Source organism: Phascolarctos cinereus, unplaced genomic scaffold (assembly GCF_003287225.1).
Source record: "Phascolarctos cinereus isolate Bilbo 61053 unplaced genomic scaffold, phaCin_HiC Scaffold_2;HRSCAF=192, whole genome shotgun sequence".
NCBI classification, from domain to species: domain Eukaryota; kingdom Metazoa; phylum Chordata; class Mammalia; order Diprotodontia; family Phascolarctidae; genus Phascolarctos; species Phascolarctos cinereus.
Genome location: NW_027555625.1, coordinates 24,418,969 through 24,490,763, shown reverse-complemented (window position 1 = coordinate 24,490,763; position 71,795 = coordinate 24,418,969). Strand labels below are relative to the sequence as shown.

The 71,795-nt window shown below is 40.9% G+C and overlaps 4 protein-coding genes across 7 annotated transcripts in view; 2 read left to right on the top strand and 2 right to left on the bottom strand.

The window, feature by feature from the left end:
• Positions 1-15,213: 15,213 nt before the first annotated feature.
• LOC110218448 (zinc-alpha-2-glycoprotein-like) lies at positions 15,214-27,071 on the top strand. Of its 3 annotated transcripts, none has more exons than XM_021001182.2 (5): positions 15,214-15,406; positions 17,758-18,018; positions 18,451-18,717; positions 19,841-20,119; positions 25,403-27,071. In XM_021001182.2, the coding sequence occupies exons 1-5, from the start codon at positions 15,322-15,324 to the stop codon at positions 25,498-25,500; spliced, it is 990 nt and encodes a 329-aa protein (XP_020856841.1). In that variant the 5' UTR covers positions 15,214-15,321; the 3' UTR covers positions 25,501-27,071. The 3 variants fall into 3 exon arrangements, with proteins under 3 accessions (XP_020856841.1, XP_020856842.1, XP_020856839.1); XM_021001183.2 differs by having other exon boundaries at positions 19,841-20,136; XM_021001180.2 differs by lacking the exon at positions 25,403-27,071 and having other exon boundaries at positions 19,841-24,756.
• A 10,237-nt stretch (positions 27,072-37,308) lies between these two features.
• On the bottom strand, positions 37,309-49,265 carry LOC110218460 (major histocompatibility complex class I-related protein 1-like). The gene is made up of 7 exons (XM_021001200.2): positions 49,020-49,265; positions 44,728-44,988; positions 43,386-43,646; positions 42,458-42,736; positions 42,138-42,254; positions 39,747-39,779; positions 37,309-39,493 (listed from the first exon to the last, which is right to left on the bottom strand). The coding sequence occupies exons 1-7, from the start codon at positions 49,198-49,200 to the stop codon at positions 39,438-39,440; spliced, it is 1,188 nt and encodes a 395-aa protein (XP_020856859.1). The 5' UTR covers positions 49,201-49,265; the 3' UTR covers positions 37,309-39,437.
• A 10,360-nt stretch (positions 49,266-59,625) lies between these two features.
• On the bottom strand, positions 59,626-60,379 carry LOC110218405 (translationally-controlled tumor protein homolog). Its single transcript, XM_078149008.1, has one exon. It carries the CDS (start codon positions 60,349-60,351, stop codon positions 59,833-59,835), a length of 519 nt encoding a protein of 172 aa, XP_078005134.1. The 5' UTR covers positions 60,352-60,379; the 3' UTR covers positions 59,626-59,832.
• Positions 60,380-71,330: 10,951 nt separating this feature from the next.
• LOC110218438 (zinc-alpha-2-glycoprotein-like) overlaps positions 71,331-71,795 on the top strand; it is a 15,986-nt gene continuing 15,521 nt past the window's right edge. For both annotated transcript variants that reach the window (XM_021001160.2, XM_021001159.2), the window contains exon 1: positions 71,331-71,591. In XM_021001160.2, the coding sequence (XP_020856819.1) occupies positions 71,507-71,591 (85 nt within the window). In that variant the 5' untranslated portion in view covers positions 71,331-71,506. The remainder of the gene's footprint in view (positions 71,592-71,795) is intronic.

Below are 71,795 nucleotides of genomic sequence, written 5' to 3'. Positions count from 1 at the left end.
GGGAGCCCCAGGAGTGGTGGCAGACCCCCAAGTCCAGACCGCTGGTCTTGCTTCTAGATGAGCCTTTGAAGTCATCATTATGGGAAGTAAATCTCTCTACACTCACTGCTTCCACATCCTCTCCCCTCCCTCCCTCCATCTTCAGTTCTTCATGATTTCTTTTCAGGATCTGCTTCCACATTCTGCCTCTGATGTCTACCACCTGTGTGACTGAGCCAATCACTTAACCTCCTTTGGCATCAGTTTGCTCATCTGTGAAATGAGGGGTTTTGATTGCATGGCTAATGAGAGTTCTCCCACCTGTAGTTCAATGATCCTCTGTGATCTCAGCATTAAAGGGAAGCTTCTTTCTCCAAAGTTTCTGGTGAGGTTTTAATCACCAAATCTGATAGTCCCATCAGTTTTGATCCTTCTTGACCTCTCTGCAGCATTTACCACTACTAACCACCCTCACTAGCTGGATTCTCTTCATTCCCTGGCTTTTCACTCTTTTCTCTTGGTTTTCATCCTATCTGACCACTCCTCAGTTTCCTTTGCTGTCTCATCGTCCGTATCATGATCCCTACCAGCAGCTATTCCCCAAAGCTCTCTCTTACATCTCCTTCTTCCTCTGCAGTTTCTCTGTGGTCTCATCACCTCGCATGGGTTTAATAATCATTTCTGTAATGGGAGAACTTGCCAACAAGGGCTAGCCTTTAGAGTACGCTCGGGTTTGCCCTTCCTTTTCCTCAGAACGTAAGGCAATATCCCCTGACTGATTCCACTTCTATACTGGAACTTTGGAAACCTGTTTCCAGACATACATGATTAAGGAACCCACTGGGTAGGGAAAGGGACAAGGAGTGCTCAGGAGCTGATACTCCTAGAACCCTGGGTAGGGGGGATGTAATAGTCCTTTGCCCGCTGAGAACCCTAACCTTGCAAGTGAGCATGAGCATCCAGCTGGGGAAGTGACCACAGGTGGGGTGCTACATCTCTAGGGAAGACGACTGACTTCCAAATCTGTATGTTCAGCCGCTAGTCCCTCTGCCAAGATTCAGCCCTGTATCAATGACTGCTGGACCTTTAAAACTGCATGTTCAGGAGATATCTGAAACTCAATGCATCCAAGACAGACCTCATCATCTTTCTCTAGAACTTATCCCTTGACCGAACTTTACAAGAGCGCCACCACTCTTCCAGTTCTCCAGCTTTATAAACCTGGAATTATCCTCATTTCCTAATTCCCCCTCTCTTCCTGTTCACTCAGAGGGGTCAAATGTTGCTGTTTCTGCCTTCAAAATGTCTTCTGCCTCTCACTCCTTTCCTCTGCTCACACAGTCACCACATTACTTCAGACCTCCAGCGCCTTTCAATTTTTTTGTTCAGTCATTTTTCAGTCGTGTTGAACACTCTATGACTCCATTTGGGGGTTTCTTGGCAAAGACACTGGAGGGCTTTGCCATTTCCTTCCACAGCTAATTTTACAGATGAAGAAACTGAGGCAAACAGGGTTGCCCAAGGTCACACAGCTAGTAAGTGTCTGATGCTGGATTTGAATTCAGGAAGATGAGTCTTCCTAGCTCCATGCACAGCACTCCATCTACTGTAGCACTTTTCATCTAGGCTTTTGAAATTGGATACAATTGGTATCTATGTCCCAAGTTTCTCTCCTCTCTAATCCATCTTCCATAACGCTACCTCACTTCTGCCCAGGTACTATCCTACTCAACAGACCCTAGAGGCTTCCTATTGCTTTTAAAGCCCTTCACAACTTGGACCCAACCTACCTTTCTATCTTTATCATACATTATTTTCTTCCCTATACTCTCTGGTCTGGCCAGACTTGACCTTTTCTCTGTTGCTCACACATGGTACCCTTGCTCTTGTCGTCATGCCTTTGCTCTGCTAATCCCTCATGCTTATACGGCAACTTCTAACAAGAGGTTGGTCTGTCACAAACCCTCTAGGATTTGTAGTTAGCTGGCAATTAGGTAGGGTAGCTGTCAAGAGCACTTGGGTGTCTGGAGTTCAAATTTTGCCTCAAGTACTTAGCTGTGTGACCCTGGGCCAATCACTTAATATCTCTTGGTCTGTGAAATGGGGATAACAATAGTACTTACCTCCTAGAGCTATGATAAGGATCAAATGAGATACCACATGTATGGAACTTTACAAACCTTTAAAGCACTACATAAATGCTAGCTATTATTGTTATTATTTCTTCTTAGTTTGGGAAGAGTGGACAATCACGTGAAATCAGCCTTTGGATAGGAAGGCAGATCCAATTATACTTAGAATGAACTCCTCCTTCACTTTTGCTATAGAGTTCTCTTCTTTCATCATGCAGCTCAAGCCTCTCCTAATCCCAACTGCCAGTGCCCTCTCCCTCAAGCTACCTTGTATTTATTCTGAATTTATTTTGGGTGTACTTGTTTTCCCCACTGATAGAATATAAACTCATCGAAAGCAGGGATTGTTACTTTCTTTGACTTTGCAAATAGGTCAAACTCATGGCCCACTGGCTACAAGCACCAATGTAGTTGGGAAATGTTTGACAAAATAAATAAAAATACAACGGAATATTTAAAAGCACCCTCGAGGAGCTGAAAGGAGCTAGGGGCAGTAAGCTCAGTGGGCTCTCTCAGCCCTGGCCAGGAAATTAACCACTCACCTGGAAGGGTCTTCTCCCTCCCCTAGCCTCCTCAGGATGTCTTGTGAGTATATCATAATCTAATCTGGATCCCAGTTCTTTGTATCTATGGCTCAGCTCCCTCACTGAAGTATGAGGCCCTTGGAAGAAGAGAGCAAAGGTAAATCCAACATTTAAACCTTGGGTCCCAGTCCAGTGGCATTTTAGTAGGCATTATTTGTGGGATGAAACATTTCTTCTCCAAGTACCACCTACAAAGACTCTCCCTAGAGAAGGAGGAAGCTCAGGCCTTAGGCGGCTTTAGATTTGGACTTAAAATGTCTGCCACAATGCTATGTATTAACACCCTCCCCCCAACATAGTCCTCCAAATCCCATCCTGAAGCCATACTCCATATTCTCTGGATGAGTGAAAATTCATCATCTCTAGCTACCTACCATGCTGCACTCCAAACATCTTCTTACCATACAAGGTGTCAACTGGACTGGAACCAGCCTCTATCCTGTGGGTGGCTAAAGTCAAACAAACAGAGCAGGTTAGAGACAGGAGAGTCAAGACACAAATATAAGTTTAATTTCAGAGTGAGGAAAATGATGTTTACAAACAGAAGTCATCCCCCTACCCCAAGAAGGAGGGCTTAACACACCAGACTAAAGGCATGTCTTATATACATCCTGGGATGGACTGTGACATAATCCTTTTTAGGTCCTGAGTTACTGTTTGCATGGGCCCTGTGGGAACACAGGTCATGCCCACTCTCTGTGGGCACAGAACAAGAGTTCTGTGATGGGAACAGGAGTGCAGTACCTGTCGGTGAAAAGGAAGAGGGATTGTGAATATGTGATGGATGGCCCTGGCAAATAGCAGGAGCTAAATTCCCCAGTGAAAACCTATCGCTGGCCCAAGCAATATGCTTTGCCAGAGAGTTCATCCTGAGTGCAAAGGATTATTGTTATGCCAAACTCAGGGCACAGTCTGCTTGCTAGGCCTGAACTCTGGGAAACAGGGTATCCTGAAAATACTTTGACAAAGCTAAGACCCTGCCCCCTTCTCTCATTCCACCTCTTGGTTGGGAACAGTAATCAAATTAACACTATCCATTCCCCAACAGCTACATTGCTTGCTTTGGTTTCCACCATGGCTCCAGGAAACTCCGTATCCTTAGAGATTACATCAGCTTTGGTATTCACACCTCATTGGTGCCCTGCATACCTTCTGTCCCTCCAACTGGGGTTTAGCAAGTGGAACAAAAAACTCCCCTCAAAGCCTCCATTTAAGAAAGGCTCACAGGCTAGCCATGGTTTCATTTCCCACCGGTTGCATCCCTTTGGATTGGACTCTGCGATGCCCCCATTCCTGGTACCTTCTCTCTCCCCAATCCCCACCTTTCACCTTACTTTTCCATATTGTCTTCCTCCATTAGATTATAAACTCCCTGAGGGCAAAGGTTGCCTTTCTTTTTCATATTTGTATCTCCCACACTTAGCACAGTGCCTGGCACAGAGCAGGCACTTAATAAATGTTTGTTATCATTCCTGTCAATCAGTTGCCCTATGTCTCCAATCCCAATCCCTGAGATTCCCCATATCAAAGCCTCCTTCTCTAACCACCATGCTCCTATGTGTGTTGTTTTCTCCCACTGAACTACAAACTTTTTCAGGGGAAGAAACTATATTCTTTTGGTATTTGTATCCCCAGTGGTTAGTAATGGCTGACCCGTAATAAACATTTTTAAAAGTGTTTTTTCATTCATTTATTCCAAAATCATCTGACCTTGGAGGGTATGTGCCTGGGCTGGGTTTTTTCTTGAGGAGAATGGGGGCAGTGCCACCTCACCCTCAAGTTTCTGTCACTTGCTTGCCTATGTCATTTGGCATTTACCCTCCTTGTGCCCAGGCTCCTCACCTGTAAAATGAGGGGTTCATCTGTAAGGTCTCTTCCAGCTCTCTATTGCTGATCTTAAAGTCTATAAAGTCGAAGGGAAATAATGTTGAATTAGTCCTAAGGGAAGAGCAAGGCAGAGAGCTGACCTGAGCCAACTGCTTGGTGCTCTGTCTCAAGAGGTCAGAATGGGGAGAGAGAATCAGGACTGAGACTACACAGAAAATCAAGGGGTCTGGAGCTCTTGGCCCAAGGACTGCCAGCCCCCCCCCCAATTGGTTGCTGAGGTCAGAAATAATTGAGTAGTGGGAGCTAGGGGAAGTGAGGAGGGCATGGGGGCAGAGAGGGAGGGGAATTCCATAATCTGCAGCTTTCTCCAGAATTAGTAGGTTTTTATTCAGAAAGCCAACAATGACAGAGACAGAGAAGTAAGCTCATCCTTTCTCCCCAACCCTACCTCACAATCCTCAAACTTCTCTTCTCTCAACCTGAAAGAATTCAAACTATCTCTCTCTTTCTGACCCACAACCACACTTCTAACTGTAAACTCCTTCCTCCTCAATTTCCCCAATTCACCACATTTCTCAGGAAGCCTGAACTGCCTCTTTCTTTGTAACCCAAAACCCATTATCATTTTGATCCTCATAATAATCTTGTCTGTTAGGTAAGTAGTTTTTTTTTTCCCCCTTGGGCTCATGATTCCATCAGTGTAAGAAACTCCTTCTCTCAATGGAGATAGAAATTGTCCTGTCATTTATAGAGTTCCCTGAAGCACTGAACAGTTAAGTGACTTGGCTAGAGTCACACATCCAGGAGGTATCAGAATCCGAATTTGAGTCCAGGTCATCCTGACTACTGGGCCAGTTGTCTTATCCCCAGTTTACAGATCAGGAATCTGTAGCTCAGAGAAATTAAGTCACTTGACTAAATGTCACATGTGAAACTTGAACCCATGTCTTCCTGATTCAAAATCCAGTGCTCAATTCATTATGGCTCTCCTTATCAATTCTCTTGGCATGCGTTTATGACAGCCTAACGGATGTTGGGCCCCTAGAAAGAGGAAATACCCTATTTGCTGCCCATAGAGAAACTAGATGGGGTCTGGGGAAAAGAGGTCAGAAGCATAGGAAAGTCAAAGAATCAGGCCTCAAAGACACTGTTTTTCAGTTGTAGCTAGACAATTAGCACTAGGGAATAGGTCATATAAGGAGGGGCTAGGTCAAATGACAGGAAGAGGGAACTGAGTTTGGGAATACATTTTTCAATGGGAAAGGTTGCCTCTGATGGATGGAGACCCCTGCCTAGATGGTGGAAAGGGGCTAAATCCTGGTCATTGCCCTCTGCTAGGCCACCCAATCCTCCTCCAAGATTCCTGTTCCTCTTCCCCTTCTGTCCCTGCAGCCATCATTAGGAATAAGGTTACTTGAGGCATCTTCCAAAGCAGGCCTGGTGCTTATAACCATGACACAGCCCATTTCTCTTTCTGGAGAAGCCAGAGTGATTGTGAATTGGACAGAGTCTAGAACACCAGAAGCACTGGTCACAGGATTCCAGTTTTCTCTCTCCTGGAGTGAGTAGCTGTTCTTCTCTGTGCTTTTCTGCTGTAGGGCTTGAAACAGAGAGCTGGGGCACTAGGGTTGGGGAGGGGGGGAGTGTTGGAACCTGATGGGCTTCATGTTTTTGTTGCTTACCCCAGTGAGTCAGGATCCGGCCTGGCCTTTTCAGGTCACTGGGAGAAGCAAGCACCCTGCCAGATGAAACAGTCTCTGTCTCTGCTACCATGAACCAAGTGCCTGCTTAAGAATGTCAGGCTAAGAATTTCTTTCCTATGAGAGGGACCATTAAGGTGGGGCTGTAGATAGTGACCTACAACATGTCGTGAACACTCAAAAAGCCTTTTTAAAACTACTGACCCCAGTAGTTCTCTCTTTCATATGCCTGCTCAAACCATCTGATTGTGAAATTTTCAGTGTGAGATTTACACCTCAAAAATCACTACGAATCAGGGCTTGAGTTCTCCTTTTGTTGATTGCCTCGACTTGTGAAAGTGAAGAAGAAAACGGTGATAATTCAGATTGAACTTAAAAGTGTGCAATGCTTACGTTTGGTTTTTGTCAGAGAGGCAGTTATTAAACATTAGCCAGCACACCCCTGCTTGAGACCCAGGAGTCCTGATGCCCAGCTGACTGATCAAATTATTCTTGTTCTCTGTTCCCGCTGCACACTAAGGAATGGATCTAAGGACCCAAGAACTAGAGTTTAAAGGGGCTATCCAGACCGTTTAGTCCCTGGAACACTCTCTTTCCTCTGCTCCACTCACTGACCTCTTTGGATTCCTTTAAGTCCCAACAAAAATCCCACCTTCTACAGAAAGCCTTCTGCAAAACCCTTTAATTTCAGTGCTTTTTAAAAACTTATATTCTACTTATCCTATATATAGCTTATTTGCATATACTTGTTTGCATGTGGTCTACCCCCATTTGAGTGTAAGCTCCTTGAGGGCAAGAACTCTCTTTGCCTCTTACTGTATTCCCAGCTCTTAGCACAAGGCCTGACACATAGTAGGCACTTAATAAATGTTTGTTGAATTGAATTGATCCCCCTTATTTTACAAATAAGTAAGCTGAGGCACAGAGAGAGGAAATGACTTCCCCAAGTCCACTTAGGCAGTGAGCATCAGAAGTGGATTTGAACATAGATCCTCTGATGCCAGAGCATGTGTTCTTTTCATCTGATGGCCTAAATGGGTGATGCTTCTGTTTGACTATTCTGCTCACAATCTCCCTATGGATGGACGGGTGCAGAATGCAATGCTGCCTCACCTATATCTTACTAGATAAATGATGGATGGATGGATGGATAGATAGAGCATATATGAAGGAAGGATAGATAGATAAATTATAGATGAATAGATGGATGATAGATATATAGACGGATGGAAGTATAGGTAGATAGATGATAGATCCATTTGGATGGATATAGTTGGATAGAGAGATGGATGAAAAAATAGATAAGAATATAGATAGGTGGATGATAGATGATAGGTAACAGATTGTTGGATAAATAGATAGTAGACAGATGATGGATGGATAGATAGACAGGTTGTCCTTCATTCTCAAAAAGGACCAAAATAACATCACTATGTTGGAGTCAAGTTACAGTGTGTCTGACTGTGGCTGATGAGACCAATATGAGCTTTGAAGTCTCTACCAAAGGTGAGGCGCAAATAGTCCACATGACCACGTGGAGTGGAGATGTCTCTAAATCTGCACATCTCAGCTTTCTTTTGAGCTACTGCAATTCTGCTTCACTCATAGATCACAGGACCTTCCTTGATGTAGGTACACCATGCTGGATGGTCTGTTACCAGTTTCTCCCATGTCATGCAATCAATTCTAAAGTTCTTCAGAGAAACCTTCACAGTGTCCTTGTATTGCTTCTTCTGAACTCCATGAGAGTGCTTACCTCGTGTGAGTTCTATGTAAAATTGTCTTTCAGGCAAATGTATGTTTGGCATTCAAACAATGTCATCAGGCAATTGGAGTTGTGCTCTCTACAGCAGAATTTGAATGCTTGGCAGTTTAGCTCAAGACAGGACCTCAGTGTCTGGTCCCTTATCTTGCCATATGATCTTCAGAATCTTCATAAGACAATTCAAATGGAAGTGATTCCGTTTCCTGGCATGGCACTGGTAGACTGTCCAAGTTTCATAGGCATACAACAATGAGGTCTGCACAACAACTCTGTAGACCTTCAGTATGTTAGTCAATCTAATACATCTTCTCTCCCACAGTTTCCTTCCAGGCCTCCTAAACACTGAGCTAGCTCTGTCAATGTGCATTTTCTGTCCATACATCCCTGTAATGTGTACTTGCCAAGTTAAGTGAGCTTATCCACAGCATTCAATATTTCTCCATTTGCTGTGAGTGATGGCATGATGCTGGCTGATGGAGAGCCTGTGTTTTCTTGGTGTTAACTTAAAAGCAGCAGAGAATCAATCAATATTTTGTTGCATCTCAGCTTCAGAGGCTGCATGGAGTGTGCAATCATCTGTGAACAGGAAATCATGCACCACCACTCCCTCCACTTTAGTCTTGCTAGATGGATACATACATACATACAAACATACATACATACATACATATATACATATATATATATATACATACATAGATACATAGATAGGAAGGTAAGCAGATAGATAGCTGGATAGATGAATAGATATGCAGTTTGGTAGATGAATATATAATGATAGATATACATATTTATTTTTGTGTTACATATTTACATATAAATAAACTGGTCATTAAATACACGGATATGTATAGTGTATATATTTGTATTGTGTATGTTTGTGTGTCTGTATGTATGCAAAGTGATTGAACCAGGGTGCCTAAAGGAGCTGTATCTAGGGCTTCAGTCAGATGCTTCATAGCAATCTGTGAGTCTCAGCTGCCTTTCTGTGACTACATTCCATATCATCAGTCCATGCTAACAATACTGTCTCCATATGAAGGAAGCCAAAGCAGCTGACTGGAGTTGCAGTAAGCAGCAGCTGCACACAGTAAGTCTGAAGGCTGGGCCACATTCTCTCTCTCTAAGACAAAAGTAGGGTGAGTCAGAAGCCCTGGGTTGGTGTTTGTGATTGGTCCATCACCCAGTGACGTGAAGAACTGATTTCCTTGAAGGAGCAGAGCAAAGACAGAGGGAGAGCTTGATGAATTCAAATTATCTGGTCCAGATGGACTCCCTCTTCTAGTACAGAAAGATGACAGTCTTTTGGGAACCATTTAGTTGTCTTCAAGTTCTCTGGTACTAAAGACAGTGAAATGTTGCCCTAGTTTCCAAAAGTAGGGAAAGAATAGAATTTTCACGTGATGGGCCAATGAACTTGACTTCCATTCAAGCAAGGGACTGGAGGGGCAACTTATATCATAGTTTGTGAGTGGGGAAGGGAATATATACATATATATATATATATATATATATATATATATATATATATATATATATATATATATATATATATATATATACACACACACACACACACACATACACACACATATATATACACACATACATACATACATGTACACATATGCACATAGAGAGATGTAAACAAAGATGTACACATATACATCTAGAAGACTGCCTTATATGTCGTAGGTGGTCATTAAATGTTTGTTGATGAAATAAACTGGGAGAATCTGTTCATTGAAGCACTGCTTATTTTTCCATACTGGTAAGGATAGAATGGCAGTTGAGGGTTTATCCCCATGGTAGGGTCAACAAAGGTGGGCAATGAATATATTGCATGTATTAAATGCTTACAAATTACCAGGATATACAAAGACAAAAAAATGAAACACTCCCTAATTTCAAAGAGTTTATATTCTAGCTGTGGAAATAACATGAATGTGTTCAGAATCACCATTTTTTTTTAATGGAAAGAAAGCTAATGACCCTCAACTTCAGACTCTTATTTTACAGATGAGTAAACTGAGGTCCATGGAATTTGAATAAGTTGCTCAGGTCATACATATGTGGGATTTGAACTCAGATTCTCTGTCTTGAGGGCAGCTAGATGTCATAGTGTTTGAGGCCTGGGCTTAGGGTCAAGAAGACCAGAATTCAAATCTGGTTTCAGACACTTACTAGCTGTGAGACCCTGGACAAGTCACTTCACCCTGTTTGCCTCAATTTCCTCACCTGTAAAACGAGCTAGAGAATGAAATGGCAAACTATTCTAGTGTCTTTGCCAAGAAAATCCCAAATGACTTCACAAAGAAAGAGACACAACTAAACAACAACAAAAAACCTCTAACTTGGGCTGGGTAGCCTAGTGAGTAGAGAACTAGGTCAACAGTCAGGAAGACCTGAACTCAAATCTGGTTTCAGACACTTACTAGCTATGTGACCCTCAGAAAGCCACTTAATCTCTGTTTACCTCAGTTTCCTCAAAGGAAAATGGGGATAACAACTAATAATAATAATAATAATAATAATAATAATAATAATAATAATAATAAAATGGGGATAATAAGCTCCTATCTCCCAGGGTTCTTGTGAGGATCAAACGAGATATTTATAAAGTACCTAGTATGATGCCTGGCACGTAGTAGGCTCTACATAAATGTTAGCTATTATTATCATTATTATTATATCATACTGGCTTTATCTAAACCATATGTAATGCGGGTTTTTGTTTTTGAAGGGGAGAATATGGGGGAGAGGGAAGAGACCAAGAAAGGCCTAATGTAGAAGGCGGTACTTGAACCAAACATTATGGGAAACTGCAACTGTAGAGCCGGGCAAACAAATCTGTTTGTTGTCGTTATTGTTGTTGTTGTTGTTTTAAATTTATTTTGTTAATTTATTTTGATTTATCAACAATCTCTTCCCTATGGTTTTGAGTTTAAAATTTTTCTCCCCCTTCCTCCCCACCACCCTCCCCAAGACGGCGTTCAATCTGATATAGGCTATATTTTTACATTCCTATTAAACATATTTTCACATCAGTGATGTTGTAAGTAAAAATTAAAACCAATAGGAGGAACCATCAGAAAGAGGAAACAAAACTCAACAGAAGAGAAAAAAAAAGATAGCAATTCAACTTCCACAGTTCTTTCTTTGGATGTGGATAGCATTTTCCATCATGAGGCCTCTGGAGATGTCTTAGATCCTTGTATTTCTGAGAAGGGTTAAGTTTATCAATCTTAGTCATTGCATAACATGGCTGTTATTGCGTGCAAAGTCCTCTTGGTTCTACTCACTTCACTCAGTATCAGACCATGCAAGTCTTTCCAGGTTTTTCTGAAGTCGACATGTTCATCATTTCTTATAGCACAATAGTATTCCATTACATTCATATACCACCACTTGCTCAGCCATTCCCCAATTGATGGGCATCCTCTCAATTTCCAATTCTTTGCCACCACAAAAAGAGCTGCTATGAATATTTTTGTACATGTGGGTCCTTTCCCCATTTGTATGATCTCTTTGGGATATAGCCCTAGAAGTGCTATTGCTGGGTCAAAGGGTATGCACATTTTTGTAGCCCTTTGGGCATAGTTCCAAACTGCTCTCTAAGATGGTTGGATCATTTCACAACTCCACCAACAATGCATTAGTGTTCCAATTTTCCCACATCTTCTCCAACATTTATCATTTTCCTGTTTTGTCATGTTGGCCAATCTGATAGGTGTGATGTGGTACCTCAGAGTCGTTTTGATTTGCATTTCTCTGATCAATAATGATTTAGAGCATTTTTTTCATATGAATATAGGTGGCTTTAATTTCTTCATCTGATAACTGTCTGTTCATATCCTTTGACCATTTATCAATTGGAGAATGGTTTGTATTCTTATAAATTTGACTTAATTCTCTATATATTTTAGAAATGAGGCCCTTATCAGACAGACTGTTTGTAAAAATGCTTTCCCAATTTTCTACCTTCCTTCTAATCTTAGTTGCATTGGCTTTGTTTGTACACAAACTTTTCAATTTCATGTAATCAAAATTATCCATTTTGCTTTTTGTAATGTTCTCTATCTCCTGTTTGGTCATGAATTCTTCTGTTCTCCATAGATCTGACAGGTAAACTATTCCTTGCTCTCCCAGTTTGCTTATAGTATAAGCCTTTATATCTAAATCATGAACCCATTTTGACTTTATTTTGGTATATGGTATGAGATTTTGCTCTATACGTAGTTTCTGCCATACTCTTTTGCAGTTTTCCCAGCAGTTTTTTTTTCAAAGAGTGAGTTCTTATCCCAGAAGCTGGGGTCTTTGGCTTTATCAAATAATGGATTACTATAGTCATTGACTACTGTATCTTGCATATTTAACCTATTCCACTGATCCACCACTCTATTTCTTAGCCAGCACCAAGCAGTTTTTTATGATTGTTGCTTCATGATACAATTTAAGAACTGGAATTGCTAGGCCACCTTCCCCTGAATTTCTTTTCATTAGTTCCTTTGATATTCTGGACCTTTTTTTCTTCCAAATGAATCTTGTTATTATTTTTTCTAACACTATAAAATAATTTTTTGGTAGTTTGATTGGTATGCAGGCAAACAAATCTTGCACTGGGTGCTGGAAACACAGCTCTACAGAGATTCTATATCACCTAAAGAGCTGGGGAGGAATGTAGGGGAACCAGTTGGATTTGCTCCATGGATTTTCTTCCTCCTCTTTGATGTTCCTTACTTCCACAAAGAGCTTTACTCTGAGGCCGGGTTCTCTCCCAGACGCCTCCTTGACGTAGTACGTTGTTCACTGATGATGATGACAGTGGTCACTGACTGAACCTCAGACATCTTTCCCTTGGGGGAAGTGGCCAGGATTCCAGGGACTACAAAGGCCAAGAAGTTGGAAGTGAAATGACCTCAAATGTAAGGAGAATAACTTCTGACATTCAGGCCCTTGAGAAAAACAATTGAAGGAACAAAGTCCTTTCTTTGGTGATCATAGGGACTTTTCTATGTGCCCTAGCAGGGGGAGGCTATAAGAGTGGGAGGAAAACTTAGTCTGATCTACTTCCTCCCCCTCATCAGCTATCTCTCTGTCTTCTCTATCTTGTGTGAAACATCTATCACTCTCCCCAAAGTCATACTGGCTTTGTGACTTGAGGTGAGAACATTTCAGTCCAGAGAAATATAGACACAAACTGCATGGGCTCTAACGCTTGGTGTATGTGACCGATGCTCCCTGAGCATTGTGACCATACATTAATCCAATATTTCTTGAGCACCCACTGTGCACCCAGGTCCAACCTAGCTACTGTGAGGGATACAAGAGGAACAGAAGATCTGGTCAGGCTTTGTCCTTGAGGAGCTATGGGGAAAGAAACAATTCACAATTTTTTTATATAGTTAAAATAACTCCATAGTAAACTGTGATACTACCTATAAAAAAAAATCAAAGAATTAACCCAGGGTGATTTCTTCAGCACATAAAGTTTCTACTTACTCTTATCTCATAATGGAAAAGTCTGTCTGACCTTTGCCTGACAAAGGCATGCCCCAGATAATACATAGGAATGAGCTCAAAAGGTTCTCAAAAATACAAGATCACAAGTATAGACCCATAGGGGAAACCATCCAGTAATATCCTGGGACATCAGACCCTCCACAGGTGCACTGCTGTGCTATAAATAGGACTCCCCAGGCTCACTCCTCCTTTTATAGAATCATAGACTTTAAGATTTAGAAGGAGCCTCGATTACCACCTAGACCAAGCCCAACTTGAAGAAGAATCCCAAATGTAACACACTCAAAACTGGTCATCACCCCTCGCTCCTAGAGACTCAGAAGGAAGTGGGCAGAACTTCTGTGAAGTTCTGCATTGCTAAGAGGAGGTCAATGGGAAAATCAATAAGAAGGCGACTGCAGGGATCTAGGTGAGAGGTGGTAAGGGACTTTTTAACGGTTGTAGGTATACGGAGGAGAGAAGAGGATTCATATGAGATGCAGAGAAGGTGGAAATGGCCAGTATTGACAACATATTGGAGATGTGGGTTAAATGCCAGGGAACAGTCAAGGATGACTCTGAGGCTACCAGCTTGGGGGTCTTGGAGAATAGAAGTGCCTTCAGGAATAATAATGAGAGTGGAGACAGGGGAGGGTTTGTGGAGAAAGATAGTTAAGTCTGCCTTGCACTCTGGAAGGTCAGTAGGTGGCTTTTTGACTGAATGTCTATGAGCCATCTGCAATGACCCCACAGATTTTACACTGTATATGTTCACTCAATCAAATTTAATAAGCACATGGTATGTGACAAGTGATGTGCTATGTGCTGGTGATGCAGACTCAGAGTCAGGGATGAGCCAGGGTGGCACACCCCACAGTCACAATGGAGGAAGCCAGACACCCACATAGTGAGTCTATAAACACTAGGAGGTACCAGCTGAGATTCAGTGCCCGAATCCTGGAAAAGAACCCAGCGGTCTGCAGGCCACATGGAGAGGAGCTATAACTAATCATAGAGCACTGTCAAGAATGTCAGCAAAGGCAGGGTGATCTCTCTGTCAATTCCTGAAACTTTCACTGGTGGTGTCATCATGGGAAAGTTATTTAATCTCTCTCAGCCTCAGTTTCCTTCTCTGAAAAACAAGGATAATAAAAGTGCCTACCTCACAGCATGGTTATGAGGATCAAATGGGATAACAATATGTATGAAGTTTCTTGCCAACCTCAAAGGGCAATATTCACTGTTATTATAGTTAATAGCATGCTTTCAGATGGGTAGCTTCATTAAAATCTGCCCCATAAATTCAGGGGTTCCCTGAGGGGAGGAATTCTATCTTCTCATTAGACCAGGGACTTCCAAAGGGCAATGTGAGGAAAGGGGAAATGGGAATTAGTCCCTGTATCTTTCTTCCGAATGAAGTCTCTCTGGTTATCTTTTCAGACCTAAAAATGTCTAGGTTCAAGAAACATTTAAGAAGTATGACTGAGTGTTTGGCATTGAACCAGCCCATCTCTGGGCCTCTGAGACAATACTTGGTGATGACCGTGCCTGAGGTACTCTGCCCTCACCACAGATTCTGTTTCACTTCCTCTTTTATACCTTCTAGGCAGGAAAATATGTGGCCTGGTAGCAGACGTCATAGGTGACGATGAGAGGAGGGCAGGACCTGAGTAAAACCAACCCAATCATGGGCAGGGATAGAGGTAGGGAGTCATGATATATACATAGGAGGCCTCAGTTCCCATTTAGGCAGTGCCTGGGACACAGGACATGGGGCCTAAAGCCTCTGACAGTGGGAGTCTGGTTGACAAGGAAGCTACATTCTAAAGATTATGGGCTGCAAGGGGAAGCAAAGATGGTTCTTTTTGGCCTGGCTTCTCATTCTGGAGGCATTTACCTGGAGAGAGACCCAGGCAGGTAAGTCTAGGGGAAAAGAGGTCAAGTAGAGAGAGACCATGGAGATTTGTGTCTGGTGGGGGAAACTCAGCCTCTGTGCTCAAGGGACTTCAGGTAACCCAAGAAGTCAGTCAACAAGCCTTTATTGAACAATTTGTATGCTGCAGCTAACTAGTGATCTAAGTGGTAGGGATACCAAAAAAATAAATCAAATAAAACTTGGTCCCTGCCTCCAAGGAGCTCACACTCTAATGAGGGAGACAGAAAGTAAATGAAAAGATACATACAGAATAGATGAACAGAAACTTTGGAGAGCAAAGCTCTGGCAATTGTGGGCACCAACATTTTATCTGAGATTTGCAGGAGTCCAGGGAGGCCGGGAGGTGGAGGTAAGGGTGAAGAATATTCCATGCACAGTGAACATTCAGGACAAGGGAGGGGGTTGGGGAGTAAAGCACAAGTGTGGGGAACAGCCAATAAGCTGCTATTGGGTAGCCGAAAGAGTGGAGGGGAGTAAAGTGTAATACTCTTAATTAGAATGACTGAAAGTATTCATCCTCTGAAAAGTTTTACATGCTAAGCAAGGAACTTTATCCTAGAGGTAAGACAGAGATGTCAGAGTTTAACTAGGAGAGTGAGATAGTCACAGCAATGCTTTAGAAAAATCATGTTAGCAGCTGAGGAGAGGATGGATGGAAGAGGGAAGAGACTTAAGGTAGGGAGACCAGTGAGGAGTCTATTGTATGTGAGAAGACTCAAACTACCATCAGGGCTGTGCAAGTGAAGAGGAAAGGATGTATAGGGGGCCAATATGAGACCTGAAAGGCCATATGGTCCTACCTTGTTATTTTACAAATTTGGGAACTGAGGCCCAAAGTAGTTGTGTGACTTTCCCAAAGTCACAAAATTAGTATTAGAAATGGGATTCAAACCTAGTCCTTCTGATTCCAAAGCAATGCTCTTTCTGCCATTCCACATATATTCCCTACTGTGTGACAGAAATTTGCATATGATTGGACATAAATAATCATTACATGTATAAGTAAAAACAAATTAGTTTCTGATTAGTGCAGAGCACTAACAGCTGCAGGAATTAGGGGAAAGCTTGTAGGAGGTGGACCGGGAGCTGTAGTTTAGAGAAAGCTGGGGATTCTCAAAGCTGGAAGTGATGACGGATCTCATTCCAGGCTGGGCAGACAGTCTCAGCAAAGACCTGCAGGATGGAATGTTGGGTGTGAAGATGGTAAGTGGGCTAGTTTGGCTGAAATGTTGAATTCATGAATGGAGATAAGCCTCCAAAGGCAAACCAGACCAAGGCTATGAATGATGATAAATGCCATTGGCTGGAAGAGACTGAATTTTATCCGAGAGGCATTATGGGGTCACTAGAGGTATTTAGAGAAAGGGAGTGATGAGTTTTAGGAATACAAAATGGGAAGATTGGGGAGGACTGATGGAAGAGGGGAGAGATCCAAAGAAGGGAAACCAATTAGGAGGAAATTGCAAAAGTATGCGTGAAGGGTGATGTGGGTTAGAACTAGGGTGAGGATGTGTAAATGGAGAGTAAGAAATGGATGTGAGAGTTGTGGAGGTAACATCAATAGGACTTGGCCACTGATCAGATATTTGGGGAAGAGGGAAAATTGGAGGATGAATCTAAGTTACAAACCTGGGTAACTGGAATATTAGTGGTGTTCTTGAGAAATAGAAAGTTAGGAAGAGGAGTGAGTTTAGGGGAAAGATAATGAGTTTTGTTTTTGACATGTTGTGTTTCAGCTACCTGTAGGCAATCTAATTGGAGATGTCCAAAAGAAAGCATTTATTAAGCTTAAGCATTTATTAAGCTCCTACTATGTGCCAGGCATTGTGGTAAGTGCTTCACACATTTTTTATTTGATCATCACAAGAACCCTGAGAGGTAGGGATCATAATCATGCCAATTTTATGGATAAGGAAAATGAAAAGCTTAAGTGACTTGGCCAGGGTTACACAGAATCAGTGGGTGTTTGCTGGATGTCAACTCTGGTCTTCCTGACTACAATCATAGCACTATAAACACTGCATCCTGTCCACTACACCACCTAGCTAGTGATGATTGGAAAGAGAGGGAGACAGAGACAGAGACAAACAGAGAGAGACAAAGACAGAGAGACAGAGACAGAGAGATAGAGAGAGAGAGAGAATGAGAGACAAAGAGAGAGAGGAGAGAGACAGAGAGAGAGTTGTATATTTAGACTTTGGAGTCATTTGTACAGTTGCCCTTACTGATGGTGGGGGGCAGAGGAAGGGCAAAGAATGAATTAGAAGAAACAATGGTCTCCTGGTAACCTGAAAAATCATGTTTTCTTCTTCCCTTCCTTCCGATAATTCAGTACACCACAGGCATGTAGCTCAGTTCACTGCAGTGACCACAACCCACTCTCTCTTGGAACTAAAGGAAATTAGCTTCATGGATGATATTGAAGTGGGATCTTATAGCAGTATACACGAGCAAATTATTGTCAAGATACCCTGGGTCTCCAAAGCAGTGGGAGTCGATCTCATCACCGAGATGCATAATTTATTTGTAGAACATGAGCAACACATCAGCTGGATCCTCCAATATTTTACGAAGAATGGCACTAACCATAATAGTAAGTAAGACCCACCCATCTCCCCAATCCCTCTTTTCATCATACCTTGTCTATTTCTTCTGCAAGTCCAATAGATCTATCCCCAATAGATCATACCACTGAAATGGATGTCCTTGGTCCCAGTCCATTGTTATTTACTAACCTGGAGAAAGAGCATTAAGGAATCCATTCCTGAGCCTTAGTCTTCATCCGGTAGGTTCAACATCCTGCGTCACCATCTCTTTCTATAGTCCTTCCAAGACACTCTGCCTCCATCCCAAGAACTTTCACTACTTTCCAAACTTTCTTAATAAATAAACCTGAACTCAGAGGATGGGTGCTCTAAGCCCTTTTTTAGGCCCACAGTTTAAGGTTGGGCTGCATTTGATTCTAGTTACTGATCTCTCTCTCTTCACCAGTCCCAGAACTGACCACTTCAATGTCCCTCCACAGGAAACCACACAGGGCAGCTCCTTGCAGACTGTGAAATAGACAATGACATCAAGGTCAAGAGCCATATCCACTTAATTTGGGATGGAGAGGAATATTGCAAGATAGATGAAGAAGTTGGGCACTGGGAGAATGTAAAGCCTGACTTCAAGAAATACCAGCACATTCTGGAGAGTCTTTACTGGACCAATATAAGGAAACGCTACATGAATCAATATTGTGTTGACCTGCTAAGGAAAATTGTTGGATACTCAAGCTTAAGGGATAATTGTGAGTGTTTGCTTCTTCCTATCTCCTCCCAGGAGGTCCAGGTTACCCACATCATTCTGTATATTAACTGGGGCCCTAGAGAAACATGCAGTATCATAACTTCTCACCATAGCTCCAACTTACAATAGTGAAATCAGAGAATGTGAGAAAGGTTGAGGTTCTTTCTTTTTTTTCCTTCTTTCTTTGTTCTTCCTTTCTTTTCTCATTTCCTTCTCTTTTCTTTTTCACTTGCTATCTTTCTTTATTTCATAGTTATCTTCCTTTCCTTTTTTTCTCTTTTTGTCCTTTCCTTCTTTTATATTTCTATTTTTTCTTCCTTCTTTCCTTCTGTCACTTCTCTGTTCTTTTTCTTCCCTCCTTCATCCCTTGCACTCTTTCTTTTTTCTATTTTCTTCCTCCTTTTTTCTGTCTTTCCTTCTATCTTTCTTTATTTCTTTTGCTTAAGTTAATCTCCTCCTGCCTATCTCATCAAGGCATCAGAGTGACCTAGGACCTCAAAGGCCATGACAGCTAAAAAATACTCTGCTGTGTCCTACCAAGCTGGGAAAAGTTTATGTACATCCCCAGGAGCGATAGATTTTGTGTCTGCTGTATAGTGAGCCACCTAGCCAAATGCAGAACATCATCACCAGGAGGTTGGACACCAAGTAATGTTTGATTTTTATTTTGTTGGGGTTTGGGAGGGCAGTGAAAGAAACACATAAAGGATATCCTAGTAAGCGTAGACTGTCTTCAATCTTCACCACTAGAAAGACCCACATTGATGAAATTATAGACCATATGGAATATTGGCCTGTTGAAGAAGATTCTGTTGTTAATCCATTATAGCTGACCAAACTACTTGAAGAGGGTTTAGAAAGCTGCTGGTGACGTGGTCATCAGCACCAACAGATGTTGACTCTAACTAGTGTTTATCTAGCACTCTTCTGGGTATCTAAGGAGATACAAATGGAGATAAGCTATCATGCTACTCTCAAAGGCCTGATGAGTCCAGTGGGTCCATCAGGATAAGGGATGCAGCATAAAGGAGACTGGGGACATCAGTAAAGGTACAGACAATGGAAGCATCAGACATTCACAGACATTGTGATATGAGTCCTTCTTTCTTGATCTCTGCTCCCAGTGCCCCCTGAGGTGACCACATCTCGCCATGTCAACCCAGAAGGCAGCATCATTCTCTCCTGCACAGCCACAGGCTTCTACCCTCGCTCCATCCTACTGCATTGGGAAATGGATGGGAAGCTTGGTGTATGGGGAAAGGAGACTTCCAGTGGTACCCTGCCCAATGCAGATTCCACCTTCTATCTCCAAGTTACCTTAAAGCTCCCACCAGAGGACTCAGGGATGGGTTATATTTGTGTGGAGGAACACATTGAGCTTAAGATTCCTGCTGTGTATCCAGGTTCGTGCTTCATCCAGGTATTCTCATCACATCTTTGTAGGTCTGATTTGGCCATTGGCTTTATTTATAGTCCTCCAATGGCAGTAGCTATCCTTCCTGACTTTGAGTTATCTTCAGATTTGATGGACATGCCATCTATGGCTTCATCCAAGTCATCACAAACCATGGTGGCTCTTAGTGATTAAACAGCCCTTGCTAGATGCTCACAAATCAGTCACTCATCCTTTAAACTCATTACCACAAATATTTTTTTTAAGTATTTCTTATTATCAAAGTAAGAGATAGCATGTTATAGTGAACAGAGACCCTGTCTCCAAGTTAGGAAGACCTGGATTCAAGTCTTACCTGTGACACATATCCATTGCATGACCCTGACCAAGTCATTCTAAGATCCCCAGGAAACTGTAACATATAATTGTAAAGGGTTTAAATCTTCACTGGTAGAGGGAGTTCCTTCCTCACTGGGATTTTCCTACACCCTTGACAGCATGGGTCTGGACCACAAAAAAAAAAAAGCAGAGGGGAAGGAATCACATACTTTAGTTATGTTGACTAGAATTGTGTTGACAATTGGAGTCCATCTCATTGGATAATGGTATGAGGTGTCCATGATCTTCCTTTTAAAAAAATTGGGTCATATGTCCATTTCCAGACCAGCATTTCCTCTCTCATTCACCATTATTTTTCAGAGATCGCTGTCAGTGGCTTGGAAATAAGGCATCAAGGTTTGTTTGTTTGTTTGTTTGTTTGTTTGTTTGTTTCTAATACCCTTAGATGTTAATCCATGTCAGTTGACTTATGTTTATTAAGATACTCAGAAACTCTCTAATTATCATCTTACATGGGCTTCTATTCTTTGTTAACCATTTCTGTGTCATGTCCATGTTCTAATACCACAACAGAAACACTTTCATATCCTTTGAAGTTATAATTATGTTTTTTAATGGCCATTTGTTCCAGCCTAATAGAAATACACAATGCACACCTGAATAATGTGACACTTCACTGGATTCCTTATTCACATTGATTGGGACCTAGTTGTAATTCTGCCTTCTCTTACCTTCATTCCATTCATTCTGAGAAGTAGTCCCCTTCTTTCTTTGAGCTTTCTTTTCTGTCAAATGTTGTTTTAAAAGTAGCAAGCTCTTTATGACTGTGCCGAGAATTCATCATCCATTTCAGCTCAGTGACACTAAAATCATCCTGTTTTGATGTTGACCTTCATTTTTACTTACTAGATTCTTCTATCTTTTATAGATATCTTTTGAAAAACTAAATGGGAAAATGACTACCCTGTGTAGTCATGTTTATCTTTTAAACAACTTCTCTCCTTTTCTTCTTTGTCATAATTGTATTTTTTTTAGTATGCTTTCCATCTCCCTTGATTGAATTTTCCTAGTAGAATTGTGGGGCATGGCATGCTATCTATTATTTGTCTGAAACCTTTGACATTCATTCTCTCAAAATGTATGATGCAATCAAAAATAGTCTCACTTTCATTTCTTTGTCTGTCATGAATGCTACGAAGGCATTGTCACTGCCTCCCAAGATCTTCATCAATTTTATTTCAACAATCAGTTTCTTCTTATTTGTTTGTTAGAATCAGGAAGGTAGAAGAGGTTCCTTTGACCTTTGAAAGAAGTTATCCATGGAGTATCAGGGGGAGGTATCAGTGGAGAAATAATTGATGTCAGAAAGATTACAGCTCCTTTGAAGTATTGAAGTATATCATTATTATTCAATACATGATTGCTCTTTTGATTAAAATGCCAGAATCATTCTTGCTTAGAGAGTATCCACAGTCTGAAAGCCCTCACCTCTTCCATTATGATAATGAGAATTCAACAAATATTACAAGGCTGTTGATGACATAAAGGTTTTTGTTAAAAAAAAGAACTATATTAAGGTGAAAATATGACCAAACCTGGAACAGATAATTAAAACTATTTCCCTCTTTTCTGTAGCAAGTTGGGGGGACTATGGATACAGTGAATATCAAATACATTGAAAATCAAGAAAGAAAAAAGGAAAAGAGGGAAAAAGTTAGCAGCAAAGCAACAATTTCTCATCTGTTATGATTTTAGCAGGAGGATCTCTGATATTTATCCTGATAAAGTCTTCCATCAGTAGCGTATCATGACAATGTGCCACATTTATATTCCATTTCTCAAATATATAATCTATTTTCTGTTTCTGACTGCATGGTCTATATATATTATTCTCCCACCATGATACTCTGTGTTTCTCCCACCATTACTCATCACCCAGATGCTCCCAAGCTTGCTTCTAATTGTGAATTTCACCATAAGACTACATCTTGTAGATTTTATTTTTTCTTTTTAAATTAGATTTACTTCTAGTGCAGATATGAACCAAATATCAGTGATATCATGATATTCATAAGAATTAGAATTCATAGAGATTTTAGGAATAATCCAACATATCCTAATTTCAAATATTGAGTAAATTGAGGCTTGGAAAGAGAAAGTGACTTGTCCAGGGTGAAAAAAAAAGGCAATAAATAAAAGATCTGGCATTAGGACATTTCTTACTCAAAATCCAAAGTTCTTTATACTAAAATGTTGATAAGGTCTAATTTGCCTCCCTGTAAATATATGGTTTTCCTGACATGAGAATTTCCAGAACTCTTATTTCCTTTGTCTCTACTTTTCCCATGAGCATGGGGGATAGTTAGGTTGGGCATGTAGATATAAAAAGAGATTCAACTAGAGACTTTTTCCCACAGGTTTAACAAGTCAGCTAGAAGTATCTTCTTTTCTCATACTGCTCCACATGGAAGAATTCTATTTACCAATACCATTAACCTCTCTAATTTTTTTTATAGCTTATATTTACACACTTGAATATAGTCATATGAGACCATTGGTTTTATTATTCTTTCTATTCTTGGATATCACTTCCTTTAAAACACGATATTCTACTTCCTTGATCACATGCGCTATTCTCTGAAGTTTCTGAATGATTGGGGAAATACATGTTGGCATTTTCTCCTTTCCTCCACAATTTCCACTTAAAGACTCTTTTATTTGATCCCCCAAACTCCGAGCAACTTTATTTCACCAGACGTCATTAGATATAATCCATTCTTAGTCAAGACCCCATTATTTCTATATTTGAAGCTATGGCCCAGAAACACAAATCTTGTTCTGCTACAATTCTTTTCTCAAGAAGCAGCGATGAAAATGCTAAAGATTGAGTCAGTAAGAATAATCAGAAATGTTTTTTTCTAGAGAAGAAATGACTTAGGTAGGACTTTATGTTGTTTGTATACATGGCACACAGAAGAAGGTTCTGATTTGTTCTTCTCTCCAGAAGACAGAAGGAAGTAGGAGCAATGGGTGAAAGTTACAGAGATGCATATTTAAGTCCTTCATAAGAAAACTTTCCTAAATTAGAGCTGTTCAAAAGGGGAGTGGGCTAACTCAGGAGGTAGTGAGTGTGGCATTGCTAGAGGTCTCCAAAAAGAAGCTGCATAACTGCTTGGCAGGAATTCTGTCAAGAGAAATCCAGTTCAGGTAAGGGCTGTACTAAATGGCCCCTATGGTCCCCTCCAGTTCTAAGATTCCATAAGTACATAGACCCATAGAGTCTTCAGTTTCTCAATGAATAGTCTTAATAAATGGTCTGATATAGAGCTCAAACCTCTAGGTATGGTGTAATTGACATCATGCCCTAATTAATTGGGCCTTATAATATATATATATATATATATATATATATGGCACCATAAGGTTCTACATAAAGTGAGCTGTTATTTTTCCATGGAAGTCCTATTCTCATGTCACACTGGGATCTGGAGGTGACCCAGAGCTCCTAGAAGTTATTAAAGAAGGGTATAAGCTGTGCCAGGTTCGACCCAACTGGAAAGGCCCCAAATATGGCCCTCATGACATTCTGTGCTTCTGTTCTTTGAGTTCTATTCTAGATAAAGGTAGAGTGTCTCATCCCCAAGACACCTGGAGAAAATTTCCCTTGGCCTCAGCAATTCATGAAAAGCCCATCTACTGAGACAGGGAGACACTGTCCTCTGCATCAGTGTAGAGAGTACCCTTTTGACTTGAGGAATTGTTCTTGTTATTTTTTTGTTCCTTTTTTAATGAAGACTATATAGAAATATTTTTGGGACTAATTAGCAAGAACATATTATTCTTTTATAATTAATCCTCTATACAGTACAACACAAGTGACTAAGATAACTACATTTTATAGTTGAATTAAGGTATTAGAATGTCAGTTCATCACTTGGAGGTTCTCTGAGTGAATACTTAGATGACTCCAATAGCAAACAACATGACAGAAATGACAGGCACCTCATCCTGGTCCCACACAATTTGCATCTCCTCTGCTATGTTCCTATATTTTCATAGCTTCTCATTCCATACAGCTTAGAAGCTATGATGTGGCATAATGACACCTATTAAAATATTGTTTAAATACTTATGAGTCAATGTTATTTCCAGGCAATTGTGGACAATCATTTGATCTGTGCTCATGCTATGATCATTCTATTACCGTTTGTTGGTTGAGTTCTCAAGGATATTTTGAGGTCTGCATTTTCAGTATGTGGATTTATCATTGGCTTGTTCACAAAAAATAGAGAGCTTCCGATGGTCTCACTCTTGGTGTTGTGATTTTCTTGTTATTCTCATCTTTTCTATTGGGGCTCAGGTAGAAATGGTCTTGAGACAAGACACAATCCTGCTGTCTTCCATTATTATTGTTGTTGTTCTTCTTCTTATTATTATTATTATGGTTATTGTTATCACTATTATGAGAAATTTGGGGGCAAAGGGCACTTTTAGCAAAGTGTTTAAGAGAGAGTTTATTGGGAATTGCCCACAGTGACAGGGAAAGCATATGGGTCAAATAGGTTTTCAAAACTGAGGAGCACTGGTCAGATTTAGGAGGTCAGGTTCTGAGGTCAGGAGTGGCCCTGCTTGGAGACAGGAAGTTAAATGAAATGGCTTCTCAAGTGCTTCAACAGAGTGTGCATCCTCTGAAAATTTCTTCATTTGTTTGGAAGAATGTATGAACTATAATGGAAATACAGAAGATAATGGTGAAGGGGATGGGATGGGCTGGGAAGGAAGAAAATCAATGAAAATCAACTCCTTTGGGAAGCAACAAGAACATATGTTTTTATCTAAGAGTAAGAAATTTCAGAACTGTGGTCTCTTGTTCCACTTCTCCTATTACCATGGTGGATGGTGAGGTTGGCATGGGGCTCTGAGGGAAGATTAACCTAGAGACCTTTGTTTACAGGTTCAACAGGTCAGCTAGAAGGATCTTTACCATCTCCTCCTTCTCCTACTCCCTCCATTACAGTAGAGGAATGGACTATGCCAAGGACAAGACTCTAGGCAAGACAATCCTGTCTTCTTTGGGGTTCCCTGAACATTAGTCTTAATGCTGTCCCTGAATGATCTCTCTCTACCACAAAGATTTTTGTCCTTTCATGCAAAGGCCAAGGCAAAATTCTTTGAAAAGTAATAGGTTATAAATATCTAAATTTGAAATATTGTTATGCATTTAATTTTAAATAGCAAGCACAAACATGCACTTACAACCATTTATACTTGATAACAAATTCATTGGTATAATATGCCCATAACAGTGCATTGGTTTATTGCTGATTCATTTCAATTCAACAAGTATTTTAAAGGCCCCTAAGAAGCACCACTGACACAGCATTAGGCCTGGAGTCAAGAACAATTGAGTTCAGATCCAGCCACTGACACATTTGCCTTAGATAACAATGGAGATGATAATAGATAGATCATTGCTGTAGTGAGGAGGACCTGAGTTCAAATCCAGCCTCAGACACTTTACACTTACTAGCTATGTGACGGTGGGAAAGGCACTTCCAATTCCCCCACAAAAACAAACAAACCAGGCAGGGTAGAATGGAGAGGGGGGCAGTGCTGAAGACCACCAGAGTGCCCATGAATCAGCTTAAAACACAGAAGATGGGAGCATGGAAGTATTGCTACTACTGTATTCAATTTCATGACTATTTTTGTAAAGAAATGATCCATACTTCCCAAACCTACCTCCTTGGTTATTGTAAGGATAAAATGAGATCATATTTGTAAAGTGCTTTGAAAACTGTAACATATTTTATAAGTGCTAGCTATTATTATCATTATTGTTATTTATTACATGTCTGCTATATGTTAGGTATCTGGAAAATAAATTTTTAAAAAAAAGGAAATTCCTTGCCATCAAAAATCTTACTTTCCAGTGGAAGAAGGAGGAGAGAAGCAAAATATGCATACAATATCAAATGAAAAATTCACATGACATATCTATCTTTTCATCTTTTTTGATCTGGGTTTGCATTTTTTCCTTTTGTGAGGTTGTCCTCCTTCACTGATGTCCTCTGCTGATGCCTCATCATAGCACTGGTGAGCTTGGCTTATGCAAGCTCTTCCTGTGGAGCACGAGCCCTGGCAGATCCTACCTAGGTCAAGAAGCTCCATTTGTGGGATCAGATGACTATTGTCCCAACATCAGTCTCTCTGAATTCATAATGATTCAGGAACAAGTGCCCACTGGAATAAGCAAATTTTTATCTGAGGCAATGGTGAAGATTACCTATTCATTCATAGAGAACTTGTTGTTTATGTCAATGAAGTAAGTGCCTACCCACCCAAGCAAATCACAAGCTCTTCAATTATGGAAGAATAGTTGTAATCAATGTCCTCTGCCATGCTTTCTTTGAGTCCTCTTTTGCAAACTGTTCACCTATCCTAGAATTTTTCAGTGGTGCTTGGGCATTGCACTCAAATATTCATATATGTTCCTCATAAATTTTATATGTTAAGCATTTATCTTTAATATTTGATGCACACTTTCCAAATTTGACCTTGATAATTTTGTTTGTTTTGAAAAAGTTGGTAATTTTTGCAATAAACTCACCAGCACTCCTCTATGCTAAAGTGTTGTCTTTGTTTAATAACTAAAAAGGAATTGGATTTGTACAATTAAGGTGAATGTATTATTTTCTTTTCTTCTAACCTGTTCAAGTTGTATTTGCAAAATTTTAATTCAAGATCCAGATGGAATGTGTTGGAGCTTTTGGCATAAGGATCAAAATTTATGTTCAACCATGTTGTTCTCGAAACAACATTAACAAACTCAAGAATCTTTCCCCTAGTTCTCACTTACTTATATTTTTTATCAAATATTAATATTTTGTGTGTGTTAGGTTCTATTTCTAGGATTCCACATTATAAAGGAAAACAACATCCACTGAGTGTATATGTGGGGATAGGGACTGAACTTCTTTGTGATTTCATTAATATAAATAACTTCCATTACCAATCTATATCAGCACCTGCCTGGCAGTTTGGTCTCAGAAAGTTAACTTAGAACAGTGAAAGTTAATTGAATTGTCCAAGGGCACTAAACAATCTTTTCTAGAGTCTGGACTGGAACCCAGGTCTTCTTAGCTTTGAGGCTAACTCCCTATCCATTATATCACACTGCTCCTGCACAGGTGTATAGAGCTCCAGATTTCATTATTACATACAGGTTCCCCTGGGTTCTCGAAAGCTAAGCATTAGAATGTAAGTCCTTCCCAGCTGTAGAGGCTTCCAGGTTAGCCCAGTGATTGGGTCATATCTGGTGCTGGCCACGTTGTGTCCAGAGAGGTTCATCATAAAGTTGAATGAAGGGGATGAATTTTTTGGCCCATCAAACTCTGATAAGGCTATCTGATAAGGCATTGTAGGATTAGACTCTGTGCCGCTGGGAAAAAAATATCGATTAGATCACAATCCTTGAAGCACTGAAGGAAATCTTGTTTACATAAAATGTGTAAGACTTCATAGCCACTATAGAAATGTTGGCACCAAGGTCAAGAATCAAGAATCCGCCTTTCAGATTGTGAGAAAGCAAAGCGTACTAACGCATTGTTGCTGGAGCTATGAATTGGTCCAACCATTCTGGGAAGAAATTTGGAATTATACAGATAAAGTGACTAAAATCTCCATACCCTTTGACACAGAGATCCCCATTGCTAGGCATATATACTCCGAAGAGGTCAAAAGCTTCCATGTATGCCAAAATATTCATACCGACACTATTTGTAGTGGCAAAGAATTGGACACACCGACGATGCCCATGTATTAGGAATACATTGGAATATTCTTGTGCTGTAATTAATGGTGAACATGACAAATACAGAGAAATCTCAGAAGGCTTATATGAATTTAACTAAAATGAAGCAAATAGAACTTGGAAGAATTATACACAATGACTTTTGTTGTTGTTCAGTTGTTTTCCATTGTGTCCAACTCTGCCTAACCCCATTTGGGATTTTCTTGGCAAATATACTGGAGTGGTTTGCCATTTCCTTCTCCAACTACTTTTACAGAAGAGAAAACTGAAGTAAACAGCATTAAGTAACTTGCCCAAGGTCCCATAGCCAGTCAGTGCCTGAGGCAGGGTCTCCCTGACTCCCAAGCCCAAGTCTAGCACTCTGTCCTCTACTCCACCTTGGAACAGAGCTGCTTTTACAGTCAGAGTCTTCTTACTCTGAAGCTGTTGTTTTGTTGTTTCAGTCATGTCTGACTTTGTGACCCCACTTGGAATGTTCTTGGCAAAGATACTTGGATTGTGTACCATTTCCTTCTCCAGTTCTCTTTACAGATGAAGAAACTAAGACAAACAGAGTTAAATGACTTCTCTAGCTAGTAAGTGTCTGAGGCCAGATTTAAACTCAAGTCTTCCAGACTCCAGGCCTGGTGCTCTATCTACTATGTCACTGCATCTGCCATTCCTGCTGAAAGCAGAAAATATGTCCAGGAAAAAAAAGTCCTACACATCAGCCAGACTGTTCTCTTCGCAGGGCCCTCTAACCTGATGAAGCCTTTCTCAGTGTTGATGAATGTGGAGGGGCAGGCGGCTCACTGTTAAGTCTAGGTCTTTGTATGTGAGTTCCCCTTTGGTTTACCCCACAGTGTGGTACAGTCATTTCTAGCAAATACTTGCTCAGAATAAGATGCAAATCAACTTATCTTTACCCAGACACAAAATGATAATAATAAGAAGAAATTGAATAATAGTGATTTAAAATTTGCCAAAGCCTTACACATATTGTCTCATTTAACACTCATAATAACCCTGTGGTTAGGTGCTATTATTATGTTCCTTTTACAGATGAGGAAACTGAGGCAACATTAAGTGACTTACACAGGGTCAAACCATTAGTGTAGGAGGCAGGATTTGAATTGAGGTCTTCCTGATTCCAAGGCCAGAACTAAGTATACTGTACCATCTAGCTGCCTGTTGTAAAAGTACAAACAGCCAAAACAAAACTATTTAGGGGTTAGTGATACTCATTCACTCAGTAAAATGAGTCAAGGGAGGGAAAAAATGTATGACCACTAAGTCTCAGTAGAGGCAAAATAACAAAACTCTGCCCTGACAGATCATCCTTAAGAAGATCAGTAAAACAAGGCCCAAAGACCTCATGATCCTGTTCAGTCAAAGGCAGCGGTATCCTGGCTGCTGGTAAAAATTTAGAAAAATAAAATGCAAAGGACAGCATGGGGTATCATCTTGAGGGAGACAATCCGGGACCCCACTGAAAGAGATTAAGGTAGGCAATACTAGTCAAAGAGCTAATCTTCTGACAAGGGAAGTGTAGGCTAAAATGCATTCTGTGGGAACCCCATGGCCATCACATCTTTCTGACATGACCCAGATTAGGAGAACATAGGCTGAATAGGAGCCTCAAAGCAGGAGCTTGGTGGTCTAAAGATCTCCATCGATTTATCATTGGAAGCTTTGTCCCATTTCCTGTTTCTATTTGTTTATGATCCCTCTGAGTCTTAGACCAACTTTGAAGTTTCCCGAATGATAATTTCTACTTTACTTTTTTTGGCAACCTCTTCTCTATTGTAGAAGCTGTCTAAGTGGTCTCCTTAGCATCTGGCTTTTCCTCTCCACAGTCCATCCTTCACAGCTGCCAAAGTAATAGCTCTAAAATCCAGTTCTAACTATTTCACTCCACTACTCAAGAGTTTTATGAGTTCTGTCTTGTCTCTAGGATAACGTACCACTCTGGCATTCAAATCCCTCCCAACTCTGACTCCAGCCTACTTTTCTAGGCTTATAACAGATCCAATCTCTAACACGTTTAGAAAAAAAAAAAACAAGACCAAAGCCAGAGACAACGGTGGGGGGTGGAGGTTGAAATCCAGAATGTATTCTGGCCAATGATAAAAGCCAAGGGCTAGAAAGCCTCTCAGTCATAGAGAACAAGCAGTAGGGAACTGGAGTAATTGTTTCATCAAGGTCTACACAGTCTCTTTCCAGTATAGGAGGGATCACTTACGGGTATCAATTAGCTGCCCATGTCCTAGGAGTGAGGTCAGCATGACCTCATATCCTCAGGGAGAAGTAGGGGCCTGAAGAACATAGAGGGTTTAGGTAGAAGTCAGTTTCTGCAGCTGTGTCCCTATTCTAAGATCAGGTCCCATCTTTCAGACAAGGGCTAAGTCTCAGAGAGAAAGAGCAGCTGGACACTTTCTTCCCCTCTCAGTGTTGTCCTGGGCTCTTTGTATCAGTCCCACCCACCATTGTCACCTAGGAGTTCCAAGGGCCCAGTCTGGAGCTAGGAGTGATTGTAGTGGCTCCTAATTCTTTATCACTTTTCAGCTTATAAAAGATGGAGTGAGAAATAGTGGACAAAGTGCTGGAGGTATCTGCATTTGAATCTTAGCTCCCACACTTCCTAGCTACATTATCATTGGCAAGTCACTTAACTTTTCTGTCTCTCAGCTTCTTCATCTGTTATATGGAGACAAAGTAAAGGAAGGCGTTCCCCTCTCCATCTCAGCTGCTATAGTCACAGAAGACCTAGCATGCAGTCACAAGGTATTAATGAGCTTTTAAACTGACCACAGAGATCCATCTATGTCCTGATGCATTTATCTGGTGCCAACACTTCTTTGATTGAATTGAGAAGGAAACAATGAATTTGGTTGATCAAACGGGATAGCCACACCTCTAGGAGCATCTTTAAATATCTAAACCCTTGAAGACTTTTAGATTTCAAGAGACAGGGACATTGTAAACCACATACTGCCAATAGTAACAAATTCAGAGAAATTGTTATGTAAGAGAGAAAGAAGTTTCAAAAAGTTTCATTTCAGTCAAGAGTTAAGCTGAGGAAAGACAGACACTGAAATCAGCATGAGAACTCAAAAAAGAGACATGGGGCTTCCAATGATTGTTGCCTTACAACACATGAATTGTATTTTCATCCCTCCCATTGAACTTTAAGTCTGTGCCCGCTCTTCCCTTTTTATTCATATCCCCCGTATATATTTGTAGGAAAATAAATTCCAGGTTTATGGGAGGAATATTTTGTAACAAGTGTTCTTATAACTCCAGCTTAGTAAATGCTTTGGCTAAGATCTAATTCCATCATATGGATGACTGTTAATGGAAAGCACACTGGTAGGAGCTCAAGAAATATACTACAACCTGAAGTATCAGCCACCTTTTGGGGACCCAATCTATGAATGTGAGTGAAAGTTGGAGGAAAAGTCCAGTTAGCTTGTTACAGTAATATTGTTTCTAGCACCCACTTCACAAGGTTATGAGATTTGAAAGTTTGAAAAACTTAAAATTATATATTAAAGGCAGCTACTGTTCTAATTACAATGTGCTTTTCTTATAACTACCCCACATCTATCACATAGTGTCTGTGTATTTTCTTTTAACCAACAAATAAGTAAATATATTTGATGATGTTACAAATCTCAGTGTATGAATGTATATTAGTACCACATTATTATTGTGTCAATATCTGGTATAAATCCTGCTTCCAACTACATTAACATGTTTCTTTTCATATCACAGAAATTCTTTGTTCAAGATGCACCATGCCTTACTACTGCCTTTCAACCAAGTTCGAAGTCTACAAGATAAATGGGAATGGGAGGATAAGGGAGGGGGCTAGGTTAAGTAATGGGAGGGCAAGGTAGTGGGTAAAAGTAAAGTAGAGGAGTCAGGACGGATAGGAAATAAGAGATATACACAAACATAAAAACAAAGACCAGGAGTAGAATTTGTTAGGGAAAGTATATGTCTGTATATGTATATATGTATGTGTATATATGTGTATTTCTATATCTATATCTATATATGAATATATCTGTGCTTCATTGTAGCCTTCTGGGGTGGGGGTGGGGAGAGGAAGAGGGTAAAAGAACAAAGTAAAAAGTGCACAGTAGAGAACAAAAGAAAACTTACAAGGAAGCAAAGAAAAGATTAACAGCTCTTATGACATAATGCATAGTATTTATAAGATAAGCTTTCTTGAAATGGAAACTTATTGCTATATATTTTGAACCTTCTTTTATGTTCTGCTGTGCATATGACATGCTTTCCCCCCCCCTTTTCTTATTTTGCATTCAAGTTTATAATGTGTTTCTTTTTTCTTTTCTCTATTGTGTATTTAGCTTTTAGTATTTAAGTCTAAAATAAAACTTTTAAAAAAGAAAGATCAGGGCTTTTTAGAGGAGGACAAACTCAGTGTGAGCCAATGGTGTGCTGTGACAGCCAAAAGAGTTGATTCCATCTTGTACAGCACTGAGAGAAGCTTAGTGTACAGTAGGAGGAAGGTGCCAGGCCTTCTACGTTTGTTTTTGTAAGGCTGCATTCAGAGTCATGTTCAGCCTATGGTGCCATATTTGGGGAAGGTCACTGCACAGTTGACCCTTGTTTTAGAGAATGGAATTATGCCCAAAGAGATATTAAACTTTTTTTATCTTTTCACCCAGCAATACCACTAGTAGGTCTATTTCCAAAGATGATTAGGGAAAAATGAAAAGAACTTGTCTGTTCTAAAACATTTATGGCAGCTCTCTTTGTGTTGGTAAAGAACTGGAAATTGCAGATACCTGTCAATTGTGGAATGGCTGAACAAGTTATGGTATATGAGTGTGATGGAATACTACTGTGCTATAAGAATGGTGAACTCGGGGGCAGCTAGGTGGCACAGTGGATAGAGCACTGGCCCTGGAGTCAGGAAACCCTGAGTTCAAATCTGGCCTTAGACACATAAAACTTACTAGCTGTGTGACCCTGGGCAAGTCACTTAACCCCATTGCCTAGCCAAAAAAAAAAAAAAAAAAGAATGGTTAACTCAATGATCCTAGAAAAACACAGAAAGACTTGCATGAAATAATGAAGAGCAAAATCAGCAGAACCAAGAAAACATCATGTACACTAACAGCAATATTGTTTGAAGAATGACTTTGAGTGAATAACTCATTTTGACTATTACAAATCCCCAAATTAACTATAAAGGACAAATGAAGAAATATGCTATCTGCATCCAAAGAAAGAACTCATAAATAGAAGTATGCAGAAAATAATTTTACATATATGTATACCTATTTGTGTCTAATGCTGGCCATGTCTAGGATATGGTGGGGGAGAGAAAAAAAGGAAAAAAAAGAAAAAAGAAATTTATATAATAACTTTGTTGTATTTTTAAAAGTAATAACAAGTTATAGGTAGTGAATTTGTGGTTTCATGCACAGTCATCTTTTTATTTATTTATTTTTATTTATACTGTTAAGGAAATGCTTGTTTTATTCCATAAATTAAAAATCAAACAAAATTTTAATAACAATGTGACTAACATGGAAATATGTTTTGATGACTCCAATGTACACCTTATACATTGCTTATAACTCAATTGCTTACCACCTCAGGAAAGGGATAGGGGAGAGATGGAGGGAGAAAATTTGGAACTCAAAATTTTAAAAATTAATGTTTTAAAAGATTATATATAATTGGGGGGAAATGAATTATTAAGAATATTATAATATATTTTAAAAGAATCATTGGGCTACCTAAAAGCCATGACCCAACTAAATGCTTAGATATCATATTTTAAGAAATCATGAAATAAAACTGCTCAGACATATTAGTCAATCAATAAACATTTATAAATCACCTTCTTTATGTCAAGTACTATGCTAAGCTGTGGGGGATGCAAAAAAAAGTCAAAGACTATCCCTGCTCTCAGAGCTCACAGTCGAATGGAGGAGACAATACGTAAATGATTTGGTACAGACAAGCAACACACAAAGTAAATTGGAGATAACCAATAGAGAGAATTAAGAGGAAGCAGGAAAGGCCTCCTTTAGAAAGTAGGATTTTAGCTGCCATTTGAAGGAAGCGGGTGATGGAGTAAGAAGGCAGAGATGAGGAGAGCAATTAAGACAAGAGGACAACGTGCAAACAGAAAATATCCAAAGGATTGAGATTCAATGTTCTTTCCCACTGTGTCATCCTCCCTGCCTAGGGTGGCACTGTGTAAAAGTAGCTGAATTTGGAATTGCAGCAACTGGGTTCAGAACTCAGTTTTGCCACTCACTACCTGTATGACCCTGGACAATTCTCCAGGCTTCAATTTCTTCATCTATAAAATAAAAAGTAGGCCTAGGTCTTTAGAAGGCCTTCTAGGTTTAAATCTAAATCTTATTTTTAAAACCAAATTATCTATATGATTATAAACCACCAGTGTCTACTTAATCAAGTGAGTAAAATCATCAAAGCCAGGTGTTTGGATAATTTGCAATGGACAGAACACTAGACCCGTAGTCATAAATGTGGGTTTGAATCATTCATTCCTTTACCTCTTAGACCCTAGGATCCTGCGTTTTGAACTGGAAAGAACCTGAGCTGCCATGTAGCCCAACTTCTTCATTTTACTTGGGAGGAACTGAAACCCAGGGAGGTTATGTTACTTGCTCAGGATCACAGAGCTAGTAAGTATCTCAGGCAGAATTTAAATGTCTACCTTGCTAACCTAAGTCCAGCACTCTAGAAATACATTACATAGAGCTGTATTTTTTTTAATTAGGTGAGAAAGAGGGAGGAACAACTAAATTGTATTCATAATGTTTTTTTGCTTAGTCTTTTTTAACATTAGCCTTCATTCCTCATGGAATGAGGTGCTTGGGGTATATTCTATGACTATGTCATACAACAGGAGGCAACAGACCTAAAATCTAGTCATCACTAATTTATAAAGTCAATTAACCATATGCATATGATGGGCAGTTAATTGCATGAATTATTCTTAAAATGTTTCACTTCATATCTCTTCTGTCTGAAGCTGTACTATAACTCTGAACCAAGTCATTTAATCTCTCTCTGGGTCTCAGATTCTTCACCTAAATATAAGGTACTGCCCCCTTTCTCATATGAACTATTTGGTTCCTAACAGAGGCAGAAAAATAACAATGGTGAAAGGAAGACTAATGAAATCCACTTGTGAAGAAACACAATCTCACAAGTAAAATATAAGGGTGACAGGGACTGTTCTGAAGCCCAGAAAGAGACCTTCCCCTCAGCTAAACGTACTGTGAGAACTTGTTTGAAATCATGCAGTGACTGTGGTAAGGATGGCTTTAAGGCATCGTGATCTATCAGCTCATTCGCAAGTGATTGATTTTTAGAGTTTGAAAGACTGACCCTGACAAAATTATAAATCAAATAGCTGGGTATGGTGGGAGGATTATTTAAGGACTGTTGGGTTCATATACGATGCAAAAGTGAGTTTCTTGAGTTTTATCTCATCAGATAGAGTTGAGTCACTGAGCTCCATGAAGCATTAATTTGAAGGCATAAGAATCCAGCAGGAGAAGAAGTCATAGAAAGAGAGAGACAGAAGAAACAGGAAAGTAAGCTGAGCTCTGGAGAAGTCATAAGACTCCAGGGACTGAATTTTAGAAACTGACAGGAACCAAGTGGACTGGAAGGCTTTGTAGTTGCATATTGAGAAACTTGTCGATTACAAAAGGACATTACTTTGTGAATAGCTGGAGAAAGGTTGAATCAGCTGAGAGAGTTCTTCAACTGTTTGTACTGATGATGTGGATAAGAGCTGAATCCTGCAGCTATTAGAGGGTTGAATTTATAGTTCTCTAATGACATCCACAGCCTGAGAGAAGGGAAAATTCTCAGGGGTGTCTGGTTACTCTTTGTTACCATCTTTGGTTTGAGAAGTAAAGACAGAAGGGGAAACACAGGCTTTTTGTCTGTTTTGCTGTGAGAAGAGGACTGGCTTTGCTGAGAGCCCATTAGATAAAGCAAAATTCCCTTGCCATTTGTAGATCTGAAAAACTTAGCAGCTCTCTGGATTATGGGAACTGCCTGTCACTGAAAAAAAAAACACTTTTTTTTCAGCTTCCTGTTAAGGGGTGGCTGACAGTTAAAAGACCTTGACACTGCTTCATGAGCTCCAGAGCAGAAGAGAAGTAAGCTTTATTCAGCACAAAATCAGAGAAGACTACAAGGGTCTGTACTTGCAGAGAAGTAGCTTCATGTAGTATAAATTATTCCTGAGGGGACCAAAGATATCAAAGCCTACATTTCAGAGATATGGGTTGCCCTTAAGCACATGGATTTCCCTATTCATGTGTCTCCTTTGCTAGGATTCTATAAATGTATGCCCCTAGTTTCCCATAGGTACCACATACATTAGTAGAAGAATGTGACTCAGGTTTATGGGTCAACCGTGATGCATCAGATACTGTTGCTCTGGGTATAAAGTTTATAATTGTGTGAGTAAAATTTATGATTATTATGACATTTTCTTCTGAATAAATATTATGACTATAAAAAAAAAAGAAAGCATCTACCAATTGATTCCTACAAGAAACCTCAAAACAAACCTCAAGAATGTTTTTCAGGTTAAAGGAAAAAATTCCATAAGCAGGAGGAAAGAAAGAGTGACAAGGAACACAGGATCACACAAGAGTGAACAGCTGTGAAGGAGGCCAAAGAGCATAGAAGGAGATATTCTAAAAGGCAAAAGATGTAGGCTTAGCACCAAGAACAACTTACCCAGTAAAAGTGCCTATAATCCTACAGGGGGGGAAAATTGACTTAATAAAATAGAGGGCTTCCAAGAATTACTGATGAAATAACTGGAGCTGAGTAGAAACTTGAAATATAAGCAAGAGACTAAAGAGAAACATAAAGTAAATAGAAGCAAACCAATGGAAAATAATTTATATAAGAAGAAGTTTAGCATTCTAATGAGGAGGGGTGGGATTATAGAAGCTTCATCAAAAAATCATAATGTCATTGGGAGTCATAGAGGGTGCCAAATAAGTTGGAGGGCCTGGGGGTGATTTTTGTTATGTTTTTATTATCTTAAAAGAAGAAAAAAAATGAAGGAATACGTGACAGCATACAATCTTCATACTGGTTTTGTCTCCCAGTCTGATGTTCTTTCCAATCTGTATACACCTGGGACTCCTAAAGGACTGAAAGAACTATCCTTGATCAGGGAGGGGAGATATTAGAGTATAGTGGCAAAACCAATAGACTCATGGAAGAAATCTGCCTCTGCCCTAAAACTGGCTACATAACCTTGCACAAGAATCTTCATCTTTTTGTGCCTCATCTCTTCCTCTTAATAATCCATAGGTAGCACAATGAATAGAATGCTAAACTTGGAGTCGAAAATATTTCCTTTCAAATTCTGCCTCAGATTCTTACTGGCCATGTGATCCTGGGCAAGCTATTTATTCTTTCTCAGCCTCAGTTTCCTCAAATGTAAAATGAGGGTAATTAAAACTCACAGAGTTTTTGTGGAAATCAAGTGAAATTTGTAAAGCACTGTGCCAACTTTTAAAGGGCTATATAAATGCTATCCATAATTATCATTGCTTTAATATATGCATCTACTCAAGTATATGAGAGGGAGCATGGCATGGCAAATAGAAAGTTAGCCTCAAAGCCAAGAGACCTGGTTTCACATCCCATCTCTGACACCTACTTGCCATGTGACACTAAGCAAATGCATTAGACTCTTAGTGCCCTAAACAACTCTCTAAGACTAACATGCAGTGGGGCAGCTAGGTGGCACAGTGGATGGAGCACCGGCCCTGAAGTCAAGAGGACCTCAGTTCAAATCTGGCCTCAGATCAAACACTTGACACTTACTAGCTGTGTGACCCTGGGCAAGTCACTTCACCCCAATTGCCTAAAATGCAGGAAAGATGTCAACGTACATTGGAAAAGGGAGTCCCTCACCAGGATCTCCAAATACTGATGAAATCACAGGCTGAGATGAAATATATGCATACATGCATATGCATATACACACATATATCATGTACATAATCATGTGTATATCTGTCGCTTCCTCCAATAGAATGTAGTTTCCTTAAATACAGGTATTGTCTCATTCTTTGCCTTTGTGTCCCCAGTGCCATGCATGGTGCCTGGCACATAGAGGGACTTAATAGATGTTTGTTCCTTGATTGATTAAGCATGCAAACAAATATCAATACTCAAACATGAGCATGGACTTGAAGAAAGCTGTTGTCATCAAGTGCTAGTATATAAAGAGCCTATTACGTGCCAGGCACTTTAAAATTATTATCTCATTTGACCCTTACAACAATCCTGGGAAGTCAGTGCTATTATGACCCCAATTGTATAAATGAGGAAACCGAGACAAATAGAAGCTGAGTGATGTGCCCAGGGTCACACAGTTAGCAGCTAAGACTGGATTTGCACTCAGGTCTCCCAGACTCCAGGCCCAATACTTTAAGCATTATAACACCTAGGTGCCTCAGGAAGACCTGGGTAAGATAGGAACTGCACAAGATGGATGAGAGGACTTGGGCAGGTTATGCTCTGCCCCTGTGGAGGTTTCATTCACACTGAAAAAGTCATATGACCACCGAAGTCTTCAAATGTGGTTCTCACATATCAGTGTAAACAAGGGTCTGTGATTCTGTTGGTGAGAGAATGCCTGTGGGGTCCTCCCCTCCAAGCAGATCTCAACCTAATCTGAAGAGTGGTAGACAATCTCGGAGAGCCACCTCAGCCTCAAAGGAGTTGTGATTTGTCCATAGCCATTGGGCTATTAGGTATCAGAGGCCAGATTAAACCCATGTCTCCTGACTCCAAGTTCAGAACCCTCTACAATAGGGTAATGCCTCTATGACTTACAGAGAGGAAGAATCAAGGCAGGGGAAATAGCAGGAGCCAAGGCTCAGAATTGGATGTGATGAGAGAAGGCATGAAGAAATGGTCTGGCTGGCACCGAGATAGCTCCTCATATCTGGATAGGGCTTCTTCATATTCAGCAGGAATGAGCCAATAGCGTCTCTGAGGCAAACACCACAGAATATTTTAGTGTCCTTGAAGGTCCAATTGAATGTCTGCTGGAAAAAGTGATTTCTTTCTTCTTTTCTATGTGCATTCAAATAGTTTTCCTCATAGCCTGGATCTAGGGAAACAGCTAACAGGGCAGGCTTCTTCTGCGTCCATTTTCCCACTGCCTTTGGGATTCCCATTCTGGGTAGGTAAGGATAAGGGAATGAGTGATCTAGGATTCACACACACACACACACACACACACATGCACACACACACACACACACACACGTATACACATACTATTTTGCTCTGAACTGCTTCCCCCCCCCCCCATTCCATGGCATCCCTCCCTGACCTGCCCCAAGAGTCACAAGGTTTTTTTAGTGCAGACATGTTTTATGGTTCTCGGTAACATTACATTCTCTTCCTACCCCATTCTCCAGTTTCTCACCTTCCAATGGAACACACTCATGGATGCTGTAACCTGTGAAAAAATTAAGAGTCACAAAAAATTGTACAAATGAGAGTGGACCTGGAGATGTGGTTCTTATATACCCCTTTCTCAAAGCAAGAACACACCTGATCTCTGCCTATACTACCTTCCCCAGAGGCAAGGACTGTGCATCTCCCAAACCAGACTAGGAGTTGTCTGTGCACAAAGACTATCTCCCAATCAGATCAATCATTTGCCAAGGATGGTGCCTAGTTCTCTTCACACTCCTGAAGTAAAGTTTCTAGGGCCTCTTCTTGGGCCACTAACCTTCAATATTTATTAAGTTGAAATAAATGAACAAAATTAAATGAATAAGGGCATAACTAGGATCCATATCAATCGGTAGGTGGAACAAAGCTAGCTGGGAGAACTACCATGTTGGATGAGCACCAGCATCAGAAAGATTAAGACAGGCTAGAAACGTGGGCCAAAACTAATATGATGAAATGCATAAAATCAGTGGTAAAGCTTCTAACAGCAGGATAGGGGAAGCATGATTATCCATAAATTTGTTTGAAAGAAGCTTTGGTGGAATTTTACTACATTGCAAACTCAGTTTGAGTCAATGGAATTACATGGCAGTTGAGAAAGTAATCATGGTTTTAGGTTGTATTCAGAGAAAAGCCCAGTGAGGAAGTGATAGTCCCACTGCCCTCTCTCCTGGTCAGCCCCCATGTGGAACACTATATTGTAGTCAAGACCACTTTCAGGAAGGGTACTGGCAACATGTAGCATATCAAGAAATCTACCATGATAGGATAGGAAGAGAATGAGAAACAACGTCATACAATAGTTTTAAGGAAAAGGGGAAGTTTGGCCTGGGGAAGAGAACAATAGGGGTAGCTATGGTAGAGCTATCACATGGAAGAGGAATTAAATTTATTCTATGTGGAGGGAAGGTAGATGAGGGGGCAGATTTTGTTTGTATGATAGAAAAAATCTAACTTTCAAAAGTAGAAAGAGATAATTCAGGACATGATGAGATCCCCATTCCTTTTGAACTAACTTGAGGCAGATTGATCATCAGAGACATTGAAGAACTGTTGTTCAGTCAGACACAATTTGGACAAGAAGACCATGGTAATCCCTCTGAACTCTGGAATTATGAGATTCTGTTGACAACGCTCTTTCTGACCGTTCAGAAGTAAGCAGCAGCTATGTGGTTTATACCCCAGGAGCAGAGGGTGACCTCAGTTCTAGCTTTTAGCCCAGACTGAAGCCTACTGAGAAATAACCAGGTCAGTCATCTCAGCCCAAAGGGAAACCTGCAATTTTGCCACTCTAAACCAGAAGAGCTTTCCATCTCACTGATAGCAACTGAGTCCAGCAGAAATCTACTGTAACTCAAACAGGGCAAGTCTACAAAACTGCTGCTCAGACCCAAATCCAGGTTTATAACTTGCAGAGCTCAGACAAGGAGGGTGGAAATCAGACTTGGCCCTGGATCAGACAACTTCAAGGCACTGAAAATTTACAGTTCCCCAACCTGAGCTGTCCTTGAGATCTTTGAAGAACAAAACACTCAATACTTTGACAAAGAAACAGGAACAGACCAGACACTCCCTCCTAGTGTGTGCAGTGCCCAGCAGTAACCTAAAGCTCAAAGTTAGGAAGTAGGCTTAAAGAATGAGCAAACCTCAGAAAGCATCCTACCGCAAAACCCACTATGGTGATAGGGACACTCAAGACACAAACCCAGAAGAAGAGAATGACTCCAAAACATCTACAAACAAAGCCTCAAGCAGAGAAAGGGAGAGACAGAGAGAGAGAGAGAGAGAGAGAGAGAGAGAGAGAGAGAGAGAGAGCGTGCTTAGGGACAGATTAAACTAGAATTCCTAAGAGATGAAGCAAAAGTTTATTAAAAGAGAGAGTTGAAAGAGTTTTTTGGGAAAGAAATGAGATCTATGGAACAAAGAATCAGAAATAGAATTAACAGCTTGGCACAAGAGGTACAAAGCCTTGCCCAAGCAATAAACTCCTTGAAAATTTGAATGGACCAAATAAAACTTAATGACTGAATGAAACCAGAAGAAATATTAAGACAAAATCAAAAGCCTGAAAAATAGAAGGAAATGTAAGGTGTCATAGCAAAACAAATTGAAGAAAGAGAATTTAAGAATGATTAGACTATCTGAGAATCATGACCAAAAAGAAAGAACCTAGACATCAAATCTCAAAAAATTTTCAGAGAGAAGTCCCCAAATCCCCTAGATCTAGAGGGTAAGGTGGAAATAGAAATCAAAGCTCTTTTTCGTTTCCCACACCCTCAAAAGCTGGTCAAATATCAATGTCTCCTATACCTTTCTGAACTCTAGTCTTGTCTTTTCCCCTCTCTCTCCATATACACACCTGTCTTCATTTTATTCCACATGATGAAGGATGCAGCATAGCTCAGCACCAGAATGACAACACCCAGGATGGTCAAGGTCACAGTCCAACACTTCTTTTTAGGATACTTCACATGGACTGTGGCAATAATAGGAAGAGTATAAAGGGAAGACAGTTAATGCAAATAGAAATCTTCCAGGTGACAATGGGGAGTATACCCATTGGGAAGTCTTCCTTATTGGTATATTCTGGAGAAGTTAGAAGAAGGGGGAGGGATCAACAGCATTTCACAGCCAATCCTCCTGGGACTCAGCCCAACCAACACAAACCTAAGCACTCACCAGGATATGCTTTTGGTGTCCCCAGCTCAATATGGTCCACTACACAGTCATAATTGGTCCCCGGGTCATCTGGTGGGAGTTCAATGGTGATTCTTTGGTAGAAGGTAGAATCAGCATTGGGCAAAATGCCTCTGGAGCTCTCCTTCCCAGCCACAATTATCTCCTTCCCCTTCTGCCAGTGCAACAGGATAGAGCTGGGGTAGAAACCAGTAGCAGAACAGCAGAGGGTGGTAATGCCATCCATGGCTTCATAGTGGGACACAGTCACCTCAGGGGGCACTAAAGGTAGAGGTCAGAAGAGAAGGTATCATGTGCCAATCTCAGTAGCATTTTCTGTTCCCTTTGTTACTCTTTTTTTTCATTTCTCTTATTGCCCAAGGCCTTAAGACTATAAGGTCTGGGAGGGCAAAGCACTGCATGATTCATTATGTACTTTCTCAGTGTCCACCTTATACCTCTACAGTGTCCTCTGTACATAGTTGATCCTCAACAAATGGTTGTTGATTTGTGGCCTCAGATACTTTCTAGCTTTGTGACCCTGGGCAAGTCATGTAACCCAGTTTGCATCAGTTTCCTCACCTGTAAAATGAGCTGGAGAAGGAAATGGCAAACCACTCCAGTAATAGCAGTAATACCAGTAATACCATCAGATTTCTAACCCAATTAAGAGGTCAATAGTCTTGTTTATTACAATAGGATTAAAAAACAGAATCTTCAACATGTTCTAGTGTTCATATCCATGATTTCATCTATGTGCTTATTCCCTTCAATAATGAGGATCACAAACCCTCAAGACCCCATAGTGATTGAAGCTGAAGCCAGGACTTTGACTTCTCACACACACCTGGGCATTGGCCACTATCAAGAAGATGGGAAAGGGTGGCCTGGATGTCCTGATGGGAATTGGGTTGGAAGACCAAGTACTCACCATTCTTCTTTATACTTGAGTGTTGCAGGATTTTTTTCATGGTGTTAATACAATATTCTTCCATGTAGTCTTTCCTCTGAGTGGTCCAGAAGGTACTTGTCAGAATCGCCTCGAAGGGCTGAGCCTCAGGCATAATCTGATTTCCCATCTCCTCATTCAGAAGGCAAAATTCCTGACCATCGACAGCACTCTGGATTTCATTTCCTATAAGGCTGTTTCTCTCAATCTCACAGAGTACACAAACCTGCAACGTGTGGTTCACTGGAGGGAATAGAGAGGGTTGAAAGGTAATATAATGATATGAGTACTGAACCTAGAGTCAGTATGAATCCTAGCTCTGACATTTACTGTCTGAATAACCTCGGGGAAATGACTTTACCTCCATTCCTCAGTATTTTCATTCATCAAATAGGCATAAAGGTCACTTCCATTCTTACCTGCAGAGTTGTTGTGAAGGAAATTATATATTAAAAGCAAGATAGAAATGTGAGCTATTATATTGATGTCACAGGAAGGCAGGGAACTTTGGAGTGTCCCATATTGTCAAGGGTTATCTTCTGAGATCTCTAAAGATGACCTGTTTATGTCAATTTCTTGAGCTCCTAAGGGAGGCAGATGCTCCCTACCTGTGAATAATCATGATCAAGGTAAGCTGGGAACTGTAGTTAAGAAAGAATAGCTTAGGGTCTTGATCATGTCAGAATGAGCCTGACCAGTTTCCTATTATATGAGCTTCCAGTCATCTTATCTTGGTGTATTACTTATGAATTTGTACCTGCCCCTTTTTTGTGAGTAATCCCTAGAAAAATAAACTGGTGGTTTAGAGGGTGTGGAAGCAGGCTAAGGAAGAAGCAGATGGAAGTAACTGCTATAATTAGGCATTGAAATACAATGGCCATGGCAAAAGAAGAAGACAGACAATGGTTGGTTGGTTAGTTTTATACAGCAGATTTCTGAATTCAGAAATCATGGAAGAACAGGGGGTTAATTGCTTCAAAGTGAAGTTCAATGATACAAACAATACAGAGGGTAGAGAAAAATGATAAACCTTGGGATGAAGACAAAGGTACCCCTGGAGTTCCTAGTACATAGCAGGCCCTCATTAAATGTTGATTGATTGATTGATCAGTTCCAAGAGAGGAAGCCAATACCTTGGGAAGCTGATGTGGTTCAGTGAGAGCTAAGTACTTCTCTTCTCCCTAGAGTGCTCTGAGATCCTGAATACTCAGCCCAATGGCATGGGCTCCTAGAAAGGAGGTCATTGGGCTCAATGGCGGGAAAGAGAGAAAGAAGAGAGAGGGAAGGAAGGATACATGGGAGAAGGGAAGAGTGGCTGACTAACCATCATGCTTGGTCTCATTCTGCATCAACTTCTTCAGGAACCAGAGGAAACTCTTCTCGTGATCCACTAACTTCTGCCGAATCTTTGCTATGAACTTGGCCCCCAGGGCCTGGGAGATCCAGGCCTCCTTGGCCATGAGCTGCTGGTTATGTTTGTCATAGGAGAACATCTGAACATCATCCAGAAAGTCCACCATGAAGTGGTCCAAGAGGGAGCTTCCTGTACCCACTGTTGTGAACTGTATCACATGTTTGTGGTGAGCTGTAGGACAGCAAGGGATGGGGAGAGAAGAAAAGAGGAGATCAGGTGTGGGGAGGAGGTCCAAAACCCATGTGCCTTCTCTCACTCTTCCCTTTGTCCTCCTGCTTCTCTTGGTCACCTCATGAAGAGAATAGCCACAGTGGATAGAACACTGGATTTAGAGTCAGAGAAACCCCAGTTCTAATCCTACATCAGACACTTACCATCTAGCCTCCCTGGGCAAATTACTTAACCTCTTTGTACCTCAATTTACTTATTTATAAAATAAAGGGATTGGACCTGAAAGGCTCCAAGGCCCCTTCAAGCTGTTATTGAATTATAGTATCAGGGATTAATTTTTGTTTCTTGAACTAAAACTGCGATTTCATCAGTGTAAGGGAAATTCCAGCATGGAAGCTCCCTCCATTGATGTAGATGAGCAACTAAGCTATAATGTTTAGTGCTAGGCAGTTACCTGGAAGACTGAGAAGCTAAATGCCTTGACCCTGATCATGCAGCTACTATGGATCCAAGTCAGGTGTCGAATTCAGGTCATCCTGACTCCAAGGCTGACCAGCTTTCCTCTCAGCCACACTGCTCAAGTGAATAGAGAAGTGAAAGCTCAAGAAAGGGAGTCAGGAACAGTGTAGACACTGAGTCCTTCTTGCCAGTGATTTGCCTGTGAGGGCATTGGGATATCTGGCTCCCAGGTTTCATCTGCCTGTGGTCATTATTAACACCATTTTTCCATTTTTCCTCTCTGGGCTTGATGCTGGACTGTGATCTGAACTTACCGAGAAGAAGCCCAGGGGCAGTTGTTTACTTCCTTATGACTTTAGGAAAGGAGAATGAAATCAAGATGGTGAAGTGCGAAGTAATAATTTAGCCTTAGCTTCTCAAGAATCTCCTCTACAATGATCTAGAAAACAGTCCAAACTGAATTCTAATCATAAAAACCAAAAAGAAGTTACAGTGAGTCATTTTTTCTGGACCAGGACAGCTTAAGAAGAGAGATACAGATCTCTATGGACCTTGGGGTAGGGGCTGGACAGGAGCCCAGAGGCAGCAGGCTGTGGTGGTGGCACACCAGTGCTCAGGGACAATGAGGGAACTGATCACCTAAGCAGAAAGAGATCCCAGGGGACCCCTATATCAAGAATAGGAGCAGGAATTGGCGCCATTTGGTATTTCTGTCAGTCATTGCTCCATTTCAGGTCACAGTTCCAGGTGGAGAGGAGCAATCATGGTCACAAAGCAGCAAGGACTTTACCTGTATACAGAATAAGGAACAAGATCCGGAACCCTAGCTGTGTGACTCGAAGCCCAAGAGCACAGCAGGGACTCCGTCCTGACCTTCAGCCCCACACGTAAGCTTACAGTGAAACAAGCTAGGACAGGAGGCCAAGACCAAGGGAAAATCAGCTGTTCAGTGGCTCTGAACCTACAGAACCTCCCAGTATTCTGTGACTGAGTCCAGTAGCTGAGTATGGAAACTCAACCACACACAAGCCAAGAAACCCAAAGTGAGTCAGGAATTTGTGAAGCGCAGACCAGGAGGAAAGCAGACAGCTCTTCCCATATTACACCACTTCGGAGGCACCAAAAACTTACAGGTCCCCCAGAACAACTTGTGAAATCAGCAGAAGTACATAAAGGACAGAAGTTCAGGCCAGTCATCTTCCCCTAGAAATGAATAGAGCCTAACTCTGACACAAAATTCAAAGTTGACAATAGACTGGGAAAATAAGCAAACACGTGCACACACACACACACACACACACACACACACACACACACACACAATATCTGACCAGAAAAAGCTATTATTGTTGCAGTGAAGCTCAGAACACAAACTCAGAAGAAGACAATGACTTGAAAACATCTACAAACAAAGCCTCAAAGAAAGAAAAATGCAGATTGGATACAAGCCCAACAAGAATTCCTAGAAGAGTTAAAGAGTTTTTGGTTTTTTAAGGAACAAGTAAATTATTTTTAAAAATCAAATAAGAGTGGCTAGGAACAGATTGATAAAATAAAGAAGAGCTATGCAAGAAAACTATGAAAAAAATTAATAGCTTGGCAAAAGAAGTACAAAAATATGGAAAAATAACTTCTTAAATATCAGATTTGGCCAAATGTTAAAAGAATACAATATAATACTGAAGAAAGTACTTCTTTAAGAATCAGACTTGAACAAATAGTAAAGGAGGCACAAAACCTCACTGAAGAAAAGAACTCCTTAAAAATTATAATTGGGCAAGTGGAGACATGAAGAAACTATAAAATAGTCAAAAGACTAAAAGTAGAAGAAAATATGAATGATCCTGGAAAATAGATCTAGGAGAGATAATTCAACCATCATTGAACTACCCAAAAGCCATAAAAAAGAACCTAGACATATTTAAAGATATTAGAAAAGAAAGCTACCCAGGTATCTTAAAACCAGAGGACATAGTAGAAACTTAAAGAATCCACTCGTCACCTCCTGAAAGAAATCCCAAATTGAAAACTCTCAGGAACATAATAACCAAAATCTAGAACTCCCAGGCCAAGAAGAAAATAAGGAAAGTGGTCAGAAAGCAATAATTCAAATACCACAGAGCCATAGTCAGGATTATACAAGATTTAGCAGCTACTACTATAATGAAACAGAGGGCTTGGGATATGATATTAAACAAGTCATTGTACCTCTTGGGGCCTAGGGGAAGCATTTCCTTCACACTCACTTTCATCAACATCATCATCATCATTGCAATGTTCTCAGCTTTTTCAATGAGATTCAGATAGAAATTGTCCTAAGACTAATTCCCTAGCTGGCTCACATTCCTTTGTATTTAACACGTTGGGGATTATTACACACACGGATAAAATAATTGTTTCATACATGAATAAAATTATTACAATGTAAATTGTAATTCAACGTAAATTCATCCAATGTAGGCTTACTGAAAGAAGCTTCAATATGATGCCAGCAGCAAATGGGACCACACAGGTATGCATTTCACCCTGCTGGTGGGAGTATCAGCGGGAGCAGAAGTGGCAGTAGTCATAGTAATACTAATAAAGGCAGTATGTTATGATGCAGAGTCAAACTTGGAGTCAGGAGGATCTGGGTTCAAGTTCTGTCTCTGACATATATTGGCTATGTGACACTGTTTAAGTCATTTGGCCTTTCAGTGGCCAAGGCAACAATTTCCTGAGACTAAGCTTCAGAACAGGTGCTGATCTGAATTGATAGTGGGAGGTTCCTCCTCAGGAGTTCTAAGGCAATGAAACTGCATGTCTAGAACAACAGTAACAACAGTCACTGGCATTTCTACAGTGCTTTAAAGACTGAAAAATGCTGTGCTTGAATTGGCTCCTTTGAATCTCTCCTACAACCTTGTGGAGTAGGTGCTAGTTGAACACTGGAGATGCCTTTGGTTCAAAAAGGGATCAAATAAAATTATTTTCCATAGAACTCCAAGCAGGTGTCCAGTGGAGTGTGGTCTCTACCTGTGAGATATCACCCCTGTCTTCTCCTGTTTTCCCTCCTCCCTCTTTTTAAATTTCCTCAAAGTTGATTAACTTTTCCTTCTTCATCCTCCCTTCCTTATTTGGCAGCCTGGGAGCTCACCCTATTCTTCTCACCCTATTATCTAGATAAAAGCTTAGGACTGACTCTTTGGGTCCTTGAGTTCCTGTACCTTAAACAAAGATTGTTAACTCTCATCCCTTTCCTCTTCACTTTACCCTTGTAGACTAGGTCCCCACCTAGCCCTAAATCCTTTTGATTCAATTCATACTTAGATATGAAGTAGAGCCATGTTCAGTCTCTAAGGTCAAATCTCACTTTTTCCTGGAAGATTGCCCTGAACTACTATTTGGTAGAAGGGAAGCATCCCATCAGATGCCCTTATGTTTGTAGTCATAATAACCTTGTTAGTTTGCCTACTTGAGTGTCTTCTACCAATATCAGGACTCTTCCACTAGGGTAGTGACTGAGGGACACCCCATCAGATACAGACCATGATGCCTTCCATCCTTCCTCCCTCATGCTCCCCTAGACTCACCTGCCTGTATTCCTGTTAGAGAAAGTACCCCCAAAATGATCAGCAAGGATGAGAAAGACCCCCTCCTCCTCTTCCTTCTCCTTTGATTGGCCATCCCTTTCCACTGGTAATTGCCTGGCACCTGCAACCACACTGTAGTTGGAGGAGGCTCCACTCTCCAAACCCTGTACCCCAGCAGCATCCAAAAGAGAAATAAGAACTCTATATAAACATTAGCTCCCAGCCCCTCGTCCCTGCCTTATTTTGGATTGGCCCTGCCCAAGACTAGGCCTCCTATCATTGCTGGCTGGGATATCTGTTGCTAGGCAGAACCCAAGCATGTCTGGCAACCTTGAAAGCAGAAATGAAATGGAGTCTGTGGTGAGAACAGGAAACTCTAAAACAGAGTCACCATCAGGTGTTGCTGGGAAGTATAGGGAGGGAGTGTGGGACCATAAGCCATCTGTAACTGTTGTTTAAATTTAGAAAGTGCTAGGATTCATGATGGACACAATGATCCAGCCTAGAGGACCTTCATTACAGTATCCTTTAGGAGTGTGTGTGTGTGTGTGTATGTGTGTATGTGTGTGTGTGTGTGTGTGTGTGTGTGTGTGTTCCTTTACAACTGATAAGGTTTACTTGTTCACATTTCTGCAGGCGGAGAAACTCAGCAAGGGAAGGGGCCTCTGAGGTGAACCAATTCAACCTGGCCCTGACAAAGAATCCCTTCTATACCTTCCTCAATGAGTGTTCACCCAACCTCAGCTTGAAGATATCTAACAATATGTTCTGATGCTCCCTGTTTTCTAAAACATCCAATTCCATTGAAGGATTGTTCTGGTTATTAACAAGCTTTTTCCCCCTTATATTGAAGTGAAATCTCTGTAATTCTCAACCATTGATCCCAGATCACCCTTTCTGGGACTAAGCTCAAGGCTAATTTCCTCTGATGAAACCCCTTGTGTATTCTCTCACTGTCTAGGATTCATAAAGGATCACAGATTTAGAGGAAGAAGGGAGCAATTAGGCTATTTAGTACAACTCTTTCATTTTACATTTGAGGAAACTGAGGCCTTTTCCAAGGTCACACTAGATAGTCACTGGTAAAGTCAGGATTTGAACCCAAGCCCTTTGATTGCAAATTGAGGACTATTTTCACTGCACCACACTGCTTTCTACAGCAAAACTCCCTCTTCACTTGTCCCCTTGAGCCTTTTTCCAGGATAAAGTAAAATTGGAAGTTGAGTTCTCATAATTAGAACTCTTATTTAGTGAAATCAGTAAGTCAGCACCAACTGGTCCCCCCCAGACATCACTGGAGATCTTTAAACAAAGGTTAAATGACTACGTTCTAAGGGCATCGTAGAAGGCTGTCTTGTTCAGGTAGACTAGGTAGCCCCTGAGGTTCTTTCCAACTCAACAAATCCATGACTCAGTAAAGTTTTCTCTTCCTCTGAATGCCTTACCATCTCGGTCTCTGTGGTCACTTTAATCTTTTCCACTTTCTCTATCAAAGAGAGCCCCAGTGCTTGGGGATTCCCTCATAACTCAACAGTATGGTGTCTAGTGACCTCAGTAGGGGAAATGAGCAGAATCAAATGTCAAGGTGGTGTTGGGTAGGGGTGGGGGGAAAGCCAAGCCACAGACTGTGGTACACATTGAAAACGAGGACATCCAAGAACAGTTCATTCAAGAATTATAGGATCATAGATTTATGTCTCGAAAGGACCTTAGAGGTCATCTATTCCAAATATCTCACTTGATGGTTCAGGGAAAAGAAGCCTAAAGAGGTAAATCCTTTGTCAAAGTATTACCCTAACTTATATGCCAGACTTTAAGGCAATGTGAAGTTTCAGTACAGCTATGATTAAGATGGGTCAGATTCTGTCAACCAATGATACGATACAATCTATTTGGGGAGAGGGTTCCATTGGGTCTCTTGACCTTCCATGAATTGGTATGCTACTGGTGTAGAGGATTTGGACCCTCTATTGGCTATACCTTGCTCTCTTTGAATGACTGGGCACTTTTTTCTAGTCAAACATGTCTATGGTGACTTTTATATGACTTTTGTTCAAGCTTTCATTTGCAGTGTGGTCCAGGTGGGTCATATCCACCATGCACTATTTCATTGCTCATTTGGTGACATCATCAATGCTTCAGACACTCTAATTCACAGTTCAAGGCCATACAACATCACCAAAATAATATTGGTTCTAAAAGAGGAGGAGCTTTTTTAAAAGGAGGAGTTTGGGGTCAAAGAACTTGGCAATTTTTCAAAGGCCAATTGATCTATTCTTTGCCTATTGAACTTTAGGCCTAGACACACTAGATCAATTTCAGTATATGTCACCAATCCTTTAAAAGGCTGGGGACTATAAGATTAGAGAAGAACATGTTGAGCATGTGCTTCCCCTTCTCCAATTCTTCCCGGAACTTTCATTCAGGGGAAGGGCCTAAACCAGGTCCTTCCCATCCCTCAACCCCACACCCTTTTTAGCTCCTTTTGTGTTGTCTTTCCACATTACAATGTAATGCAATCCATGATGACAGGGACTGGTTTTTTTTCCCCTTATATTTGTATCCCCAGTGCTTAACACGGTTGCCTGTAGTAAGTAAACAATTAATGTTTGTTGAGTGACAAACTTGTGACATTTACAAAGTTTGAGAGACATAGTGCCTGGGTAATTAAATCATTTTTATTAACAATGCCAGTATGATTATTAATAAAAAGGATGGTCATTTGGCCATCTCTTTTAGACCAAAGATCCCTCCTGACAATAGGCTCACAGTTTATATGCCTTGGAAGAGCAGGTGTTCTTGAAGGTGTAATCACTCTTATAGGTTAACAATTAATGAGAGAATAAATATTACAATGAGAGGTTGGGCTATAATACAACGAGGGTCTTGGGGTACATGACTTGAATCACCCAAATCTCAGTAAAAGAGACTAATCAATTTCCCTACCACCTGTCTGACAAAGGGAGAATCCACATTTTCCCAGATCTATCAGAACAACCACAGTGAGCAGGAATGTATCCATTAGCCTAAACTTAGAATTTCTTCTACTGTCTTTGATTAGATCTCAGCTATCTTGGCTGGGTAAGTCTTTCAGAAAGATTTCCCACACTGGTTGATTTTTGGATGAAGAAGTAGAAAAGGGGAAAAATCTTGGTCTCAATACAATAATTAGTTCTTAATAGAAGAGAAAAATAATCATTTCTCTCAGACTAATTGTGTTCAGCCCCTAAGCTAAAGCTGTGAGAGATAAAAGAGAAGTAAAAGGTCTATTCAGCCCAAATCCTTAAGAGACCCTGCCCTAGTTAGGAGAAGAGCCACCGTTTTGAAACAATTACTACTTTGCTATGTTGATAGATATGTGATCTCTTCCATGAGAGTCATTCTTCCCATGGAGCAGAGAGCAATGCATCCATTCCTACTCATCCTGTGTGACTCCTGGCCATGTCCTCTGGTAGATCCTCCCGCAGTGGTTCACTGAACATGCTGGGGGCCTTCCTTCAGAAGAACAACTTTCTAAAGCCATAACGATTAAGAAATTTGTTCCTGACATCAAGCCTAAATATGTCACCTCTTTGCTACACATCCACCTATTGTTTCTGGTTCTGCCCTCTGAGACCAAGCAGAGTAAATCTAACCTATCTTAATTTGGCAGGGACTAGGGTGATAGGACTCTCTATTTTCCAGAGGGACTCAGTGTTCCTTTGCACCCCTCTATCCCCTACTTCATCCTAAGTGTTGATGATCTTCCTTCTATCCCCCCTTTGAAAAACATTCTTAACCCTGCCTCTGACTGAGCTGAAAGAAGTTAGGGGCAGTGGGCTCAGTGGTCTCTCTCAGCCCTGGCCTAGAGCTTGATGCCTCACCTGGGAGGGCTCTCCCTCCTGTAGCCTCCTCAGAATGTCTTATGAGTGTATCATAGTCTAATTTGGATCCCAGTTCTTTGTGCCCATGGCTCAGCTCCCTCTCTGGATTATGAGGCCCTTGAGGGCAGGGAGCAAAGGTTTCTTCATATTTCAAACCTTGGGTCCCAATCTAGCGCCATCTTGGTAGGCACTATTTGTGGGATGAAACATTTCTCCTACAAGTCCCACCTACAAGGACCCTCCCCAGAGGAGTCAGCTCAGGCCTCATGCTGCTTCATATTTGGACTTAAAATATCTGCCATGACGCCATGCATTACCACATACTCTCCCCAACATGGTCCTCCAAATCCCATCCTGAGGCCATAGTCCATATTTTCTGGGGGAGTGAAAACTCATCATCTCTAGCTTCCTATCCTGTTACACTCCAATCATCTTCTTACCATAGAAGGTGTCAACTGGACCAGAACCAGCCTCTAATCTGTAGGTGGCTGGATCCAAATAAAGAGAGCAGGCTAGAGACAGGAAAGTCAGGACACAAACGGTAGTTTAATTAATTTCAGAGAGAGGAAAATGACATTTGCAAACAGAAAACCCCCTCCTAAAAAGGAGGGCTTAACATACTCGACTAAATGCAGCTCTTACATACATTCAAGGCTGGACCATGACATAATCATTTTTAGCTCCTGAGTTATTCTCATGGGCCCTGTGGGAACAGTATCTCAAGTCTTTGGGGTAGTGCCCACTCAACCAGAGTTCTGTGATGGGAACAGGAGTGCAGTGCCTGTTAGTGACAAGGAACAGGGACTGTGAACATCTGGTGCTGGTCCTAAATCCCTCAGTGAACATCTGGTGCTGGTCCAAGCAATATACTTTGCCAGAGGGTGACATCATCTTGAGCACAAAAGATTATTGTTATGTCAAGTTCAGGACACAGCCTGCCTGCTGGGTCTTAGCTCTGGGAAACAGGGTATCTCAAAAATATTTTGACAAAGGTAAGACCCCACCCCCATCCTTCATTCCACCTCTTGGTTGGGAACAGTAATCAAATTAACACTATCCATTCCCCAACAGCTACATTGCTTGGTTTGGATTCCACCATGGCTCCAGGAAACACAGCATCTTTAGAGTTTGCCTCAGCTTTGGCATTCACACCTCCTTGGTGCCCTCCTTACTTTCTGTCCCTCTGACTGAGGATTTGCAAGTGGAGCAAAAACCTCTTCTCGAAGCCTCCATTTAAGAAAAGCTCACAGGCTAGCCATGTTTTCATTTCCCACCAGCCACTTCCCTTTGTACTGGACTCTATGATGCCCCCATATCTAGTACCTTCTTCCTCCCCATTTTCTACCTTTCAGCTTCCTTTTCTATATTATCTTCCTCCATTAGATTGTAAACTCCTTGAGGGCAGAGATTTCCTTTTTTTTTTTCATATTTGTATCTCCAACACTTATCAGAGTGCCTGGCACATAGTAGGCGCTTAATAAATATTTGTTATCATTCCCATCAATCAGTTGCCCTATAACTCCAATCTCTATCCCTGAGACTCCCCATCAAAGCCTCCTTCTCTAGCCACCATTCTCCTATGTGTGTTGTTTACTCTCACTAAGATATAAACTCTTTGGGAAGAAGAGTCTATATTCTTTTGGCATTTGTATCCCCAGTAGTTAGTAATGCCTGACCCATATTAAACATTTTTAAATGTTTAAATTTAAATGTTTAAATTCATTCATTTATTCCAGCATTCACCTGGCATTTGAGTGTATATGCCTGAGGTTGGAGTTTTCTTGGGGAGAATGATGGCAGTGCCACCTCATACCCAAGTGTCTATCACCTGCTTGCCAACATCCTTGGGCAAATCATTTACCCTCTTTGTGCCCAGTTTCCTCACCCATAAAATGAGGGGGTTTGACTAGATGATCTATAAGGTCTCTTCCAACTCTCTAGTGCTAATCCTAAAGTCTATAATGTGAAAGGGAAATAATTTCAAATTAATCCTCTGGAAAGAGCAAGGCAGAGAGCTGATCTGAGCCAACAGCTCAGCACTCTGTCTCAAGAGGTTAGAATGGGGAGACAGAATCTGGGCTGAGCCTACACAGAAAATCAAGTGGTCTAGAGCTCTTGGTCCAAGAACTCACAGCCTTCCCTCCTTTAATCAGTTGCTATGGTCAGAATAGCTGAGTATTGAGAGCTAGGGGAAGTGGGGAAGGCATGGGGAAAGGAGGGAGGGGAATTCATAACCTGAAGTTTTCTCCAGAATTAATAGGTTTTTATTCAGAAAGCCAACAATGACAGAAACAGAGAAGTAAGCTTATCCTCTCTCCCCAACCCTCCCTCATAATCCTCAAAACTCCTCCTCTCCCAACCTGAAAGAACCCAAATTCTCTCCCTCCTCCTGACCCATAACCACTCTTTTAACTGTAAACTCCCTCCTCCACAACCTCCTCAATTCTCCAGATTTCTCAGGAAGTCTGAATTGCCTCTCTCCTTTCAACCTACAAGCTTCCTCCTTCAGAATCGTCAATTGCTTCCCCCATTGTTTTTAATTCACAAAGATCCTTCTTTTCTAAATTTTCATTGAATTGAATTGAAGCCCTGAGCCCTCTCAATTCTTCCTGCCCTATTAATATACAGCTGCCTAAGCATACCTCAGCAAAGAGTCACCACCTACCAGGACTCCATTCCTCCTCCTCTGACCTTCACTAGTTGGATTTAGATAGTGCCTTGGAACGCATGCTTTCTTCTCTGAGGGTCTGGCTTCCCCCTCTATGAAATCTCTCAAGCCTATTATTTTACTCTCAAATGCTCTGTGGTGCTCCTCTATGTCACATTTTTCCAGACTCCAAACTCCTGAAAGAGGTCAGAACTGTCTTCTCTTTCTCATGATCTTTTTTCTTTTTTATATCCCAAGTCTCAATACCCCCATATTCTGTATTTACTTTAACAGAGTTCAATCTTGATTTTGAAGGAATACTACTGTGCTATAAAAATGATGAGATCAATGATTTTAGAAAATCGTGAAAAGAGTTGCATGAAATAATGAAGAGCGAAATGAGCAGAACCAAGAGAACACTGTACACAGAAACAACAATATTGTTTTAAGAACAACTTTGAGTGAATAAGTTATTTTATCTGTTATAAATACCCAAATTAACTATAAAGGACATATGAAGAAAGATGCTATCTGCATCTAGAGAAAGAATTGATAAATAGAAGTATATAGAGAATAATTTTTCATATATATGTATACATAGACACACACACATACACACACACACACACACATATATATATATATATATGTATACATAGACACACACACATACACACACACACACACACACACACACACACACATATATATATATATATATATATATATATATATATATACGTATTTGTGTCTAATGGTAGCCATCTCTAGGGCAGGAGAGGGAGAGAAGAAAAAAAGAAATATACGTGATAATTTTGTTGTATATTTGAAAGGAATAACAAGTTGTGCATAGTAGATTTGCAGTTTCATGTACAATCATCTTTTTATTGTACTTTGTTATAGAAATCTTTGTTTTATTCCATAAATTAAAAATAAAATTTAAAAAAGAAGTAATAGATGTTGATTCTGCTTAATGATGTGAAGGAAAGGAGGAGGAAAGGAGGGCAAGCTGAAAACATGTTGCTTTTTGATTGGGACAAGGCCCCAGGGTTAGGACTCCTATCGCTACAGTGACTTGAACATATCTATATATGCCTACTGACCTTTGCTTTAAGGGGTCTCTGAAGATACAGCTATCCATGAAAAGCATGACATTCAGTTGGAAGATCATTTGAGGAAGACCTACCTCCAAGCCATGGCATTATCTCAGAAGACTATGGAGAGGAACAAGAAATGGCTTTAGCAGCTTAAACGTTGAAAACTATATTGGCGGATAAGGTCTTGCTATGAAAACTTGATGTGTTGCGGAAGCCCAAGATAGCACATTGCTAGAGAACCACCCCATACCAAGTAGTGGAAAGAGTAGGTACTCTACTAAGCTACAGAATTACTCCAGAAAATTATTACAACCTTTCAAATATTATACATTTCAGTAATATATTGTCCATGGGAGAATATTACCCTACGCTTAAAAAGCTAGTAGAGGAACAAGAGTATAGGAGATGCATGAATTATATAATGCTATTACTCCCCAATTGCCTTGCACTCATTCTGAACATAAGATCCTTGAGGGCACAGACTGTTTCATATTTATTTTTGTATCTCCAGTACCCAGCACAGAACCCAAGATATAATTAACATTTCAAAAATGTTTATTGATTGGATAATGTTGTAGCATTGCCATTCAGCAAAGCACTATCATATGCTCAGTGCAGTGAGTAGAACCAGAAGACTGTGCACAGTAACAGCAACATTGTGCAATGATCAGTTATGATTGACTTAGCTCTTCTCAGTAATACAATAATCTTAGACAAGTCCAAAAGACTCAGGGTGGAAAATTTATCCACATCCAGAGAAAGAGCTGACGGAGGCAGAATACAGATCAAAGCATGCTATTTCCATATTTGGGTTTTTTGTGTTTTTTTTTCCTTTTGTCTGTTTCTTCTTTCTCAACACGACTAATGTGGAAATGTTTTACATTATTGCACATACATAACATATCAGATTGCTTGCTACATTGGGAAGTGGGGAGGGAAGAGAAGGAGGGAGAAAAATTTGGAATTCAAAATCTTTCAAAAAATGAATGTTAAAAATTGTCTTTATATGTAATTGAAAAAGGTATACTACTTTAAAAAAAAGACTTCATATACATCATCATTTTTGATCCTCACAACAATCTTGTCTATTAGGTAAGTACAGGTTTTTTTGGACTTGTGATTTCATCAGTATAAGGAACCCCTTCTCCCAATGGAGATACCAATTGTCCTGCCTTTTAGAGAGTTCCCTGGGGCATTGAGCAAAGAGCTCCCTAGGTCACACAGCCAGGAGACGCCAGTTTCAGAATTTGGGCCTAGGCCATCCTGATTACTAGGCCAGCTTTCTTATCCCCAGTTTATGGATCAGGAAACTGATCAGAGAAATTAAGTGATTTGACTGAACGTCACATGTGAAATTTGAACCCATGTCTCCCTGACTCCAAGTCCAGCACTAAATTCACTATGTCATGTTGCCCTTCTTGCCCATTCGCATGGCATGCTCCTATGATAGATTGACTGTCAGGCCTTTTAAGCTCGTTGGAAGCTCTTCTGATAGTTTTCCTGCTTTCTTCTATGATGGCAAAGCAGAAAACTGTGGTGGAAAGATGGTAAGGTTTTTAGCCCCAGCATCTGGGTTTGGATTCCCCAACCTCAATTTACCTTGTGTCCTTGGGCTAGTCACTTCGCTTCTCTTAAGCCTCACCTGTATAATGAGGGATCCATTCCAGCTCGAAAGCAATGGTCCTGTGCTTTAGGAACAGTATTTTGGATTTCCTATCAGTATTTATTGCAATTAGTGTTGAGTTTCTGAAAGCAGGGAAAACAGTAAATCAACAAGTATTTATTAAACACTTACTATGTGCCAAGCACCGGGCTACACACTGGGAATACAAATACTAGCAGAAAAACAGTCCCTCTCCACGCCCAAAAGCTTCCATTACACTGGGGGCAGAAGATACACTTGTCCACATGTATGCCTTCTCCTTAGGAAAGCTTCCACCATCGATTGTCAGTTGTCCTAGAGGGTTGTGGGCCAGAGATATCTGTGTGAGAGCAAGGCTGGCCTTTAGAGTCTCTAAGAAAGGAGGAGATTTAGAGCCCACAACCAACATCCCACTTGATTGAAAGACTAGTTGGGGACGCCTGTCCCCAATCCAGGCAGAACAGGACTGAGAGGAGCAAACAAGAGTCTAATGTCTGAGGTCTCTGTAGGAGCGCCAGGTAGGGCTTGGGATCCTACAAGGAGACATTGGGGTCCTGGGAAAACTCAAGATGTTGGACCCGTGGAGAATGATTACATATCAAGGAGTCAAGAGACTACCAGTCTACAAAATGGCCCTAGAAAAAGACATCTTAACCTGAGGCCTGAAAACTTATGTATGTGTATTGATATGTGTACATATGTTATGTGTGTATATTTAGGCACAGTAGACACCAGGCATGGAGTCAGGAAGGCTCATCTTCCTGAGTTCAAATCCAGCCTCAGACACTTATTAGCTTTGTGACCCTGGGCAAGTCACAACTCTGTTTGCCTCAGTTTCTTCATCTGTGAAATGAGCTGGAGAAGGAAATGGCAAACCATTCTAGTATCTCTGCCAAGAAAATCCCAAACGGGGTCATGAAGAGTTGGAAAATGATTGAACAACAGCAACAACTACACACACAGACACACACATGCACATGCGCACACACACACACATTACACTATAAAACTGTATTAAAATACGCTAAACTGTAATCTTATGATTTATTTTGTGCTTTTAAAAACATTATTCTAGAAAGGGTTCTGTAGGTAACCCAAGCCCCCTCCAAAGTTTCTGTTTCCCTGCCCTTTCTGTCCCTATGGCCATTCATTAGAAACAAGGTTGCTTTGAGCCATCTTACAAAGTAGGTTTAGTGCTTATAACCACGGCATGGCCCATTTCTCTTTCTGGAGAAGCCAGAGTGATTGTGAATTAGAGTCTGGAATGCCAGGAGCACTGGTCACCAGATTCTATTTTTCTCTCTCCAGGAGTGAGTAGCTATTCTTTCCTGTGCTTTTCTTTCTTTTTTTTTGGGGGGGGGTTAAATGTGTTTTATTTTAGACAACCTACATGACATGTTTTTAAAAACAATGCCTCCACTCCAAATAAATCAGGGTCAAAAATAAATGAATAAAGCTCAAGATGACATCAGTCCAAGTTTGTCCAAGTCCTGGTGTTGTGTAGACGACAAAAAGCAGCAGCCAGTTATGATGACAGGTGATTCAAAGCAATCAGCTGAATTTGTTAACATTTCTCCATTTCTAAACCATTCTTAAAGAAAATCGTATATGGAGTCACACCATCCTCACGGAAGTTCAAGAGAGCCACCATGCCATCTGGATTCATGTTTTCGCCTATGAAGAACTGATAGTTTTTAAAATTAGCAAGAATGTGTTTGTTTTGTTCTGCAGCTGCCATCATAAAAGGTTCTACTCTCTCTGGCTTGTGTTCTTCAAGTCTGCCTTTGATTGATTTCATGTAGTCTTTGATGTACTTTTTGCAGGATTCTTTTGTAAAACTAGTTTCTTGCAGATGATGGTTTATTACTATTTCAACTCCAGTGATTACAGTGGCATCTGTTCCTTCACCCTCAGGACCTTCAGCAAAGGCATTTCCACCGATGAGTGAATCATCAATGGTACCCTCTGTCCTACTGACCATCTTCTCCTCCACCTCCAGGCACAGCCCGTTCACGATCTCCCGGATCTTGTAAATGTCGGAGAACATCTCATCATGGCTGATGAAGTCCCGGTAGATGATCATGGAGGCGGAAGGAGGGAGGCGGCGGCGGCGGCGGCGGCGCTAGAGCTGCGGGGGGCCGGAGCTCGGTGTGAGCGCGATGCAGCCGGAGCGGCGCTTGGGGGGAGGGGGGGAAGCGTGCGGAAAAGGTCCTGTGCTTTTCTGCTATAGAGCTTGAAGCAGAGAGGTGAGGCCTGCGCACTGGAGTTGGAGTTGGGGGGGAGGGTTGAGGAGTAACCTGATGTGTTTCATGTTTTTGTTGCTTACCGTTGAGTCAGGATGTGGCCTGGCCTTTTCAGGTCACTGGGAAGAGCAAGCATCCTGTGAGATGAAACAGTCTCTGTCTCTGCTACCATGAACCAAGTACCTCCTTAAAAATGTCGGGCTGAGAATTTCTTTTCTACAAGAGACAACATTAAGGTGGGACTGCAGATTGTGACCTACAACATGCTGTGAACACTCAAAAAGCCTTTTTGAAAATAGCGATTTCAATAGCCCTCTCTTTCACATGCCTGGCATCAGCTCACGCCAGCTGATTGTTAAATTTTCAGAGTGAGATTTATACATCAAAAATCACTACAAACCAGGGTTTGATCTATTCTTTTGCTGATTGCCTAGACCAGGGATGGGGAACCTTTTCATGTTGGAAATTTAGCTGTAATCAAATAAGGCCACATTTAAGAAACTTCAATTAGATATATTTAAAATGTACATTATTTTGTAAAAACCTAACTACTATGTACTTAATAATTGCAAAAAAAAAGAGAAAACTATTTTTAATTTTAAAGTTAACTAAGGCCATATGTGGCCTTAAGACCACAGCTTCCTTACCCCTGGCCTAGACTAATGAAAGTAAAGAAGAAAATAGAAATAATTCAGATTAAACTTAAAAGTATGTCCTACTTACATTTTGTGTTCTATTTTTCAAAGAGCCAGTTGTTAAACATTAGCCAGCACACCCCTGCTTGGGACCCATGGGTCCTGATGCCCAGCTGACGAATCAAGTTATTCTTGTCCTATGTTGAGAACACTAAAGAATGGATCTAAGGACCCAAGAACTAGAGTTTAAAGGGGCTATCCAGACCGTTTAGTCCCTGGAACATTCTCTTTCCTCTGCTCTACCCATTGACCTCCTTGCATTCCTTTAAGTCTCAACAAAAATCCCACCTTCTACAGAAAGCCTTCTGCAAGTCCCCTTAATTCCTGCTTTTTAAAAAATTATATTCTACTTATCCTATACATGGCTTATGTGTATATACTTGTTTGCAGCTTGTCTACCCCCATTTGAGCGTAAGCTCCTTGAGGGCAAGAACTCTCTTTGCCTCTTACTGTATTCCCAGCTCTTAGCACAATGCCTGACACATAGTAGGCACTTAATAAATGTTTGTTGAATTGAATTGATCCCCCTTATTTTACAAATAAGTAAGCTGAGGCACAGAGAAAGGAAATGACTTCCCCGAGTCCACTCAGGCAGTGAGCATCAGACGTGGATTTGAGCATAGATCCTCTGATGCCACAGCATGTGTTCTTTTCATCTGACGACCTAAGTGGGTGATGCTTCTGTTTGACTGTTCTGCTCACAATCTCCCTATGGATGGACAGGTGCAGAGTGCAATGCTGCCTCACCTACATCTTACTAGATAAATGATAAGTAGATGGATGGGTGGAAAGACGGATGGATAGATAGATCACACAGGAAGGAAGATAAATGATGGATAAATAGATGATAGATGGGTAGATAGATAGATGATAGATAAGTGATAGAATGATGTCTAATAAGATAATAGATGATAGATTAGCTGTTGTCCTTTGTTCTCAAAAAGGACCAAAATAATATCACTATGTTGGAATCAAGTTACGCTGTTTCTGACTGTGGCTGATCAGACCAGTACAAGCTCAGAAGGCTGCACCACAGGTCAGGCACAAATAGTCTGCATGAACATTTGGAGTGGAGATGTCTCTAAATGTGCACATCCCACATTTCTTTTAAGCTACTGCAATTCTACTTCACTCACAGAGCACAGTACCTTTTTTGATGCAGATACACCATGGTGGATGATCCTTTACCAGTCTCTCTTATGTCATTCAATCAATTCCAAAGTTCTTCAGAGAAATCTTCAGTGTGTCTTTGTATTGATGCTTCTGACCTCCAAGTGAGTATCTGCCTTGTGCACATTCTCCGTAAGGTAGTCTTTTAGGCAAATATATGTTTGGCATTCAAAAAATGTGACCATCACATCAGAGCTGTACTCTCTGTAACAGAGTTTGAATGCTTGGCAGTTTAGCTTGAGAAAGGACCTCAGCATCTTATCTTATATTGCCACATAATCTTCAGAATCTTCCTAAGATAATTCAAATGGAAGTGATTCAGTTTCTAGCATGCTATCGGTAGACTATCCAGGCTTCACGGCATACAACAATGAGGTCTGCACAACAGCTGTCAGACCTTCAGTTGGTAGGCAGCCTCATACCTCTTTTCTACAACACTTTCCTTCAGAGCCTCCCAAACACTGAGCTAGTTCTGGCAATCCATGAGTCAATCCCATCATCTTTTCAACATCCCTGGAAAGTATACTGCCAAGGTAAATGAACTTATACACAGCATTCAGTATTTCTACATTTCCTGTAACCAATGGTCCCATATATGGATGGTGTGGCGCCGGTGAATGGAGCACCAGTATTTTCTTGGTGTTAATTATTGGGCCAAAATTAGCACACATGGCAGAGGATCAATCCATACTTTGTTTAATTTTGGTTTCAGAGTCTGCACTGAGTGCACAATCATCTGCAAACAAAAATCATGCACCACCTCTCCCTCTGCTTTGGTCTTGATGGATAGATAGATAGATAGATAGACAGATAGATAGATAGACAGACACATAGATAGTAAATAAGAAGGTAAGCATATAGCTGGATGAATATATAGATAGGTAGTTTGCTGGAAAAAATATACATAGATACACATATTCACATTTGTGTCACATATTTATATATACCTATATACATGTATGTATACCTATTTACATACATGTATGTAAACATGAATATGTATAATGTGTATATTTGTATTGTGTATATTTGTGTGCCTGTGTGTATGTATGTATGCAAACTGGTTGAACCAGGATGTCTAAAGGAGCTATTTCTTGGGGGGCAGAGCCAAAATGGCGGAGTAAAAGCAGTGACTTGCTTGAGCTCTCCCTCAAACGTCTCCAAACACATATAAAAAATGACTCTAAACAAATTCTAAAGCAGCAGAACCCACAAAAAGACAAAGTGAAACAAATTTCCAACCCAAGACAACCTGGCTGGTTGCTCAGAAAGGTGTATCATGCCAGACTGTGAGAGAAGCACAGTTTGTCAAGGGCACGCAGGCCCCAGCAAACCTAGAGCAGGCCTTAGAGGACTGAATCATGGGCAGCTGTGGAGGTTTCCAGACTTCTCAACCCATGAATGCCAAAGACAGCTTAAAAGATCGGTGGGAAAAGTCTGTTTCTGTGGTGAGAGAGAAGCGCAGGGTTCCAGCCCCATTCCCTTAACTTGACCCTAGGGCAGTGGCTACCTCCTGGGCTTCTGGTCCACAGATTGAGGGGAAATTGAGTGGTTGATCACAGAGGGATTGCAGAGATCTCTCTGATGATGCAGCATTCTCTTCCTTTGCCCGTGCTTGGATCTGGGTCACAGTTCTGGGTGGTGGTCCTGGGGCAAGGAGGAGTACTGGCATGGTGGAGCTTGTAGTGGCTGTGGAACGGTTATCCTCCTCACGGTTCCAAGACAGAAAAGAGTGCTTGTGGTAGGTCACTCATAGACCAGAGCACAGGCCAGGAAAGGAGGAAACACCTTGCTCTTCATTATATACCATCTTCGAAGAACTGAAAATTTAGAGGTCCCTAGAAGTATCTCCAAAAACAGCTGCACAAAACTCCCGAAGCTTGGAACAGCACATTCTCCACACCGGAAGCTGACCCCTACCTTAACAAAGAGTTTATAACTCAAATAATTGGCGAGGATCATGAGCAAGCAGCACAAAAAGAGTCAGACTATATTATCTTACTTTGGTGACAAAGAAAATCAAAACATACAATCAGAAGAAGACAACAAAGTCAAAGCCTCCAAGAAAAACATGAATTGGTCCCAGGCCATGGAAGAGCTCAAAAAGGATTTTGAGAAGCAAGTAAGAGAAGTAGAGGAAAAACTGAGAGTGATGCTAAAGGAGACCCAAAAAAATACTGAAGAAAATAACATCTTAAAAAATAGCCTAATCCAAATGGCAAAAAGGATCCAAAAATCCAATGAGTAGAAGAATCCCCTAAAAAGCAAAATTGGCCAAATGGAAAAGGAAGTCCAAAAGCTTACTGAAGAAAACACTTCCTTAAAAATTAGAATGGAGCAATTGGAAGCTAGTGGCTTTATGAGAAATCAAGGCACTGTAAAACTAATCCAAAAGAATGAAAAAATAGAAGAGAATGTGAAATATCTCATTGGAAAAACAAGTGACCTGGAAAATAGATCCAAGAGAGAGAACTTAAAAATTATTGGACTACCTGAAAGCCATGATCAAAAAAAGACATCATCTTTTAACAAATTATCAAGGAAAACTACCCTGATATTTTAGAACCAGAGGACAAAATAGAGATTGAAGGAATCAACTGATCACCTCCTGAAAGAGATCCCCAAAGGAAAACTCCTAGGAACATTATAGCCAAATTCGAGAATTCCCAGGTCAAGGAGAGGGTATTGTGGGGCAGCCAGAAAGAAACAATTCAAGTATTGTAGAAGCACAGTCAGGATGACACAAGATTTAGCAGCTTCTACATTAAGGGACCGGAGGCCATGGAGTATAATATTTCAGAGGGTAAAGGAGGTAGGATTACAACCAAGAATCACCTAACCAGCAAAGCGGAGTATAATCCTTCAGTGTAAGAAATGGTTATTCAATGAAATAGGGGACTTTCAAGCATTCCTGAGGAAAAGACCAGAGCTGAATAGAAAATTTGATTTTCAAATACAAGACTCAAGAGAAGCATGAAGAGGGAAACAGGAAAGAGAAATCATAAGAGACTTATTAAGGTTGAACTGTTTACATTCCTGCATGGAAAGATATTTGTAACTCATGAGTCCTTTGTCAGTATTAGGGTAGTGGGAGGGAAAAAATTATATGTATGTATGTATAGCTAGATAACGTGGATGGAGGGCACAGGGTGAGTTGAAGATGAAGGTGTGATATCTGGAAAATAAAATCAAGGGGTGAGAGAATTATACTGGGAGAAGGAGAAAGGGAGAAGGAGAATGGGGTAAATGATCTCACGTGAAACAGATAAGAAAAGGTTTTTACAGTGGAGGGTAAATGGGGGAAGGTGAGAGTGAATGAGTGAATCTCATTCTCATAGGATTTGACTTAAGGAGAGAATAACATACACAAATGGGGAATGGAAATCTATCTTACCCTACAGGAAAATAAGGGGGGGGGGAAGGGGACAAGAGAGCAGGGGATTGATAGAGGGGAGGGCAGATTGGGGGAGGAGATAATCAAAAGCAAACACTTCTGAGGAGGGACAGGGTCAAGAGAGAGAATAGAATAAATGAGGGGGGGGATAGGATGAAGGGAAATGCACATAGTTTTTCACAATATGACGACTATAGAAGTGTTTTGCGTGACTACACATCTATAACCTGTATCAAGATACTTGCCTTTTCAACGAGGGTGGGTGGTGCAGGAGGAAGGGAGAAAATTTGCAACCCAAAGTTTTAAAAACGCATGTTAAAAATTTTTTTTTAAAAGAAGCTATTTCCTGGTCTTCAGCCAGACGCTCCATAGCAATCTCTGACCCTCAGCAGCCTGTCTATGGCTCCGTTGTGTAGCATCAGTCCGTGCTAACAATAATGTTGCCACATGAAAGAAACCGAAGCTGCTGAGTTGGGGGTGCAGTAAGCAGCAGCCGCACACAGTAGGTCTGGAGGCTGGACCACATTCTCTCTCTCTAAGACAAAAGCAGGGTGAGTCAGAAGCCCTGGGTTGGTGTTTGTGATTGGCCCACCACGCGGTGACCTGAAGAGCTGGTTTTCTTGGAGGAGCACAGCAAAGACAGAGGAAGAGCTTGATGAATTCAAATCACCTGGTCCAGCTGGACTCCATCCTCTAGCACAGAAAGAAATGACAGAGTCTATTGGGAACCATTCACAATGATCTTGAAACATCAGGTTCTCTGGGATGAAAGACAGTGAAATGTTACCACAGTTTCCAAAAGAGGGGAAGAACAGAATCTTCATGTGATGGGCCAATGAGCTTGACTTCATTCAACCAAGGGACTGGAGGGGCGACTGACATGCCCCTGAGACTAGTTTGTGACAGGGGATATATACATACAAATATATATATATGTGTGTGTGTGTGTGTGTGTGTGTGTGTGTGTGTGTGTGTGTGTGTATGTATATGTGTATGTATGTATACACATATATACACACATACATACATGTACATGTATGAATATAGAGAGATATCAAAGATGTATACATATACATCTAGAAGGCTACTTTGTATGTAGTAGGTCCTCATTAAATGTTTGTTGATTAAACAAATTGGGAGAGTCTTTATTTTGAAGCACTGCTTATCTGTCCATACTGGTAAGGATAGAATGGCAGTCTAGGATTTCTCCCCTTACTGCGGTCAACAAAGGTGGTCATAGTACTGCATGTATTAAATGCTTACAAATTACCAGGATGTGAAAAGACAAAAAATGAAACCGTCCATGATTTCAAAGAGCTTATATTTTGTCTGTGAAAATAACATGAATATGTTTAGAATCACAGCTTTCTTTTAAATGGAAAGAATCTCAGTGACCCTCAAGTCCAACCCCCTCATTTTACAGATGAGGAAACTGAGGTTCAGGGAATTGGAATAACTTGCCTAGGTCATACAGATGCAGAATTTGAGCTCAGATTTTCTGGCTTGAGGGAAGCTAGAAGTCACAGTGTTTGAGGGCTGGGCCTAGAGTCAGGAAGACCACATTTCAAAACTAGTTTCAGACACTTACTAGCTGTATGGCCCTGGAGAAGTCACTTCACCCTGTTTGCCTCAATTTACTCACCTGTAAAATGAGCTAGAGAAGGAAATTGCAAACCATTCTAGTGTCTTTGCCAAGAAAATGCCAAATGAGTTCACAAGGAAACAGACACAACTAAACAACAACAAAAACCCTCTGACTTGAGGTAGATGGCCCAGTGAGTAGAGGACTAGGTCAACAGTCAGGAAGGCCTGAGCTCAAATCTGGTTTCAGACACTTGCTAGCTATGGTCCCTGGAAAGTCACTTAACTTATGTTTGTCTCAGTTTGCCTCAGTGGGGATACTAACCGATGATAATAACAATAATAAAATGGGGATAATAAGCTCCTATCTCCCAGGGTTCTTGTGAGGATCAAACGAGATATTTATAAAGTACTTAGTATGATCCCTGGCACATAGTAGGCTCTACATAAATGTTAGCTATTATTATCATTATTATTATATCATACCAGCTTTATCTAAACCACATATGAGATGCAGTTTTTTGGCAGTGAAGATTAGGTGGGAGAGGGAAGAGACCAAGAAAGGCCTGATGTAGAAGGTGGTACTTGAACCAAACATTATGGGAAACTGCAACTCTAGAGCCGGGCAAACAGATCTTATACTGGGTGCTGGAAACACAGTTGTTTTGAGACTCTATATTACCTAAAGAGGTGGGAAGGAATGTGGGGGAACTGGTTAAGATTTGCTCCATGGATGTCTTCCTCCTCCTTGATGATCTTTAATCCCACAGTGAACTTATTCTGTGGCCAGGTTCTCTCCCAGACTCCAATTTGACTTAGGGTTTTGTTCACTGATGATGATGACAGTGGTTACTGGTTGACTCTCAAATATTGTGACCAGCTCTGGGGCCATCTCTCCACTGGAAGAAATGACCAGGATTCCAGGGACTACAAAGGTCAAGAAGTTGGAAGTGGAAATGACCTCAAATGTCAGGAGAATGGCTTCTGAGATTCAGGTCCTTGAGAAAAACAAATGAAGGGACAAAGTCCTTTCTTTGGTGATCATTCTTACTTTTCTATGTGCCCTAGCAGGGGAGGCTATAGGAGGAGGAGAAAACCTTAGTCTGATCTACTTCTTCCCCCTCACCAACCATCTCTCCCTCTTCCCCCACCTTGCATGAAGCATCCATCACTCTCCCCAAAGTCTTCGTGACTTGAGGTGAGAACATTTCAGTCCAGAGAAGTATAGACACAAACTCCATGAGCTCTAACTCTTGGTGTATGTCACCAATGCTCCCTGAGCATTGTTACCATACGTTAATCCAGTATTTTTTTTTTTATTAATTTATTTTGATTTGTCAGCAATTACTTCCCCAAGCTTTTGAGCTTTAAATTTTTCTACATCTTCTTCTCTACCTCCTTCCCCAAAACAGCACATAATCTGATATAGGCTATATATATATATATATATATATATATATATATATATATATATATATATTTCTATTAAACATATTTTCACATTAGTCATGTAGTAAGGAAGAATTAGAACCAATAGAAGGAGCCACGAGAAAGAAGAAACAAAACTAAACAGGAGAAAAAATAGCAAATACTGTGCTTTAATCTGCACTCAGACTCATAGCTCTTTCTCAGGATGTGGATAGCATTTTCCATCATGGGGCTTTTGGAGATGTCATAGATCAGTCATTGCTGAGAAGGGCAAAATCTATCAAAGTTAGTCATCACACAATGTGGCTGTTACTGTGTACAACATACGCATAATTCTGCTCACTTCACTCGGAATCAGTCCATATAAGTCTTTCCAGGTATTTCTGAAGTCTGCTTACTCATCATTTCTTATAGCACAATAGTATTCCATTATATTCACGTACCACAACTTGTTCAGGCATTCCCCAATTGATGGGCATCTCCTCAATTTCCAATACTTTGCCACCACAAAAAGAGCTGCTATAAATATTTTTGTACATATGGGTCCTTTCCCCACTTTTATGATCTCTTTGGGATACAGCCCGAGAAGTGCTATTGCTAATCCATTATTTCTTGAGAACCAACTGTTCACCCAGGACCAAGCTAACTACTGTGAGGAACACAAGAGGAAGAGAAGATCTGGTCAGCCTTTGTCCTTGAGGAGTCATGAGGAAAGAAATGATTCACAATTTTTGAAGTTAAAATAACTCCAGAGTAAACTGTGATACTACCTATAAAAATTCAAAGAATTAACCCAGTGAGATTTCAGCACACAGTTTTTACTTACTCTGATCTCATAATGGAAAAGTTCTGTGACCTTTGTCTGATAAAGGCATGCCCCAGATAGCATATAGGGAAGAGCTCCAAAGATTCTGCTAAAACCTTCACTCTAACTAGCCTTGCCAGAGTCATTCTCTCTTTTCTAGGCTAATTGGTGTCCTCTGATGAACTCAGGCAACATGGAGCATGTACTGGCTCAGGAGGCTTTCACAGGGACCTAGAAAAAATAAAGGATCACAAGTATACACCCATAGGGGAAACATCCAGTGATATCCTTGGACACCAGACCCTCTATAACTGCACTACTCTGCTATAAACAGGACTCCACAGGCTCACTCTTCTTTTATAGAATCCTAGACTTTTAGATGTAGAAAGAGCCTCAATTACCACCTAGACCAAGCCAAACTTGAAGAATAATCACAAACATAACACACTGGCAAGTGATCATTACCCCTCACTCCTACAAACTCACAAGAGAGTGGGTAGAACTTGTGTGAAGGATGGAATGTAGTGGGGAGAGACTTGAGGCAGAAAAATCAATGAGGAGGCTACTGCAGTGATCTAGGTGAGAGGTGGTAAGGGACTTTTTAAGGGTTGTGGGTATATGGAGGAGAGAAGAGGATTCATATGAGATGTAAAGAAGGTAGAAATGGCCAGTATTGACAACAGATTGGAGATGTAGGGTGAATGCCAGAGAGGAGTCAAGGATGACCTTGAGTCTGCCAGCTTGGGGGACTTGGAGACAGAAGTACCTTCTGCAGTAATAATGAGAGTGGGGACAGGGGAAGGTTTGGGAAGAAAGATAATTAAGTCTTCCTTGGACTCTGCAGAGTCAGTAGGTGGCTTTTTGACTGAATGTCCATGAGACATCTGCAATGACCCCACAGATTTTACACTGTATATGTTCATTCAGTCAACAAGAATTTAATAAGCACACGCTATGTGACTAGTGATGTGCTATACGCTGGTGATGCAGACTCAGAGTCAGGGATGAGCCAGGGTGGCACACCCCACAGTCACAATGGAGGCAGCCAGACATTCACATGGTGAGTCTACAAACACTAGGAGATGCCAGCTAACATTCAGTGCCCAAATCCTGGAAAAGAACCCAGCGGTCTGCAGGCCACATGGAGAGGAGATATAACTAATCATAGAGCACTGTCAAGAATGTCAACAAAGGCAGGGTGACTTCTCTGTCAATTCCTTAGACTGTTACTAGTGGTGTCACCCTGGGAAAGTTACTTAATCTCTCTCAACCTGTTTCCTTATCCGAAAAACAACAATAATAATAGTGCCTACCTTACAGCATTGTTGTGAAGATCATATGGGATAATAATATGTATAGAGTGCTTTGCCAACCTTAAAGAGCAACCTTAATAGCACACTTTCAGACTGGTAGCTCCATTAAAATCTGCCCCATGAAGTTAGGGGCTCCCTGAGGACATGGATTCTACCTCACCATTAGACCAGGGGATCCCTGAGGGCAGTGTGAGGAAAGGGGGAATGGGATCTTTTCCCTATAACTCTCCTCCAGAATGAAGTCTCCCGGGTGATCCTTTCAAATCTAAGAATTTCTAGGTTCAGTGAAAATTTGGAAGACAGCTGAGTGGTTATTGTTGAACCAGCCCATCTCTGAGCCTCTCAGACAGTACTTGGTGATGACTGTGCTCTGAGTTGCCCTCACTACAGACTTTGTTTCACTTCCTCTCTTATACCTTCTAGGCAGGGAAAGTTTCAGCTTCATAACAGACACAACTGGTGGTGACAAGAGGGAAGCAGGGCCTCAGAAGAGCCAGCTCTGGCAGGAGGCCTCAGTTCCCATTTAGGCAGTGCCTGGGACACAGGACGTGGGCCCAAAGCCTCCCTCAGTGGAAGCGTGGTTGACAAGAAAGCCACCTTCTGAAGATCATGGAGTGTCGGAGGAGGTGGAGATGGTTCTCTTCAGCCTGCTTTCTCATTCTGGTGGAATTTGCTTTGAGAGAGACCATGGCAGGTAAGACTAGCAGGAAAGAGGTCAGGTAGAGAGAGACCAAGGAGATTTGCATCTGATGGGAGAAATTCAGTGACTTTCCTCAAGGGGCTTCAGGTAACCCAGACAGTCAGTCAACAAGCCTTTATTGAACAATTTGGATGCTGCAGCCAACTAGTGCTCTAAGTGGTAGGGATACCAAAAAATATAAACCAAATAAAACCTGTC

What these genes read in the sequence shown, in the direction of transcription:
- LOC110218405 (XM_078149008.1), bottom strand. Translation starts at nt 60,351, where the DNA reads ATGATCATCTACCGGGACTTCATCAGCCATGATGAGATGTTCTCCGAC.
- LOC110218460 (XM_021001200.2), bottom strand. Translation starts at nt 49,200, where the DNA reads ATGCTGCTGGGGTACAGGGTTTGGAGAGTGGAGCCTCCTCCAACTACA. An exon ending in TCTAACAGGAATACAGGCAG is followed by an intron (nt 44,989 to 49,019) that starts GTGAGTCTAGGG and finishes GCTGTCCTACAG; the next exon opens with CTCACCACAAACATGTGATA. An exon ending in TGAGTGTGTTCCATTGGAAG is followed by an intron (nt 39,494 to 39,746) that starts GTGAGAAACTGG and finishes TTACCTACCCAG; the next exon opens with AATGGGAATCCCAAAGGCAG.
- LOC110218448 (XM_021001180.2), top strand. Translation starts at nt 15,322, where the DNA reads ATGGGCTGCAAGGGGAAGCAAAGATGGTTCTTTTTGGCCTGGCTTCTC. An exon ending in CTGGAGAGAGACCCAGGCAG is followed by an intron (nt 15,407 to 17,757) that starts GTAAGTCTAGGG and finishes CCGATAATTCAG; the next exon opens with TACACCACAGGCATGTAGCT. An exon ending in GAATGGCACTAACCATAATA is followed by an intron (nt 18,019 to 18,450) that starts GTAAGTAAGACC and finishes GTCCCTCCACAG; the next exon opens with GAAACCACACAGGGCAGCTC.